This window comes from Equus przewalskii, unplaced genomic scaffold, assembly GCF_037783145.1.
Source record: "Equus przewalskii isolate Varuska unplaced genomic scaffold, EquPr2 ChrUn-13, whole genome shotgun sequence".
Classification (NCBI taxonomy): Eukaryota; Metazoa; Chordata; class Mammalia; order Perissodactyla; family Equidae; genus Equus; species Equus przewalskii.
This window is the reverse complement of record NW_027228750.1, coordinates 5,443,934-5,514,522: the sequence shown is the minus strand read 5'-3', so window position 1 is coordinate 5,514,522 and position 70,589 is coordinate 5,443,934. Positions and strand designations below refer to the sequence as shown.

At 50.3% G+C, this 70,589-nt stretch overlaps 1 protein-coding gene across 13 annotated transcripts; it reads right to left on the bottom strand.

Moving 5' to 3' along the window:
- Window positions 1-11,028: 11,028 nt before the first annotated feature.
- On the bottom strand, window positions 11,029-70,066 carry SYT6 (synaptotagmin 6). 13 transcript variants are annotated; one of them, XR_011536687.1, is made up of 8 exons: window positions 69,737-70,066; window positions 58,489-58,754; window positions 56,483-57,041; window positions 23,217-23,337; window positions 18,586-18,757; window positions 17,199-17,349; window positions 14,207-14,275; window positions 11,029-12,594 (listed from the first exon to the last, which is right to left on the bottom strand). XR_011536687.1 is itself a non-coding variant. In XM_070607613.1 (7 exons), the coding sequence occupies exons 2-7, from the start codon at window positions 58,743-58,745 to the stop codon at window positions 12,523-12,525; spliced, it is 1,332 nt and encodes a 443-aa protein (XP_070463714.1). In that variant the 5' UTR covers window positions 58,746-58,754; window positions 69,737-70,040; the 3' UTR covers window positions 11,029-12,522. The 13 variants fall into 13 exon arrangements, 7 of the variants coding, with proteins under 7 accessions (XP_070463714.1, XP_070463716.1, XP_070463711.1 ...); XR_011536683.1 differs by having other exon boundaries at window positions 58,489-58,837; window positions 69,737-70,022; XR_011536684.1 differs by having other exon boundaries at window positions 17,220-17,349; window positions 58,489-58,837; window positions 69,737-70,000.
- Between the last annotated feature and the right edge of the window lie 523 nt (window positions 70,067-70,589).

The window sequence follows — 70,589 nt, the reverse complement described above, 5'->3', positions numbered from 1 at the left end:
TTGGTTTTCTAGAAACTGTTTTCTAACCACACACTTGGTACTTCGAATCTGGGTGCTTGACTCTGGTCTTGGCTCTTGTGTCCTCCCCTCCCTGGCCGTAGGTGCTTCCTCTCAGGCAGGCTCAGCACACCGGAGCACCTGGATATGCAGGGGGAAGGAACCAGACAAGAAAAGGCTCCAATCTTGGCCACTGCCAGAGGACAGAAGTGTCTGCATGAAAAGGAATGAATAACGAGACAAGGCAATACCTCTAGCTTCTAATAAGGAAGTGTGCTCTAGCAACTGCTTCGGGAGGTTGGGAGGGAGGGCCATTCTCCCCTCTAGGGATCTAGAAAGGCTTTTCCAGGAGGAGAGGCTTGAGTTAGGCCTTAAAGAATGAGTGGGTTTAGGTTTCCCAGGGGAGGGGAGGGCATCCTGACCATTGGGCATAAGTAAAGCGTGATGAGAAGAGGCATTGCATTTGCCTACGGAAATGGTGGTGGAGACCCAGGAAGCGTCCTGAATGCCAGGTTAATCCATTGCCAGTTTCATGTAAGGCAAAGTCCTGGATAATTTTTAAACCTTTATGGAAACGTTAATCATTCCTTTTCTTTCTGTGGACAAAAGGAGAGTCAGTAAAAGTTTTTGAGTAATGGTGGAATGCAGACCAAAGGTATTAGGTGATGAAACTACCAGGGAAGTGGGACCAGGGTTTTAAGGGTTGAGAAGTAGTTGCCCAGGGGCCAAGTCTGATTAGTTTGCCTAGCATGTTGTTTTATTGTTTTTTTTTTTAACTTGAATTTGAAAGTCTTTAGATGGAGCTTGCACCTTTCAGTTCCCATATCCTGCCACTCTCCCTTTTTTTACAGCCTCACACATTTATGCCAGCTGCTTAGCCCTGAGGTCTTGGAGTTTTCAATCCCTGGATCAGCACAGAGAAGGGTGGAAGTAGAAATCCCAGGTAGAGGAGACTACAGCAGTAATCCAGGAGGGAAATAACGAGGGTCTAGAGAAAAGTGGGGCAGTGAGACAACACAGAAGAAGAATAAATAAATATGATTTATTGGCTGATGGAGGGAGAGAAAGGAGTCAAGGATTAAACCAATGGGACGATGCTACTGAAGTTCACAGGCAGCGAGGGAGCCGGCTCAGAGAGAAGTTTGCTTTTGGCAATACTGGGTTTAGGCTGCAGCAGGATGTCCAAGGACCTTGTCTGTGGAAGGTGGCAGTTTGGGCCTGGTGTTCGGGAAAGTCGTGGCAGCTGGGGATGTGGATGAGCATCAGCATGGAAGCGGTAGGTGATATGGAGGTGGTGGTGGGTGAAACTGTCCAGGGAGAGGGTAGACAGTCGTGGAGAGGCCAAGGACTGGGCCTGGGGGCCTTCTCACTTCTAGGGGTGTGTGTATAAGAGTTGGGGTGGCTGTGAAACTGGGTCCCATGATGGAAACCAGAGTGAGTAGAGAATCTCAAGGAAGGAGGGCTGATCATGCTGGAGGCACTCTGGGAGCCATGAAGAGATGGACTGGGAACACAACTTTAATAAGCCGTCGGCTTTGTGTACAGGTGAGAAGGCAGTGGGGGCATGTGTGCACGTGGTTGGGCTCTGCTCTAAGTGAGGGTACACTTACATGGTCGAGCTCCCACTGTGCATTTGGCTTCACCTGAGGGGCTGGCATCGCCTCCCTGCACAATTTGGCTATGAATTGGACAGAGCAGTGTGGTCTCTCCTCTGACATGTCACTGTGTACTCCTTGCACAGCTGGGCTTAGCCAAGGCTGAGCTGTTCCCATTTGTCCTGAGCTTGCTTACCCTGCCCTGCTCCCCAGGCAGCCTGGAACACCATAGCCCTTCTCTGCCCCTCAAGCCAGAAGCTGTACTCTGCTAAACAAGCTGGAGTTGCTGGAACTTTTAAGCCTGCCCAGGCCACTTAAACTTCCAGGTTGGTTGAACACCAGCCAGTTTTCTATTTGGGTCTTAGTTGCCCCTCCTCCTTGCACTCTGGGGCCCTGTAAGGTTGGAGAGACTGGCCGCTCAGCTGTGACTGAAAGTGGGGAAGATCACTTTTGGGGGTAGGGATGGAGTTGGGAAAACACTGCAAACTGTTCAGTGCTGCTTGGCTTCACGTTTTTCCCGAAAGTGAAAATTCAGCTAGTTTGCTCCCCCGGTTTGTCACTGAAGCAGTTTCTGGTATGTATTTATAGAGGACTGAACCAAGGGCCAATCAGCTTGGAATGGAAATTCCTGAGCCTGGAGTTCTCTGGAGCAACTGACTCTTGGCTTTCTCTCTCCCTGGCTTTCTCTCTCTTAGTTCAGCTAAGGTTTTCTCTTCAAAACTTTCAAGCTCTGAGAAGTTTGAAGAAACACAAATGTGGGGCTCTACTTGAAAACACACTGACTGTCTTTCTCTTGGTGTGGACACTTGTGTGTTTTTTTATAGTCAATGGCAAGAAAGTGGGTGAAGGGCAAGGAGAACGGATCAGTGGGGGACCCCGAGGAGCAGCTGCAGTGCCTGGCTCTCTGGGGGTGATGGGCATTGTCTCCTGCAGCCTCTGGGACCTCCCGCTTCTGAAATTATGTGCCTGTGCTAACCTACTGGGCAGAAACCAGAACTGGCTATTGTTGTTGTTAGCACAAACCTTCCAGCTGCAAGAAAAGGAATTGTGAGATATCTGACATTTAAAAAGACAGCTGGAATGAGTGAGATATCGACTGACACATTCATTAAATGTCACCACTTTTGTTTCTCTTCAACGTTCGGTGCTTAAGTTATTCTAAATTAATTACACAGCCGCTTGATTTATTCCATACGTTCCCCCTCCCATCTCCCTCCCACCCTCTTCAGGCTTAATAGCAGCACAGTGGCTTATTCCCTTTGTTCTCAAGTTACCCGGTTATGAAAGGTGAACGGTCCTTCAAGGAAAGAGGAGATGGTCCAGGCAGCTATGCTGCAGTGTGATCTCAGGGTGCAAATCAGAAGCTGAGCCCGACCACTGCCATCAAAGCAACTACACCCCTGTTTTACAGATGAGGGGAATGATGCTTAGAGAGGTTACGTGATCTGCCCAGGGTAGACCGGGGAAGCTGGAGGACTGGGGACTTAACCCACATCTTCTGGTTCTAAGCTCTTGAGTTTTCCAAATTTATTGGTATAGAAGAGATGAATCCAACCTCACATAGCAAATCTGGAGGAAACAGCATTCCATGTGAAGTAGCCACTGGGATTAAAAGACTGGCGAATACAGTTCTGCTCCCAGCTTCACTGCCAGGACAGAGCCAGCCGGGAGCATCAGGGCAGCTGCAGGTTTGAGACCAGGAAGCACAGGAAGGGCCTCTCTGCATGTTAAGTCAGGCAGATTTGGACCATCTGGGAAAGAAAGTTACTGGTAATTTAAGGAAGACAGTGTCTGAAGCTTGTCTGGTTCTTTGATTTCACAATCTATTTTAACTGTGGTGTGTCATTGTCAGTAATTTCTCCAGGGAGATGAAAGACCGTGGAACAAAGGGCCATAGCCCTTTCAATTGTGATTAGCAAGACCTCTGTCATCTCAGGGACTCACATTTCCAAAACACTTAGAATTTCTAGCCTCGGGTTTTCATTCCTTATTGCCCCAGCCTGAAGGGTCCCCACAAATCTGGCTCAGGCACAGACTGCAAGGCGAAGCCACAGGGAAAAGAAGAAATGCTACATGTCTCAGGAAAGCCTGAGGCACCTGCCCACACCAGTGCTCTGCGTCTCTCTGGGTAATCCCTGACGTGTCACCAAACTTGCCCGATCTGTGTGGAAAAAAGAGTCACCTCAGGGAAAAGAGTCACATAACTCCCCACTCCTTCCCCAGCACTAATTTACTGCAAGTTAGTCGTCCTCAGCCGAGGTCCCTGCAGGAGGAGATTCACCACTCTGGTACTGAAAGGAGAGAGATGCAAGAAGGCAGGAGAGCTGAGCTGGCTTGTGTGAGCATCTGTTTGCAGGGTTCTTCTGAATCCTGTCTGCCCTCTCCCATGGCCCCTCATCATCGAATTCCCTTTTCATCGAGTCTAATAGCACAGGCTTTGCTTGGAGCTGCCTTTTGCAGAGTGGTGAGCCCACCTGCCTTCTCTGAGCTCCACACTGCTTTCCAGTAGAGCTGCTAAGTTTCAGCAAGGCTTCACTCTTCTTTGAGTTGTCCAACATAGAACATGTTTATGGGCTGACTGGCTGCGGTTGGGCGCGATGAGCAGACTCCACAGCTCTGTAGCTGTTCCTGGAGGAGAAACTAATGTAGGGGATCAAATTAGTCTGCATGACCGATGGTTCACAAAGAGGCCATTGCGGAGCTCTCTGCAGAAAGGGATGAGGCTGGGGTCTCAGATGGTACCTTTAGGTCTGCATCATGAAAAGTATATACATAGATGGCTGGGTTAGGCAATCCTTCTCCAAGATGCCTTAAATCTCAGGTATATCTCTAGCATTGTCCTTACGACACGATAGGATAATTTGCTGTTTGTACATATAGCTCCTCCTCTGAATTTTGAACTCCTTGAAGAGTCAAGTTTTGTTAGAAAGCACTATGCTTAGTGTTTAAGCATGTGAGTTCTGGGATTTAATTATCTGGATTCAGTTGTGTGACCTCGGGCAAGTTTCTTAACCCCTTAGGGTTAGACTGAGAATTAAATGAGATAATGGATATAAAGCACTTAGAATAGTGCCCGGCATATAGGAAGTGCTTAGTCTATGTTAGTTATTTTTATTATTAATTTTTGTGCCCTCAGCCCTAGCATGTTACTTGATATACCCTAGGTGCTCAACACATGTTTGTTGAGTGAATGCCTATGCGCATGCAGAAAAAGACATCTGCATTCATGGGAGTAAGTCTAGCTGAAGTTCTTGAGTGTTCTGGGGCCAAGTAGGGCAGGGCAGGAAAGAGAAGCTGGGCTGTAAGGCTGAGTTTGGTCAGCAGGTTGGGAGTTGGGCCAGGACATTTGCAGTTGTGGGAGATGGCTTCCACAGGAAATTGCCAAGAGCTGAGTTTAGTGTAAAAGGTCTGGTTAGCTGGTTTGAGCTCCACGACTGTGCTTGGTTCTGCACCAAGGATCACAACACGTGTTTATCAGTAAGAACACCAGAGATGAGGAGCGGTTGTGGACAGAATGTCAGCAAATGGCACTTTATGGATGATTATAGTGTCCTCAAGAATTGGATCCCTGGGGCCAGCCCCCTGGCCAAGTGGTTAAGTTCGCGCGCTCTGCTTTGGTGGTCAGAGTTTCGCCGATTCGGATCCTGGGCGCAGACATGGCACGGATCATCAAGCCATAATGAGGCGGCGTCCCACATGCCACAACTAGAAGGAGCTACAACTAAAAATACACAACTATGTACTGGGGGGCTTTGGGGAGAAAAAGGAAAAACTTTTTAAATCTAAAAAAAACCAAAACTGACTTGCTCTTAAGAATGAAGTAATAAATGTATAAAAAAAAAAAAAAGAATTGGATCATTGTCAATCTACCCAAAGCGATCTACAGATTCAGTGCAATCCCTATCAAAATCTCAATGATTTTTTTTGTGTGCAGAAATAGATTCATCCTAATTCATACAGAATCTCAAGGGACCCCAAATAGCCAAAACAATTTTGAAAAAGAAGAAAGTTGGAGGATTCATACTTCCTGATTTCAAAACTTACTACAAATCTACTGTAATCAAAACAGTGTGGTACTGGCATAAAGACAGACATGTAGACAAATGGAACAGACTAGAGAGCCCAGAAATAAACCTTCACATATATGGTCAAATAATTTTCAACAAGGTGCCAAGATCATTCATTGAGGAAAAGACAGTCTTTGCAACAAATGACGTGGGAAAAACTAAATATCCAGATGTAAAAGAATGAAGTTGGACCCTTACCTTACAGCCTATGCAAAAATTAATTCAAAATAGATCAAAGACCTAAGTATAAGACTTAAAACTATAAAACTCTTATAAGAAAACATAGGGGGAAAGTATCATGGCTTTGGTTTTGACAATGATTTCTTGGATATGACACCAAAAGCACAGGTGACAAAAAAAATAGACAAATTGGACTTAATCAAAATTAAAAACTTATGTACATCAAAGGACATGATCAACAGAGCAAAAAGGCAACCCACAGAATGGGAGATAATATTTGCAGATCATAATTCTGATAATGTATTAATATCTAGAATACATAGAGAACTCCTAAAACTCAACAACAACAAAACCAATTCAAAAATGTGCTTGAATTGACATATTTCTAAATAAACTATACAAATGGCAAATAAGCACATGAAAAGATACTCAATTACTAATCATTAGGAAAATGCAAATCAAAACTACAATGAGATACCACTTCACACCCATTAGGATATCTACCATCAAAAAAATTAAAAATAAGTATTGGTGAAGATGTGGAGAAATTGGAACTGTGCACTTCTTGTGGGAATGTAAAATGCTGCAGCTGCTATGGAAAACAGTGTGGCAGTCCCTCAAAATATTAAAAATAGAATTACCGTAGGATCCAGCAATTCCACTTCTGGGTATATACCCAAAAGAATTGAAAGCAGGAACATGAAGAGATATCTGTACATCCATGTTCACAGCACATTATTTACAACAGCCCAAAGGTGGAAGCAACCCAAATGTCCATTGATGGATGAATGGAAAACAAAATGTAGTATATACATACAATGGAATATCACTCAGCCTTAAAAAGGAAGGAAACTGACACATTATAACAGGGATGAACCTTGAGAACATTATGCTAAGTGAAATAAACCAGACACAAAAGGACAAATATCATATGATTTCGCTCATATGAGGTACCTAGCGTAGTCACATTCATAGAGACAGAAAGTGGAATGATGGTTGCCGGGGCTGGGGGGAAGAGGAATGGAGGGCTGCGGTTTAATGGGTGTAGAATTTCAGTTTTGCAAGATGGAAAAAGGTCCATGGATGGATGGTGGTGGTGATTGCACAGCAATGTGAATATGTTTAAATCCATTCAACTGTACACTTAAAAATGGTTAAAACAGTAAATTTTATGATATGTATATCTTACCACAGTTTTTTAAAAAGGCAAGAACACAGCTGATTGAGAAAAAAAGAGGTGGGCCCTGCAAACGTGGGTGAAAATAGACTTGTGAATCAAGTTACGTTTAAGCACTTTGGATTAATTTATGAAGAATCATTTTATGAAGCCCTTGATTGATCTGTTTTTGTTCATCAGTGTTTTCATCGATCAGTTTCGCTTGAACACACCTCCATTATTATTCACATCACTTTCTTTTCCCTTGACCTCTAGATGTTGATGGTTCCGAAGAACCTCTCTTTGAGACTCTCCTTGTCTACTTCTACCCGAGTGGCAGTGTCAGCCTCCTGTCTTCACATCTCATTTCGGTGTGTAAGCCTTCTATAAATTAACATCTTACGCCTGACCTCTCTGCCGGGCTGCATCTTGAACTGCAGCTGTCTGCTAGACATCCCTTCAGCATCTCAGACTCAGTTTGGCCCAAACTAGACACATTTTTTTCCTTGTTCGGCTGAGTTTCTGCTTTCTATGGAAGGCACCATCATTTTTCTGGTGCCTCAAGTGTAAAAACATATAACACTTTTCAGTCTCTCTCCTCTCTCCCTGTCATCCAGATCTGCTCAGCTGTCAGCCCCGTTGCATTTTCTGTCTGTGACAAGCACATCCTGCACAGGCACCCTTGTTTCCCCGTGCACGGCCCATACCTAGCCCAGCCCTTCGTCCCCTCTTGGGTTAACTACTGTGACTGCCTGCTGGTCTCTTCGCCTCCAGTTTCTCCTTGTGGGTTCGCCACAGCCTTACTGGGCTTGCAGCTATGAACTAGCAAGAAGAGAGCCAGGGAGAGGCCAGTCCTTTCCTTGTACCAGGGAGTCAGACATCTCGATAGGGCTCATCTCAAAGAAGAGCGGGACACAGCACAAATCATGAAGTCTCAAGTGGCTCTGGCTGAGAAAAAGCCCAAGAGGGTGGGGCTGGGTAAGCAGATGAAGCGTGGCGGCTAGACTGATTCTCAGAATCAGGCAAGTCTTGCAGTTCCAGGTGATCAGCCCATTTGGGAGCAGAAGCCAAGGTAGCAATGGAGGGAGGAGGAGCAGTGGGTCTAGTTCCCAGGGGAGGCCACTGCAAGGACTAGGCAGGGCCAGGTCTGTAGCCTGGTGGTGTGGGGCTCAGGGCAGGGGAAAGGAGGGCTCTTCAGGTAGCTCTCCAGGCACTCTGCCTGTGCCGACCAAACAAGCAGGGTGGCTATTGGGCTCACAGGTTCATTGTCTCCCTGAATTCAGGGTGTTTGGCAGCCCTGGGAATTCCTCTGCTCTGGCCCTTCAGCTGTCTGGACCACTCAGCCTGGAATATGCCTCCTCCTCACAACTTCCATATCCCCAGGTCCTTCCCAACCTTAAAAGGTCTAGCTCAGATGCCCCTTCTTTTTTGAGGCTGTCACTCATTTTGCTGAGCTGGCATATTCTTTCTTGGATTTCTGTAGTCTTTTATTTCACCTCGGTTCCTGCACTTACTGCTTTCTACCTTGGAATACAGTTACTTATGCTGCCAACTCACTAGACTAAAAGCTTTTTGAGGGCAAGATTCAAGTCTGAGGCTAGCACAGTTGGATGGCCCCATACATAGTTGTGTGGCTCAATAGATAGTCATTGATTTCATTCAACAATAAGTAGAACACAGTTTCCCCTTATTAGTTTCTCTGAATTAGCCATTCAGTATCTGTCACCCTCCACAGGTCTGCTAAGTTGCTGTGTTCTTCCCAAGTGCTGCTAACCAAGTATTTCCAGTTCTTCTTCCCATGGGCACCTGAACCCCTATGTTTTGGAGGCCACATGAGTAGTTCTGGGCAATGAACTGTGAAAGAAAGTAACATGTATTCCTTTCAGGCCAGAGCACTAGGGCCAGTATGCGACCTTTCTGAGTGCTCTTTTCCCTTGGGCATGGCAAGTGGCAACATTTGAGATATTGGCTGCTCTGTCATCTCGAGTCCCCCTGAATAAGTCCATGAGCAGCTCCCCCTTTCTGATCTGTGATGGACACCTAGCATGAATAAGAAATAAACCTTTGTTGTTTTCAGCCACTGAAATCTGAAGGTTGTTATTGCTGCATACCCCAGCCTAGCCAGCCAGACACATTTACCCCATTGGTTGATCAGCTCGAGATACAATGAGCATATCACTGAATCCTGCTGGCTGATGGGGGGCCTAATGGGAAGACAGAAGCAAGCAGAAGCTGCATCTTTAGGCAGCAGAGTGCATTTCTCAGCAGTTCAGCTCCCTCAGTCGTGTCTCACTGTGGAGTCCAGCAATTTAGATGCAGATGTGCAAGAACGGATGCCGCCTTCCACTCTCCTCTCTATGGGCTGCCTTTGAAATTAATTAAACCTGGGGGTGAGCAGAGAGGGTATTCTATTAAGTTAGAATGTTCTTTTTAAGTTTTCGAGTCTGCAATGGGATCTTCTCATCTCTCGGCCAAAATGTGTTTTACAAGAGTTAGCAGGATTCCTCTCCTGGTGGGCGAAAGCATCACACTTTCCAGATCGGAGCATGTGACCTGCTTCCCTAGAGAAGCTTTGGCATCTGGAGGGGCTGCTTGTTGAACAGCTGAGGAAACAGCCAAGCCCTGTGCACCAACTGCTCTGTGAGCAAGAAGCCTGACAAAACACAGGTGAGGCGCAGCCTTAGACGGTATGCAGGTATTCCTTGGGCAGAATAAAAAACCAACAAGTACCTCTGACTGAAGGGAAGTGGTCATCTATATGAAACAAAGATTACAAATAGAAGCTTTGCAGTGTCCTGTGTGTGTGCTGACTGCAAAACCTCAGGAATATACAATGCTAAAAGAAATGGGCAAGAGACAGAGATTTAATTGAATAAAAACGCCAGTCTGTGACAGGGGGCGGAAGACACGAAGCAGAAATTAACAACATAATTTTTTAAATGACGATGCAATTAATTAACATCCTGAGTATGTGAGAGGTGGGGAGGGGAGAAGCATCTTTCAGAAACACTGCTAAATAAAGAAGGGAATTGCATTAAAAAAAAAAAAGAAAATCTATGTGCAAAAGGCCCTGGTTATCGTGACCTCAGCAAAGCTCACAACAGCAACTGAAGAGGTTTCTCATGGCGGGGGAAGCTAACAAATGAATCAACCTTGTATTTCATTTTATTCTGAAACTTGTAATTCCTTTTATTCTCATCTGTAGGGGAGAGATATTGGGCTAGATAATGAAGTTGGCAGACATTTGGGTTTCATTCATGCTTCAGGTTGAGGACTAGTCTCCTCTGAGAATGCTGGGGGTGGGCTCCTGAACCTGCAGAAATTTACCGAGATTGCTGGAGCAGGAGTGATAGCAATTGTTACGGTGGTGTCGGGTCTGACCATAATCTGCTCAGGAAATGATTTTCCGAAGCTAGTGTGAGGTTCCTATGAGAGATAGGTACTTGGACACAAGAGGAAAGTCTGAGAGCAATAACTTCCATCATTCACACCAATTACATTCCCTTCTCCAAAAGTTTAGAGTGGTCATCCTCCTCTGCCTACAGGTTTAAAGATGACAGCTGGACATGCATTTTGAGCTCACTTCTGGAAGGACCCCCTTACACTAATTTCTGGGCTCCTTATGACGCAGGAAACTCAATTGTCGCCTTCATCGTTGCAGGACACACAGTATCTGCCCAAGGAGTGAAATGGCCATCTAGATGGATCAATCTAGAATCAAGAAACAGAATGAAGTTCACAGCCGGCCAGAAGTCTTGTCGTGACCTTGGGATTTTTCTTACTCTAGAGAGAATCCCCAGCTGCAGGACTGCCTGACTTGAAAGGCCTATCAATCACAAGACACTTGGGGAGAAAACTACATTAGCCCCTAGCCTGAGGCCCAGTATAGGGTAGAGTTTGCGTTTATCTACATTTACTTTTCCAAGATGAAAACTTCTTTTGTCCCAATATCCTGTTACCTCATGCCCCATCTGGTCATTTTTAGGACAAGGAGATACTACCCAAAGTTATATCAGCAGAGAAACCTGATAACTTGGCTTAAAATGAGGGTTACTTTATTGAGTTGCTGCTCCTAAAGCATGTGACATATACAAAGAATAAGACACGAGGTGTGTGAATAGCTTTTATGTTTTTGACCTTCCATTGTTGAAAGAAGGGTTCTTCAGCAGACTTACCTCTCGCAAGTCACACACACGGCTCTGGAAATTGACATTGTGTAAGTCACAAGTTGAAGTGGAAGTTCACCTCCACACATTTACCAGGGCAATACAGACCCATCTGAGCAAATCAACCTAGGTATAGGGGGTTGGTGGGGAGGCCGCTAGTAACTGAACAGAAATGTACTATTACAATACAGAATAGTTTAAACATTTTTTTTTCCTAAACTGAATTGGGCCTAGGGTAGAGATCTAAAGCAAAAAAACCCTTCACTACCACTGAAACAAACGAACACTACAGTACTTAGTAATTTATAGAACTAAAGTGTAAGATGAATCTTGTCCCAGAGTCAAGGGGGCTGAAATAGGATTAAGCTGACTTGGTTGCAATCAAGAAGATGCTCTTCGTAGAAAGATGGACTCCGACTATTACTTGGATTTGAAAACTCCCCATTCAGAAAAAAAAATTTTATCTAGGCTTTTCTTTGATCTGTTTAGGCATTTTAAACAGCTGCTTGATATTTCATGGAATTATGAAGCTATGTATAATGCAAAAATCATTCTGGAACATATGGGCTTCCTTTTCTTTACAATGAAGATTATTTTCGAGAACAAAGATTCCGTTTTCAAACAAATGTGGGCATTAACTGTGGTGTGCCAGAAAACGTGGCCTGTTTAGTTTCAGCAGAATCATTCCTAAAGAAAGCGACTCAGTTCCCATGAGGAATCAAGACGTTTTCAATTCATGAAGAAAGCCAGTGAGAAAGGGGAGTGAGGAGCCCCGAACGACCAGCGGAAGTGTCACAGACACTGCAGGGCGCTCGCGATGTCAACACGGGATAGGAAGTCCATCTCAGCGTGTGTCCTATCCGCGAAGAGCTTCAAAGCGTCATAATCAGTCTTGTAAAGGCTCTTTGACCAATGTGCACCGTTCCTGTGGGCTGCTGAGGACGCAGCCACGGCTCCATCCCACTTCCTTCTTCTCCAGGGTTATGGAGCTTGGTGGAGACAAAATTTCAGAAACTCAAACCACCTCCCCCCAAAAGACGACTATTTTACATTGTCTTTTATAGAACCAATTCCTGGGCTCTCTACTCTTGGTTTTTTTCCCTACTTTTTTTCCCTTCTTTTCTTGACAGCAGATCCATAAAAAGTGAAAACCACAAAAAACATCACCTTGGGAGACAGACAAGACTAAGACAGATCTGACCACATGACAAGTTGTCTCGGCCTTGCCCTACACAGGAGCAGTTAAGACTCTGGAGTGAGGGACCCGCTGTGGCTGCTACCACACAACACTGAGTTTAGACGGTTGAACAAGTGCAGAAAGAACATTGCTGAGTCCTGTTCGTGCCGCTGGGCCGCGCAGCTCACGGTGTTGGAGGTGGTTTCGGAGACGGGCAGGAGCTCTCGCTGTCGAAGCTGGCAGCTCGGCCCTGCCACTGCGGAGGGGAGAAAAAGCCGGTTATTGATTGCCGAGGGAATTCACTTCCAAAACTTATCTGGCCCATGCACTGAATTCACCTTTCCCGGCTTTTCGTAAGCTTTCTTGAATTTTGCTGTCAGCCATGCAAAAACAGAAGGAAAACAGCTTTACAGCTTCTAGTTTGGAATACCCGATTTTTAAAAAAGACCTATGGCAGAGATAATTAAAGCTTTCTTCACTGTGTGGACTGTGTGTGTGTGCGCGTGCGCGTGCGTGTGTGTATATATGTGCGTGCATGTCTGTGTTTTAATGAGGTGCTATGACTGGACCATTTCTGAGTGCTTCAGCCATTTTTCATAGCAGAAATCGGATTATGTTAGCAGCGAAAGAGGCAGTCTGCAGAGTATGCCCTTACTGCCAAGAACCCACGATCATGAATTATTAGCAATTTGTCCAGGAGCTGTTAGTACAGCTAAAACCTGATATTGCTTTAGCTTTGGACTCTTTTCTTCAGTCTTAATGCTTCCTATGGGCATTCACACCCGACTGTGAAGAGGTAGGAGGTGCTCGGAGACAGCCCCCACTTCCTTTGAGCACCTCCATCTTTGTTCTCCTCAGCGCTCTCCTCTCACAGGTTGCCTCCTCTCAACCCAGCTCTAACCCCTCTGTGGAGGTGGGTGATGTAATGAGGCACAATGGAGTGAGGAGAGGGCTGAGGATGCATGGACCCACGCTTGAGCCGTTCAACCCTTCTTTAAATTGAACAGCCAGTCATAGCTAGAGCAATGTTTGCTGGGCAAAGATCTGACCCTGTGAATATTCTTGCCCTGTCTGGAGCTGTAGGACTTCAAAGTGAGTCTGGGTCCAACACTCGTTCAATCCTTTTTGTGAGCTGAGGAGACCCAATACTCTCCTAGGTGCCCACAGAACAACACTCCAGAGAGATTTTACAGAGGGGTCAAGATGGTCTTTCTGAACCTGAAGTGCAGCCCCTCTGCTTCTCAGGATCTTCAGGGGACTGATGGGGCTGTGGCGTGATGGGGCCGAGGAGAAGCTGCACTATGCATTTGTGCATGTGTGGGGGTGGGATGGGGAAGGACACAGTTCCCCCCTCAACACAGCCATTTCTAGGCAGAGCCAAGCCACCTAAGGAACAGACCATTTGCCTATGGAATAAATGGGAAACCAGACCTACTGAACACCTGCATGCTCCTAGTCCAAAGGAAAGCCTCTGACATCCTCCGTCAGGCTCAGATCTTCATGGCCCCTTAGTACTCCCTGTAAGGCCAACCTGCAGATCTTGACAACTAACCAAAGGCTGGACATTCAGGTATTGATGACCTATTGTGGGACTTAGACCTGAGCAATCTTAGCATGCCAGAGCTGGAGGCAGGCCTGGGAAAACATCCAGTCTAACTCTCTTGTTCTTGCAGATAAGAAAGACACAGAGAAGTTAACACAGTTGGCTAGGGGCACAGCTGGGATCCAAAACCAGGTCTCCTACTCCCAACTCAGTGCTCCTTCCACTCCATCCTGCTGCCATCTTAGTCTCTGGCCACACGAGGGGAAAAAGGAGACACAAATGTAATATGAAACCTAACCTCTTTGGGTCCACAACAGGTACTTACTCCTAACTCCAGGTGGCAGTCTCTCTGCTTGCAGCATCCACGTGAATGAAATCACAACCGAGGGTTTCCCTGGTGAAATATTGTAGATAAATAAATGCCTGGGTGTTGAGCCCATGGTGACTTCTGACTCAAGTGTTTCTTAACCAGAAGGTGACATAAGACGATTAATAACGCTTCCATTTAACAGACTTTAATTTTAGAAGTTCTACTTTTTCTGTTATAACCTTTAATGTTGGTAAAAGGTACATTGTAATTACTGGCTTCTCCCCTGGGTAAGCATGCCACTTAATCTGATTGATGGGCCTGTTCAGAGGAGAAAAAACAAAATGGCTACACAGAGTACGATTTTTTCTTTATATAATTGCCCAAAGACAAGTCACACAGAGCATAATTGTTTATCCAGGACAAGTGAAGAAGGCACACTGGCTGCTCTGCTAGCCCCTGATTTTTCCTATGAAGACAAACAAAGGGAGGAGACAGGGTTCCTGGACAATGGGAAGGTGAATGATTCCAGGAAGCCTATCCTGATGGCTCTGAAATAGCAGAGAACTGGTCCCCAGCACACAGGATGATGATTGTTCCAGGGTGGCTGTGTTCCAGTAAGATCTTTTATTGTTCTGAAATGGGTCACATTCCAACAGAGATCTAAAATCTCTGGCAGATGATCTGAACTTGGCCCTTCAAAATAAAACGCCTTGGAGAAGGTGGCTGGTGAACCTGGGCTCTGTGTGTGGCGACAGCGATGACAGGCAGCCCTGGGCGGGAGTGCTGACAGGGAAGGGGGCCACAGCCACGGCCAGGGAAGGACACTTGCTATGGCTTAATCAATTTTTATTCATGAAAAAATCCCAGCAGGGAAAAATACCTTTTCGGTTAATTTGTTCCCCTCAACTTTATTTTAAAACCTCAAACAAGTGAGCAAGTATGGTGCCCTCTGTTCTCACTAATAAAAAAGAAATGATCACAGCGCTTAAAACTCCTCTAAGAAAGGTGCAATATAAATGCAGAGTGCTTTACAGATGCGATGCCATTTATCTTCCCGGGAGCAGGAGAAGGAGATTTCCTTACGTATTGTACACATGGGAGAAGCAAGTTCCAGGAGCAAACGCTTGCTCAATGTCCAAAACAGGACCAGAAAGAAGGCAGGCTGTGAGCTCCAAGGATGACTGAGATGACAACTGTCCAAGTCCAGTGCCTACCATGAACACAACGAGGGCTTGCTTAATATCAGCCTGGAGGGGTCTCAGAGGCATTTTTATAAAAGTCCTTAAACTGTGGGTGCTAAAAGTGTAGGTACAAATTTTTACAAATTTCTACTGATGAAATCCTGAGTGGCCAAGATGAATGTCATTTTCAGCTTCTTTGTACAAAGAAATGATCCGCTGAGCAGAAAACGGTAGGACGGCGTGTGGGGGAGGGGACGGTCTCGGGAGCTTGGTGCACGAGGTCAAGAAAAAAGTAAACCCAAAGGATAGGAATCAATTTATTCTCTCTTCGTTTTCCATATACTGTTACTTTCCCTTTACTGTCTCATCAAATATTCATTTTCAAGGGCTTGATTCTACTTTATCTTTCTTTCTTTTGTAGTCTGGAGTAGTGAGTTGGAGTTCTCACAGAAATAGGACTTGAAATCAATTATTTGGCTTAATTAGGTTGTAGTCATCATGGAGAGGGATTCTGGGGCTGAGTCCCAGCACCTCTGTGCTACTCTGCACCCCACCCCCAACTCCAGCCTAGGCTGGTCTGTTGCTTCCAGTTTTCGAGGACAGACCCAGCCCGGTAACAGCGATGGGCTATTGCAGCTCCAAGATTAGAAAGGTGATACAAGATGCAGGCTCATTGGCCCCATTGTCCATCATTTAGGGTCAGAGTTTCCAGAAAAGCAGACCTGGGAGGAGCCTACCCCCTCGTTTTACCAACCAGGAAACTGAAGACCAGAGTGGAGCAGTGAGTTGCCTGAGGCAGCACAGCCCATCAGAAGCCTCTCAGCTCCCCTTCCACGCCCCTGCCCCTAAACCATTCTGAACATTTTCACTTATTTGTTCTATTCTTAAATATCTCCAAAGGATTTAAAAAACAGGAGGGGGCAATGGCACCCGCCCTGGGTTGAATCACCCCTGCATTCAGCGAGGCGCCAGATGCTGTCTTCAGGTCAGCTCCCGTTCTGCTCAGTAGCTGCCTCCTGTGTCGGTAGAGGCTGGTCATACCTCCTTGAAGCCCTGCAGAGAGGGCCTTCTGGAAAAGAGGGGGCAGAGGCTCCCCTGGGGGAGAGGAGCGCAGAGTTAAGGAACTAGTGTCCTTCATACAAGCTCCACAGCTGTGGTCAAATCAAGGCCACCACGAGACAAACATGAGGCTTCAGATGGGCAGGAACTTTGTGTCTTTGTCTTACTCCTCCGTGCTGGCCTCAAGGACCACAGGGCAGGGGCTTCACAAAGCACATGCCTGCTTGGGGAGGTATATCCACCAGGTCGGCTCCCCGGAGCCTCTGTCTCCCACAGGATTGCACAAATCCAATCCCCTCAGCTCTCAGTCTCTCTTGAGACCCCTCACACTGCTGGAAACAGGTGGAAACGGGCTTGTCTGCCCTGAGAAGGGAAGGAGCCGGCAGGTCCTCTGGGTTTGCAGCCCACACCTTTTCTGTGTTGCAGAGTGCGGGGAGGGGATTACACTGTTTTTAAGCTGAGGGGCTATGCGGTGTAAAGGTTAAAGCTGTATTTTTTTCATTAGTAGATTTCCCAGTTTTATCCAATTCTCTAGACGTACTGGGCTTGAAGCCTGTTAAGATGAGTGAATGATCACCTGGCTTTCTAGGACATGGATTGGGGTATGAGATACTCAAAATGAGTTACACACTGGAGGAGAAGCCCGTGGCCCCCACACCCCCCAGGAAGGACCCACGAAGGCGAGGTCTCGCAGCAGCCGACTGCCATTCTCCAGCCCGAGCTGCCATGCAGCAAACATGCCAAGGGCCAAGCACGACCTCACCCACCTCTTTGAAGGATTTCTTTACCTCCACCAAGGAGTGCCAGTGTGCAATGGGCTTCCGTGGGTACGCCAGCATCTCGTTCCAGTGGTCCCTGCCCAGGCCCTCAGCGCTGATCCCCACACGACAGACTCCAATGATCTCATTGTGGCCCACTCTGAGGGAGAAACAAAGGGCCCGGCAGTGGTGACCAGACATGCTCTCAGAAAGGGAGTCCCCAGGGTCTGAGACTCTGCCTGGCAGGACTAATGCAGAACGCTGAGCTCTGAAAATAGATGCTTGGCAGGGCCACAGGGCGCCAGCAGCAGTGACACTTTGCGTAGCTTCCTTGGGTGGACATTGGACACAGAATGGATGAGCAAAAAGTTATAAAGTTGTTTGGAACCTCAGGAAAAGGTGGGCAGATGGTGTGACTTTGGGGACTGGGAGAGTTTAAGTCTCTTCCCTTATTTGACTCGGCTAGTGCACCACTCTCTCCCTCGAGACATGAGCATTTGGAAATAAATCAACCTGCTCTGAGTACCACGTCTTCATACCCCCAGCAGATGGGATGTGATTTATTCACTCAGCAAGAACATCAGTAACCACTCAAATATGTTCACCAAGCACCTACTATGACCAAGAACTTGTGCTAAAAATCTTGGATTGAGGTTTTACTGCATGGCTTCTTTCTTCTTCAGCTAAACTGACAACTGGAGAGAGGAGTCATGTAGGTAAGTAGTTGGAAAATATTTTTGAGCCAGCCTTGATGGAGGAGCAGGGTTTGGATAAATGGGAGAGAAGAAATGTATCCAAGGAAGGAAGGAAGAAATGTATCCAAGGAAGGAAAAATCAAGTTGGATGGATACACTGGGTCCAGATTATGGAAGGGCTTGAGAGTCCAGGGGAAGAGCCTGGACAATAGGAGCCATTGATGGTTCTTGAGAAGGGCAGGTCCACGAAGAAAGTGATCTTTTAGGAAGGTTTGCCTTTAGTATGTTGGCTGGATTGAGGTAGGGAGTGACGGCGGCAGGGGTCAGCTAGGAGGCTGCATAGCCATTCCCAAGCAGAAGTGGCAGCAGAGGCAGAGATGGAGAGGATAGAGAGGCATTTTAAAGGACAGATGATAGGATTCAGAGCCAGACAGAGGAACAGGAATAGTCAGGAGTGAATTCAGGGAGCTGATGGCTGGAGCTGCCCTGATGGAAATGGGGCAGTTGGGAAGCAAAGCTTGAGCTTCTGCTTAGGGGAATCCATGCTCTTCCTCAAACTCCATACTCTTCTTGGGTGGAGCCAGATTTGAGGCCACTGGGTGCCTGAGCCACGAACCACAAGTTCAAGATCAAGGAGCCCTGTGCTACATTGGAGTGGGGGTAGAGGCAGGGAATCACGTCCCTCTGGGACCCGCACTTACCTATCATAATCCATAACCGAGATGAGCAAGCTGACTTGATCCATGTTCTCTGGGGGAATGTCAAAGATGATGGCTTCATTGTAGACAGGATTGAGAGTGTTCTTCTTTATGGTTGTTTTCTTCTTCTTTAATCTCCGCCCATCACAAAGTAGGGACACTTTGACATATGGGTCTGTGCCAATGGGGGCGGTGGGAAGGGAAAGGAACATGTTAAACAGATGTCCTCGAACATCATTTGCAGCAGAAGGATGGAAGTCCCAGACCTACTGTTGCTCATCAGATGGTATCAGTGGGTTGTTAAAATAATTAAACCACTTTGTATTTATGTAGCACACCTGTCTCTCAGGGCACTCCAAGCTTAATAAACACAGAGTCTTTAGTGACCTCAGGATTCTTGGGAGAGCACTAATGGACTTTCACTAATGGAGAAGCTGGCCCCAAATCAGCCAAGACACTTGCCCGTGAGTATGCAGTTCACAGCCCTAAATCTCAGCTCCATGATGGCCGGCTGGCTCCAGAGGGTGGTGAGGCTGAACAAAGGCACTCTAATTCTTTCACCTACTTGGAGTCCTTTTCTCTGGGGAGTTTTGACAGCATTATTAACCAAAAGATAAGGGAGGTAAAAATAGAACTCGATGACGCCTCAGGAGTAGCAACATGTCAGAGTAAATGAACAGCCACAATCACAATGCTATTCATGTCCTTCCCACCTGACAAAAGGATTATGGGTCCCATTGTCCCAACAAGCTCATTTGCAGCTGGCATTAAGAAGGGGAGTAGTAGCCACTCCCTGCTTCCCTGGAAGCCATTTCCTGCCCACTTCTGGGCAGTGGAGGAAGAGAGGGAGCTGTGGCGGGGGGAGTGAATGAGGTGGCCTCCTGAGATTCAGGGCAGCAGGCTGACATTTCATTTCTCAGTGGGATCTTGGATTCTTTCCATCCCACAAGGAGATGTCTTTTTACTGAATCTCCATGTGCCTCGCATCCTTGTCTCTTCTTCAGTTTTCTGAATGGGTATTTCATGGTCATCTTTCTACCCTGAAATTTTCTACTCTTCCAAGTGAAGTGACACCTATTGTATCTCATAGCACAGGTGTCTGGGTCACCATCATAATTGTTATTTATGCTGCACAGCTCAAGAAACAAGAGGGCGACTCATAGGTAATAACAGCTTTTGAGACACTGATGTGCTGAGACATTTTCTTGCCCAGAAGCCAGGGATCATGTGAATCTGCCAGGTCTGGGCCAAGCAGCTGCTCCTGGCTCCTTGATTCACAGGCCTATGGTTCTATCTCCAGGGCACCCGAGCACCCACTAGGCCCCCCTGCTCCCTGGGCATCAGTCGGGGGACAGATGAGGCACACAGCTATAGGGAAGCTAGAAAGAACTGTGACACCTGATCTGAACTCCAAGCCTTAAAGGCATTTCTGTAGAAACCCAAATGGCCACTGACTAACCAATGTGACAGCAGCAGTTGTGCCTTGACCATGGGGACACTTGGCTTTAGGAAGGAACTGGGGACACCATGAGGTGTTTAATCACCCTGCGGTCTCTGACTACCCATTTGAAAGGGCCCTGTCTCAGGGAGATTCTCAACAAAAAGGAAGGGGGGGTTCTGAGAACTGCTATGAGACAGCTTTTTGTTTTCTGCAGGCTCCATTCTTTATGGATATGCTCAGGACAGTGTTCAGGTCCAAGCAGACAGGTGGGAAAGCTAGCTCCAAGACCTGTCAGTGACGTGGCAACTTCTAAACACCTTAAGGGTGTACATTGTTTTGAAAAGTGTCTTCAGGCTTGAGGCTGTTCATGTGCTGCCTCATCCCTAGATGCCCATTTCCACACCCTCCCACAGCAGACCAAATTTCCATGTCACCAGGCTTAGAAAAATATGGCGGAGCCACCTGTGCCAGGGACCACTAGATGAATGCCTTATGACTGACTGGGATCCTCAGCTTCCTTCCCCAGCTCTGTTCACTGCTATGAGGCACATCCAATTTATAAAATTCAGAGGCTGTGTTTCCCTTGAAGGAACCAACAATCTCATCAGCATTGAAGAGGCTAAACAGAGAGATGACTGTTCCCTAGGGCAAAAATTTGTGGCTTGTAGTGGAATGCTGGCTCCAGGCGACCTTTGAGATCCTTTCTTCTCTAACAGCCTACGACGTTCCATGCAGCTGAAGAAGGGGGCACAAAGACCAGCAGCGTATTTCAGCTCCTCGTCATAAGAGCCATCGTAATTCAGCATCTGGTATGTGCCAGACACTGTGCTAAGAGAGCTATGTACATCATGTCATTTAAACTTCACATCAACCGAATAAAATATTTATCATCATCATCCCCATTTTATAGATAGGGAAATTGAGATTAAGAAACTTGCGTAAGATTTGAACTTAGGTCTGTCTGACTCCAAAGTTCACATTTTTAACCATTAGACTCAAAGCAGTACAGACCAGATATGCCAGAGGTGGGTGAGTTTACTCACTCATCACCCCTTTGCCGCATGCTGATCCTTATTATTATTTTGTATTACTTTTATTGTCATCATTCCAGTAGATACGCTTAGAGAATTGATTCATGACTGGTTTAGATGAAGGAGAATAGGAAGATCCTTGCTTTTAGAGGTCAATGTCACATAAATCAAGAAGAGGCAATTAATAAGCTCCATTCACTCCCTAGTTTAGTCCAACATCAAAGCAGTCTGGGCAGAAGGCAACCTCAAATTCATCCTCAGAAACAGAAGATCTAGTTTGACAGGCCTCTGGATGCACGTCCCCACTGCATCACCCTCTGACAAGGTTCCTCATGCTATAAATTCATTCATTCAACACATGTTAATTCAGTTCTTAGTGTGTTCCGTGCACTGTTCCAGACACTGGCTTACATCGGTGAACAAAAGAGACAAATCCCTGACAAAGGGAGGACCCCTGAATTTTTAGAATCAAGCTGAGATTTAATACCAGATTCCAAATCCAGGTAGAACAAAGGAACAATTTTGAGAGGGAGGTTAGGACCTAGCAAGAGAAAAATCTCTCACCCCCAACCCTCTGAAGTGAAATGGCCTGGATGATTACCTCAGTAGCTTCGCCATAAGCTCTCTCTCCAGCACATCAATTTAATTACACCAGAGAAGATAGTGTGGGGACTTGGGCAGCAAAATCCTATTTCCCTCAGCAGCCTTGAGAGTCCTCAGTGAATTTCTGTCCCTGGCATGCACTTATTTTGACATTACAATGAAATCTACATTGGCTGTATTTTTGGAGGAAGCCGACTTGCGGCTGCCTGAGAACTTTGCACAGGTCGGAAGAGGTTCTTGAAGCTCTTCACACGTCCCCCTGTGTCGGGGGAGCTGCAGTGGGAGCAGAGGCATTAGGGTGGGCACTCTCTGGGGGGGCTTTCGGCCTGGAAGTCATGAGCACTGCAGAGACAGCGGAGCCTGGGAGCAGGGGCTCCGAGGGATTCAGAACTGCAACAAACACACGTTACTTCAGCGCTTCCCGACCACCTTCTCCTGAAACCCCATTTTTCAAGGTCTAATACCCCATATTTCAACTGCACCAGGTTGCGCCTGGGCCAGATGTTTTCAGCTGGACCATCACCTCTTTAGAGCAACTGTGATTACACTAAGGAGTTTTCCAGGAAATAATTAATGAATGAAAGGAAAAATCTTTCATATATTCCCCTCCAAGTTCAGAGGCCCCTCTGGAGGGTTTTACACCAGTAATTTGAACCATCGGAAGAGCCTCCTGGGCGGGTGTCTAGAGAAAGAAACCGAGCCTTTTCCCCACGTGCTGCTCTGCGTGTGGCCGGGCGGCCTGTGCACTTGCTCGTTGGGAGGCTTCAGCCCATTTCACTTCTCAGGCTAATCTGTGGCAATGGGGGGGAAGGAGGCTCCAGCTACTCCTCTGTTACATCAAAACTCAAATACCTTCTCTGACAACGACTTGCGGAATCATAGACGAGGACTGAACCTCGGACACCATGTCCAGCCTGCAGCCTCTGCAGCGGCCCCCAAACCAGTGCTTCCTTGTCGCTAGAATAGGACTTATTTCCCCTGCTGCACATGCAGCTCTCCCGGGGCTGGGGCTGAGGCGGGGGCCTTGCAAGAAAAACTCCAACACAAACGCACCGCGCTTTTCACGGACTCTGCCCCTTGGCGTCTGTCTGCAGGGCTGCCGCAGGGCCGTGCGGACCTACAAACACACGCTCAAACTCCACAGAACCCTTGGAAGTCCTGGGGCCTCCTAGAAACTGAAAGATTTTCCTTCATTTTTTTCCCTCCTATATATTTACTTCTTAATCTCTCCCTCCTCTAAGAGAAAGAATGACAGTAACAGCTAATATCTACTGAGTGCTTACTATGTGTCTGGCACAATTCTAAGCATTTACATGAATTAACTCATTTATCCTCAAAGCAACATGAGTAAGTCATTGCTTCAGATTAGGAAACCAAAGCATTATACCGCCAGGAAGTGGCAGAACTGGAAACCGAATCCAGGCAGTTTGCCTCCAGGGCTGGGGCTCCTACTCCAAGAACACTGACAATCCTTCCACCTTCTCTCTGTACACCTTTCCAAACCCCAGTGTCTGGGCTGCTGGGAGGCCACGTGGCAGGCCGCTTGGGTGGAGAGGTACCTGAATAGCCTGTGATGTCCATGGCCTTGAGGTTCCGACACTTGATCACCGTGAGGGTGAGCCGGCCTGCTGTGGGCAGGTAGCAGAGGGAGAACATGATCTCTCCCAAATCCACACTTTCCTGCAAAGAAGCAGACGAGAGGGCAGATGAGCGGCCTGCGGCTCCCTGTGCAGCGGCTGCAGGGCAGCGCCAGGGCCCAGGAGAATTCTCTTTGAGGCAGAGTGCCTTGTCTTTAAGACCTGATGGTCTGGCCTCCATGCTGGGACTAACTGGGTATAAAAGGCAGTGATGACAATATTGCCTCTTCAGCAGAATTTGTCCCCTTCAGCATTCCCTCTCAGCTCCAAGCAGTCTTTGGTCCTGGTCCTGGCCCTCCTGCTGTGGTCTTGACCTGCCTCCGTGAGCCCCTGGGCTGCAGCCCTTTGGGGCCCTGCCCTGCTCTCCTCCAGCTCACCCTTCTCAGTCGCTGGTCCCCTGGGCCTCCCGCCCCACCTGGCCTGTGGTCATGACTGTGTCTTGTACAAGACACACTCTGGCCATCAGGTGTCCCCTCTCACAACAGATCTGCTTCTGGCCTCAGCTCAGTTGTTCTGCATCAGTCTCTCTGCCTCAGCAGCTTCCTTGCCTCTCCCGAAACACACCTAGCAGTCTCACTTCCAGGCCTTGCACGGGAGCAGAAGGCTCCGTGATCCCGCTCAGGACATGCTGCTGACCACGGCGACGCACACTCGCCATCCCATGTTCGTGCCAGGTCTTGGGTTCACTTTGTCCTTTTTCCCTAAGTGTGGTCATCCTTCAAAAATGGGCACAGCACAGAGCACGCTCTCTGCCGCCTCTCCTGCCTCCAGGAGCATCACAGCCAGGGGTCCCAGTCCCTGGAGGTTTCTGAGCCAGAGGGAACAGGAAAGCACCAGGGATGGTAAACACGTCTGTCTGTTGAATTAAACAGCACCTCCCAGACTGCATCCTCATCCTGCTCTCCACCTGAAGGAAGAGGGTGCTGTCACTGTACCACCTCCCCTCAGGCGCTGAGGCTGGCTCGGGGCTTCCCTTAGGGTTCCCAGATGCAGAGTGGAGGAGGAGGAGCTCAGGGGTTAGGGTGGCTCTGATTTCAGAAGGGGCCATTTGTTCATTCATTCAGTCGGTCAGTTAGTTAGTCAACAGATATTAGTTGAGCACCTGCCCTGTGGTAGGTGTTACTCTGGGTGCTGGAGACACAGGAAAGAACAAAATAGACAAAAAGCCCACCTTCACGGAGCTTACATTTTACTAGGGCAAAGGACAAGGAAAAAAGTATCCAGGAGAACAAAGTAAGGCAGGGGAAGGGGATATGAAATGCTCATTGCGGAGGCCGTAGTGGTTGAAATTTTAGATAGGCTGGCCAGGGAAGACCCTCTGAGGAGGTTACCTCCGAGGAAGAGAGCAGTCAAGGGAGACACCAAGGTTTTTGTTCCTTCTCCTCACAAAGAACCACCCTCGACTGCGACTCCTAGGGAGCCTGATACTTGGCCCCACCTAGAGAATGATCCAAGGCCCCCCTCACCCTCCCAGAGCATGTGGTCCCAATGCTCTCCTCTAGGTGGCGCTGACACCCACCCTTTCCCTAGCTCAAGACTCCTTTTTTTACACCCCCAATCAAATCCTGGGAGTAGCAGAAGGTGAATCCTCCCAGCTCCTCAGGAGAGGGTCTGGCTGGGGCCGGCGCTGGATACCCTGTGGAGGCAGCCATCCGCACCAGCACACAGAGCCCTGGGGCTCCACAGAGCCAGCGAGCTGAGACCAAACCCGTGAGGTGTGCTCCACGAAGCTCTTCCTCAAACAGCGGTTCCACCTTCGAGGCTCACAGCCGCTCCGTGAGGCAGCGATTATTGTCATTATTCCCTCCAACTCACAGAGGAAGAACTCGGTGTTTAAACTCAGTTTTAAAAGCCCTGCCCAGGCTTACACATCCAGCACAAGACACAGCTGGACTCCGACTCTTAGGAGAACAGCGTCCTTCCACTCACCTAGGGAGCATCTCAAGGTAACCTGGCTCCTCCAGACCTTAGACCACAACTTCCGTTTGCTGGCCCGTCCATATTTACTGAGCACCTGCTGGAGGCCCCGGGCTTTGTGGAGAGTGTACAGTCCCCCTTCAATTGCACACGGTCCAGTGTGGTGTGACCAGCTACAAGAAGGCACAAGGATCCCCATCTTCCTCAGGTGCATCTCCTGTCTCTCTAGTCCCCTAGTTCAGGGAGGGAGACCCAGGAAACAGCCCTGCGACACAGTGCTGAGGGAGCATGACTGTCCCCTCATGCGACAGCAGTCAGGTCAGCAGTGCGCCTGGCTGAGTGCTCCATCTCTGACAGTGGCTCCGAGATACAAGGAGGCCCCCAGCTCCCTTTATTTCCCATATAACCCCGCAAGGTTGGGTCCTGCCCAAAGTTAGAGAAACCCTGCCAGACTCAATAACAGCAATAAGAACTAACACTGTTGCACACTTACCATGTGCCAAGGCCTTAGCTAAATTATCTCAGCGAGTCTTACCATGGCCCTGCGAGGTAGGTGCTCTTATCATCCCCACTGCAAATGGGAGAAAATGACTGTTTCAGGAAGTCACGTAACTCGCCCAAGGTTGCATGACCAGTGAGCGCTCTAGGGCCAGACCTTCAGAGACCAGTGCTGCTGCTCAAATGCCCTCAGCGGCTCCCCTAGTTCGGCCCATCTTCTAGCTTGCACTCAGGACCCTCAACAGCTGGATCCTGTGTTACCTTTTCACCTGATTATTTCTCTCTGTTCCTCTGTGCCAACCCTCTGCTCCATGTGGCTGGTATATCTTTGGTCCCTTTTGCCAAAATGCCCCTTCCTCTTATCTTTTCTTGGACAATTCCATGTATCTTGTAGGGCCCAGGGCCACGTGCCTCACAGGGATCCTCGCCCAGGGTCCAGCCCACAGAGAGCATCTCTCCCCTATGTCCCTGCAGCCTTCCTGCCCCTGAGCTGCTCACAGGTGTTCCCAAGGCCCCCTTGTTGCCGCTGTGCCTCCCACTACCATCTGGTGACTGGAGGCCCCTTTGGGGCAGGGGCTTGCCTTACACCTACTTGTGCTTTGGACGTGCCCAATAGTGCAAGAGGAGCTACACAAATGCCCATAGAAACGGATGGTGACATTTTAGCCAGAAGAACCCTCAAAGAAGTGATTCTTAATATCAACGTTATGACCAAGTCAGGGTCCTGGGAAGGAACCTGGAAGATCCTGTGGCCCCTCTGAGAGGGAATGAACAAAGGCTGCTGTCATGGTTTCTCCACCACTGCCACCCTACAGATGCAGAGTGGAGCTTTCAAAGTCTGTCTTGTCTAGGGGAGTCCAAGTTGATTTGTTTATGGCCTTGGGAGACTTGCCTGGGGATGTGGGGCTACCTCAGGGTAAAGAGAATCAGCTGGGACTCTGTGAACTGCTCTCAAGGATGGCTCCCTCCAGGGAGAGCCCTGACGCAGCAGGCCCCTCTGTTTTCTGCAGGGGTGCCCTTTCTTGATAGGACTGTGGCAGCTGGGGAGCATGCAGGGTGCTGAGTCTACAGCATGGTATGGAACCCCCTATTCCCACCCTGATTCTGCACCCAACACTGAACTCCACTTTCCGTCGTTGGGCCCAGACAGGCGAAGGGAGTGGGCCAAGATCCCACCATGGCTTGGAGACAGAGGGGAAACAAGAGCCAGGGAGCCCGAAGCCCGGTCCCAGGACCTTCTGCTGTGGGTAAGTGGGCCTCACTAGGCCTGACAGCAAGTTGGCTGCTTTTGGCTCAATGGATTGAGGGGGATATTGTTCCTCTGCACACAGAGGCAGCAGAGAACTGGGTGATTAGATAAAAGAAAATAAGTAGGTTACTTTTGAGTAAATAGAGAGAGAGGGACTAAGCAAAGAGAGAGTCAGCATCTCCTGGAAGCCACCTCCCTCTCTGGAAAGGCAGACCCCAGCCTGGCCCCATGGGTGGCCTTGCGAGGCCCTCTCTCTGCACCACCCCATTTCTCAAGAGGCTTCAGCCTCAGATCCTCTGTGCCTTGCCAGCCTTTATCCTCAGTGGGATGTTTGAGAGTCTGGCTTTAATAAAACCAGGGGTGACCAGGGGCTGCAGAACAAAACCAGTACATTATTGCTTTCATCTTCACTTGCTGTTGGAGGGGGCGCTGCCTTAGGGCCTCTGACTAGTATTGAGCTCCCCGGTGCTGGAGAGGTCACTCCTGTCTAGAAAGCAGCAGAAACCAACCTGGCCCTCTTGACTGCTAACCTAGGGGCTGACAGGGTGGATCCGAGCCCAGTAGCAGCTAGCTAAAAGTCTTAGCTAGTGCTTGGAGGGGGTGGGCCTGCTGCCAGGGAGGGGGAACCAGGATGTTGGCTCCTGGAGAATTCTGTCCTTAAGTGCAACCTGGCTACCTGATGTCACTGCCCATTATAGTAGCACTCTCCCCTGGCTGCGGTGCCTTGGCATCTGGGCAGTAAGATTCCTAAAGGCCCATCCGTTGCACAGCATTGCTCTTGCTGGTTCCCAGCAGCCCATTTGCAACAGCTCATTAAAGCACTTCTCTCTCCTTGATGCACTCACATAGCCCCAGGCACAGAAAAAAATCTTATCTCTGGGCTGTCCAGGAAAGAGCAGTGAACCACAAGTCAGGCGACTTGGGCATTAGTCCTTCTGCCACCAACTAGCTGCGAGACCTCGGGCGCATCATTTCACATCTCTGGGCTTCAGTCGGTAAAATGAGGGAGTTGAACTAGATGTTTTGGCCTTAAGGTCCCTGCCAGCCATAAACATCAAGGATCCAAACTGGAAAATCTACCATCAGCCATCACCAGTTGAGATGGCCCAAGGAGGCGTAACTGGCCTCAAGGAATCTACCAACTTTGTCTTGAATCCAAATGCTCTGATTCCTTCCGCTCGCACTGCCTCCAAGTGTTTTGGGCTTCTCTGGGCCTGGCCCTCTTTCTCCTAAACAGGCAATGAGTGGCGTCAATGCCTCTGCGTCTGTCTTGGGAATCCAGGCTGAGCGAAGCAAGAACGATGCTTCCTCATCTCTTAGAGAATACTTCTAGTCTCTTAATCATTAAGTGGCTTGTCTGAATCTCTCATCATCAGCAAAGAAACATCCGCTACACTTTCAAGAAAGCCACAGGAGACCTAAAAGGATCTCTGAAGCACTGGGCAGGAAGTGCTGTTAAGTTACCCTGGGGCAGAGGGGCTTGGAAGAGAGACGGGGTGGAAGCCAATTTGGCTCCAATGGGTAAAGAAGCATTCAGTGAGCAAGCCCTCTGTGCAGGCCTGGGGCTTGAGATTGGGGGCAGAGATGAGTCAGGTGTGGAGGCTGGCCTCCTCTGGTATCTGCCCCCACAGCACCACAGACCTCCTCTTCATAGCCCACGCACCACATTTCATGTTGACTGTGGGGATTATATGATGAATACTGTGTTCTCCCTAGATTACAGCTTTTTAAAGGCAGGGGTGGGGTCTGGTTTTACTCATCATTATTCCTCTCATGTCTAGTCCAGGGCCTGATGCTTAGTAAGTGCTCAGTAAATACTGGCTGATGAATGAATGGTTGAGAATACGCATTTGGGGTCAGGCAGCTCTGGGTCCAAGTGCCAGCTCTGATGTTTATGAGTAGCGCGACTTACTTAACCTTTCATAGTCTTGGTTTCCTAACCCATAAAATGGGGCTAGTAACAGTACCTGCCTCTTAGGGTTGTTGCAAAGATTAAAGGAAGTAATTTGTGCAAAGTGCTTGGCACAGAGTAAGCTCTCAGTAGGTATTATTACTACTATAATGACTACAGTTCTTAGGAGCTCACAGTCTTGGGGCAGGGGCAGAGGAGAGAAAGGCAGAGAAGGACCACCGTTTGGTTTGATGGGAGCTATGAGAGAGGTGTGGACCGACGTGGGAGAGGAGAGGAGGGAACAATAACTCTGCCAGGGACTTCTGGGTAGGCTCCCCAGAGGGGTGCTATGCAGTAGGATCTGGCAAGGTGAGTAAAGGGATTTGCTAGCAGAGGACATTCCAGGCAGAGGGATGCTTGGGCACATAAAGACACAGAGGGAGGGGACATGAGAGGTTCCATGTGGGGGTGGGGGGCCAGAGCACCCAGATGGCACTGGGAACGCTGCAGGGCCTGGCTGTGTCTGCCTAATGGCCCACACCGCGGGTGTGCCGTTGCCTCTGCAGGCCACGGCAGACGTCCTCTACACTGGCTCCTCCTCCCCTATTTCCCTCAGTCCACACTGTCACTTTCCTTCCCCCCAGACCCTCACAGCAGACTATTTCATGTGTGTCATTCATTCGTTACCCACCAACCAAATGTTCAGGAACATGGGAGACAGTCATGATAAGACAGACCAAGTCTCAGCCCTCCGAGCTTGTATTCTAGGAAAGGGAGACAGAAATCAACCAAGCAAGAGCGCATCCGAGGGCGACGAGTGAACCAGTGACAAGACAGAGGGTATAGGAGGGGTGGGCTTTAGACTGAGTGGTCGGGAAGGCCGGTCAGACCTGAAAGAGGGAGGAGGTGGCCAGCCAAGAGGAGGAAGAGCACCGGGCAGAGGGACAGCAAGGAGCACGTGGGGCTGGCACACGCCCGGGGGTGGGAGGTGACTGCTGTGCTGGAGCACAGCGGGGAAAGGGGTGGAGGCGGGGGGTGGGATCTCAGGGGGAGGGCCAGACCTCAGGGGCCATGAAAGATGTTTGGATTCTGTTCCCTGTGAAAAGCAGAGCCGTGGGAAGCAGTTTGGAGACCTCGGCAGGCTTGTCGAGAATGGACGGCAGAGGAACAGCAGAAGCCAGAAGTATCCTGGATTCCCTGCGTTCCTGCAGCCTCACACCTAGCCACCCGCCCAGCCACGCAGTTCTGCCTTCTAAGTGTCCCCACGCTGAGCCCTCTCGTCCCCTCCCCTCAGCACTACGGTAGCTCTGACCCACACCCTCCCTCGCCAGGACATCCAAGCTTTCTAACCCCCTTCAACCTCTCCTCCTTGCTGGAACCAGTGGGTGCTTCTCCTGCTCAAAATTCTTCCATGGCTCCCCATTCCACACCTGCTTTGTAGTTGGAAAACCTCTTCTTCAAATGAAGTATTATCCGGAAGCCCAAATATATACAACAGATAAAAAGTGGCTCGAGACAGGGCACCCAGAACTCCTGCCTCCAAGCCCTCAGCCTCCCTCCTTGGAGCTTCCCAGAGTCAGCGTGACGTCACTTGTCCACAGAACCCAATGGCACTTGGGTTTCTTCAGGATGTGGCCTGCCACTCTTGCCAGCCATCCTGCTCCACTGCCCCACATCCTGTGCCCTAATCACCATTAACACTTACTGAGTGTTAACTATGAACCATCCCATCCCAAGTGCTGATGCATATTAAGCTGTATGATCTTCACAAAAGCCTTATCAGATGGGTACTATTATTATCCTCATTTTCTATATGGGGACACTGAAGTACAGAGACATTATGCAGTTAGCCCAAGGACACACAGCTACTAAATGGCAGAGCTGGGATGTGAACCCGCACAGCCAGGCTCAAGAGACCACAGTTTTAGCTACTACACCATCTCGCCTCTCTGTGACTCCCCTCCAAACACTCCAGGTTCTTCTGTACCTCCATGCCTTTGCCCTGTTCTTTCCACTGCACGAAATAACCTCTGCCTACTTCTGGCTGTCCTGAACCACACTCATCTTTCCAGGCCTGCTGTCCTGCTCCCTCCTCATGGGTCATCTTCACTCCCCTGCTCTGACTTGGGGGTGTGCTCCCATTGATCCAGGGTCTAAAGGCCTAGGGACAAGTATTACAAATGCCATAAAGCAAAGGCAAGGCATATCTGAGACAAAATCTGCAGGATCTGGTGACCCACTGGATGAGGGGGCTGCCGTGGAGAAGAGCGGAGACTGACACTCTGCCCGCCCTGCGCCCCCATGGCTGGCTCAGCTGTCTGCTGGGAGAGGGGGGCCGAGGGGGTGGGCGCTCCTTCCTGGGGTGCTGAGACTGGGCTCCTGCTGTGAGCACTGGGCCTGGCTGCCGTGGGTTGGTTCCCTGCTCCTCCTAAGGTCTGGGCTTCCAGGGCTCCAGGGAGAAGGCTAGGGGTGGCCGAGGTGGAAGGACGGATGCTCCTTCCGTGCTCCCTGCTGGGTGCTGGGGCAGGTTCTGTTTGTTCTGAGTTCCATGCCTGCTTTCTCTCTCAAGGACTTTCAGCCCAAGGGCTTTGCAGTGTTATGAATAAAGGATCCAGCAGAACTGAGGCGCCTTAAACAAACACCATACACTCCAACTGCAGCCTGTGGTGTGGGCACTGAGCACTTGAGACCAGCCATGGAGAAGAGAGAGACCCTCTGGCTCCCATGGAGCCAGGAGATGCGAGAGGAAGTGGGCGAGATCCTCAAGACTGGGTTTGGTCCTGGGGGATCTGTTGAGCAACTAAAGCACATCGGTGGGAGGCAAATGTTTCTGCATCTGAGCATCTTCAGGGAAACAGATGGTTTTATTTAGGAAACTTTCTCAGCCTCTCCTCCGTGAACCTGCCCTCAAAAAGAGGTTTGGTGTTTCGCACGCACCATTACTTTTTGGGCAAATATCCGCGAGTGAGTCAGAATCACCCTGGGAGGTGCAGATCTCTTGCTAACAACTTTTAGAAAGGTGGGCGGAGAGGGAGAGGGGCTAGGAGGGTGGAAGGAGCTTGAGGCAAGTGGAGTTTGGAGAAGTTCTAGAAGAGATGGAGACAACATCTGGTCAAGCTGAAAATTCTGCACCTTGGGTGCTTGTCCATGAGAGGCCAGGGCCTTGGAGCTCACCTCCCCTCTGGTCCTTCCCCTGGCATCTTCATTAATGACAGAGAAGAAGAAGTGGCGCGTTAATGAAGTTAACGATAAGAATCTGTCTTCATTTCTTGCCTCAAGTTGTCATGCTGTGTGGCTGTCAGACAGCCGTCAATTTCCCCCAGGAAAGGGTGGGCGAGTCGGTGGTGAGTGATCTGATCTCTGCCCCGAGCAGGGCTGCGGCAGCAGGGGCTCTCAGCAGGAGGGAGGATGCCCTGGTCCCAGTGGGGTGGTCTCCTGGGGCAGCTGCAAACAGGTGCCCTGGGGGATGCCAACAGGCGGGGCTTCGGTCTTAGCCAAGTGCACACAACTGAGCTGCCAGTGACAGGGGCTTTAGCTTCAGTGTTTCTTTGCTGACCTGAAGGGTTAGGTCCTTACCCGCCGCCTGCACCAGACTCTTCAGAATCTCTTGGTCTGGCTGTGGTGAGGCTGCTCTGTGAAGAGCCTCTTTACAGCCCTTCATGGAGTTGACCATCCTGCTCTTGAAACATCTACTTCCTTCGCTTCTCCTCGCACCTCTCCAGCTACTCCTTCCCAGCCTCTGCTGGGTCCTCTTCCCGTCCCTGCCTGTGCACAGCAGCACAGTTCTAAACACTCCTTCTCTCCTCGCTCATCCATAATGTTAATGCCCATCTCCATGCTCATGACTCCCAGATTTATGGCCCCTTCACAGACCTCTTTTCTAGACTCCAGACTCATATATCCAACACGACATCTCACTGTGGACGTCTCACAGAAATCTAAAACTTTTCAGATGCTCAAAGGTGAACTTTCATCTTCCATTTACATTCTCCTCTTGTTTTCCCCAACTCGGGAAATGGCCCCTTCATCCACCTAGTTGCTCAAGCCAGAAGCCAGACATCATCACCGATGCCTGCCTTCCTCCCTCCTTTGAATTTAGTTTATCACCAAGCCCTGTCAATCCTATCTCCAAATTCCATCTCGAGTGTACCCACTTCTCTCCAACTCCAGTGCCACCCAGAGGGCAAAATCATCCCTCACCAGCCTGCATGCAACCGCCTCCTCATGGACCCCCCTGCTTCTCTTTGTGCTTCTGCTGCATTTCCACACAGCAGCCAGAGAGCTCCTTCAAAATCGTAAGATGGATCACGCCACTCCTCTATTCAGAACCCTCCAATGGCTTCTCCTTGCAGTAGAATAAAAACTCAAACTCTTACCGAGACCTACAGGCCCTACATGATTAGGGCCCAACTCCTTACCCTCGCCCCTACCACGGCCCTCCTTACCACACTTCAGACTCGCAGGCTTTCCTTCAGCTCCTCAAGTGTCCCAGGCTCTTCCTGCCCCCAGCACTTTGCACATTCTACTCCCTCTGTTTGATCATTCTTTCCCCAACTCTTCCCTTGGCAAGTGTCCACTGATCCATCAGGCCACTTCCTCCAGAGTCACAGACCCTGCTCTAGACTGTGTGTTCCCAAAGCACAGAAACTGGAGCTGTTTTCTGAGGGCCAGGACTAAGGTGAAGCAACCAGGTGCCCAGGGTGCAAAACGGAAGGATGCCCTCATTCTCAGGCTTGTACCTGCCTCCAAAGGTGGGCGCCTCCTTAAATCTTGCCTTGTTTTCATTACCCTAGTCCCAGCCCTATATTTTACTCACTGCTGTGTTCTTAGGTCCGAGCACAGTGCCTGGTATATGACACATGCTCAACAAATATTTGTTGAATTAACGAGCAACTCAGCTTTGTGGGGCTTGTCTGATTGAGAAGGTAGTGAAAAGGATTGGTGACAAGAGTGGGCCCTTGCTTAACCTCAGCCCCTGGTCTGTCCAGGGCTGTCCCTATGGGTGATGAGATGGCTTCAGGGTGGAGCCCCACAAAGTGTTCCTCAGCATGTGGTCTGAAGATCTCCTGCACTGGACTCACTTGGGGAGGTGGGGACTTGATTCCCGAGCTGCGCCCAAGATCTACGGAGTCAGAATCTCCGAAGGTGGTGTCTGGAGGTGTGAACAATCAGTGAGCTTCCTGGGTGATTCTTATGTATCCTCAGTTTGTAACATAAGGAAAAGAAGAGGTTCTGAGGCCGCCCTGCATCAGACTCTATCAGAATCTCTGTGACATGGAACATGTCCTCATGAAGCATGACCAAAGTCATTCACCATCAGTGCTGCCAAGTAAAAGTCATGATCATAAAAGGGCCTCTTCTTTGTTAGGTGCAAAGGAGGGTTCCGACGGATCAAAGCCACGTGGGGTCCTCATGGAGCAGCTTACTCTCACCCTTCACCTTTTCCCTATGCACCACAGGTACACTGGAGACCTAAATTTTTGCAAGAAGGTGACTCACCCAAATTTAGAGGGTTTAAGAAAATTGGATAGTGTTTTAAAGATGTCTGACGCCACTCTGTAAATATTCCTTATTGTAATGGTTCTCGGGTCCCTGATCAGCAGCATCAGCATCACTTGGAAACTACCAGAAATGTACCTTATTGGGCCCCACTGCCACTAGGGGTGGGCCGAGCAATCTGTGTTAACATGCCCTCCAGGGAAGTCTTAGGAACTGAGAACCATTGCCTTATTGAGTGAGAAGAACCAATTGAGCATTCACACTCCAGCCAGGACTTGGAAGTTTCTTCCACTTCTTTTAACCTACTTATTTTGGCAAGAAAAGCCAAAGTCAAGAGAGGAGAAGGGGACTAAGAGTTATGGAACATCTATTAGTTTGTGGAGACCATGCTTAACATATATTTAATCCATCTCATTCTTCCAACATTCCTCGGAGGAACCCATAATTATTGCCATATTGAGGTTCATAGAGATCAGGTAACTTGCCTAAGGTCTCAGAGTGATCAACCAAGTCTGAGTTTGGACTCCTGTCTGTTGACTCTGAAGGCCTTGCTCTTCTCCACCATCCCACCCAGCCTCCCCTGGAAATGTGCATGCTCCACCCTCTCCACCCTACCTTCTGCCCCTGATTATTGAGGATCAGGTGGGCTAAGGACCCATGTGGGCTTTGAGGGAAAAATTTCTTGGTGTTCTGGAAGTGAGAAGCACTAGAGAGGAACTCTCTGAGACTTAGAGCATTCATCTCTCTCTGCCTGCCCCAGCCTGCTTCCTCTTGAAAGGAGACAAATGAGTGGTGTCAGCCCGCATTACAGATTGTGAGGGGAACCAACTCCTGCTTACTTAACCCAGCTAGTGCTGGCACCCTGGCCTCAGCCTGTCATTCCTCACAAAAAGAACCTGTATGTCATCATCTCATGAAGTACTCAGTTGCTCCAGTGGACACTGCCTTGTGGGAGAGGTTGGAAGAGGAGGAGGCTGGGCCAGCGGTGGGCAGAATCCCTGGGACAGAAGCTCTCGTCCCTATGCAGCCACTCAGCGGAAGGAACCTGGGCTCTTTCTGTACAGATCTTCCCACCTGAGCTTCTTAGGGGTGCAGCCCCTAGGACTGGGAGGAGGAAACCCATATGGGAAGAAGCTGGGCCAGGAGAAGCATTTCCCTCTGTCTCCTGCAGAGTTGGAGTTATTTTCCTCACTTCTATTTTCTTGCTTCCTTAGGTCGTGAGGGAGGTGAAGGGATGATTTGCAGTCCCTGTGGGCTTCCTGGGAGTTTGCAGGTGTCATATGTCAGGATTCATTCCCTTGGTGTAGGATCTTTGTGGATCAGAGCAAGGTGACGGCAATCACATGTCACCAGGGAGCAAGAGACCACAAGTGATTGGTCCATCATCCAGTCCTAACTCCCAAGCAGGACCACACTAAAACAAACAACAGAGGCCTCTTTTTAAAACATCTCACTCACACATTTTCCAGTGTTTCATCATCCTGGAACTCAGGAAGTTCTCCCTGATGTCTAACCCCATGCTTCTCAGGGCACTTATGCCCTTCCCTCCTAGTTCCCACCTACTGTTTCAGTCATCAAAGACTTGAAGACTGTATCAGTTTTTAGTGTCTTCCCTTCTCCAAAGCTGAGAAAGTCAGTTTCCTTGGCCTTATAAAATGTCCAGGCATTTTGACCTCATCTAGGCCCATGATAGTCATCAAGAAAGAACTCTCAACTCGGGGTCTGGTGAGAAGCTAGGGTCTTGGATTTTCATCCCACCAGGGGAAAGAGATCATGAATCAGCCACAAGGGAATTAGTACAAACAACCCCAGTAGGGATGCAGAGGGTTTGGGGCAGGACCCGGGGTTCAAATCCTTGCTCTATTGCTTTCCAGCTGTGTGACTATGAAAGTCATTGAACTTCTCTGAGCCTCTCTGACAATGAGCATCAGCCTCCTTGAGCTCGTTCCCCATTGGGCAGCTGCTCTAAGCCCCTGATTTGGAGGCATGTAAGGAAACCACAAGGAAGACTTTGCCAGCTGTGAGTAGAAAAATCAAGATTCATATGCAGCAAGCATACAGTCTGTTTGTAAACCTCTTATTCTCCTGGCATGTTGGGGCAGGTGGTGGCCCTGTACCCACGGGGTGTGCAGTCCAGAGCCCATCTGGTGGGGTGAGTGACCAGGTGTGCCTGTAGACATCTGCGTTAGCTAGAGGAAAAGGAAAGGGCAGCTGCCTTGGGTATGCCCCTGGGTGTTGGGTGGGAATGAGGACTTTATCTTTTAGCCTGGGTTTCAGAGGCCAAGCTCCTGGCTTCAGGGCCCATGGCAAGCTGTGCTGTGGAATTAGGGAGGGCAACTTGTGAGTCTTCTCAGGCTTCAGCTCAGGTGTCCCCAGCAGCAGGATAAACTTAGGGGTAACATCGAACATCGAGCCAGGAGGCCAGGGTTCAAATCCCAGCTCTGCTGCTAACTAGTGAATGATCTAGGGCAAGCCACTGTGCCTCCCTGAGCTGCGGTTTCCTCAGCTGTAAAATGAAAGCCTTGTACCAGACGACCTGCCCTTCTGAGGGGTTACCCGTGAGGATGAATGATGTGTGCATTTAAACAGCTTGCGTGGTGTCCAGTGCAGAGCAGACTTTTCATACATTTCCTCAAATTTTCAGGTCCCTTCCTGCTTTGTCCTGCTGTGGAGCTGCATCTGGTGGCTGACTGGGGGTGGCTTCAGCCATCTCTAAGCTGCATTCTGACAATGCATCACCGGAAGAAGAAGCCAGTGGTGGGAGAGGAGGATAAGGAAGGAGGGAACATGGTTCCACAACCTCTAAAGACGCCTGAGGAAGTGCAGAGCTCTGTGCCGGGAGGCTGTTCTGAACCAGGCCCCAGGCCTCCCTTCCCCCTCTGCTCACCCAGGAGCACGATGATGAAACACCAAATTAGCTTCATTATTGTAACTCCTCCAAAAATTATAGGCCGCATGTTCTGCCAGAGCCAGCTAATGTCTCCTACTGGTGAGCAGGTGACACTAATGGTTATTTCCTCCCTTCCAGGCACCAAGTGCAGAATGGCAGAAACAGAGTGTAAGGCTCAGGCTGGCAGGCAGCGTTGGGGTGGGGAGGAGAGAGACCCATGGAGCCAAAGCTCCTGGCCGCCCCTGTACCAGAGCCACGGCTAGTGGGTGCCTGGGCTCCAGAGCAGGACTTCTTTCAGATCCTCCCCTCCTAAAGGGACTGCCTCGTGGTGCTGAATGGGCCTGGAAGAGCTCCCAGGAAGACGCCAGCCTGCTATCAAGGAAAGGCCATTCCCCAGGGCCACACCCCTGGCCCAGCCTCAGCCCCTCTGCCTGGGCATCCGCAGGGCTCCTGCTACCGCTGATGTTGCTGCTGTTGAGGAGGGGCCTGCTGCTCCCTGGATCTCCCCGTCTCTCAGGCTCCTTCCCCAAGTCGCTGCCCAGCTTTTCCTGTGCTCCCACGCAGCAGCAGTATTTTCTCTCTCACCTCTGCCTGCCTCCCTCCCCACATCTGCCTCTCCTGTCACACCAGACAGAGCCATCTCCTGTCTGTGTCAGCTGAGGTCACTCTTCCTCAATGGGGTAGGCCTCAAACTGGAGTGGAAACAGCCCATTCTCAGGCAGACCCAGGACCCTTCCTGCCAGGCTGGGCAATGGGAAATCAGATTCCAGGACCTGGGCTGGCTCCTGGAAACCTGTGTTCACTGCCGTCCACACACCCCAGAGCTCTAGCCAAGCACCCAGAGACTCTGTTCTAGCCCACCCTCTTTTTAGAGAGTAGGGTGGGAACGGGGTCTCTTAAAGAATTCCTAAACTGAGCACTTTCTGCATTTAGTAGTTTCAGAGTAAAGACGTCTCTGTGATCCTCGGTGTAAGAGCCCAAGAGTCCTTAGATATTACAAAGATCCCTTCCCAATTTGACAGATCAGAAAACCAAGGCTTTGAAAGGCTGTGTGGCCCAGTTAGCGGGGTTTTCCAATTCCCAAACCACTTTGGAATCCCTTTCTCTAACTTTCAAATTTCATTCCACATGTATAAACTGAATACCTACTAGATGAAGGCAAGGGTTACGGGCTACAGGGGACAAACAAATAAACAAGACCAATGGGTGGCAGTGGAAAGTCGAGAACCCTGGATTCCAGGGACTGCCTGCTTCTACCATGGTGAGGATGATGACAAGAAAGAACCTTCAAGATACTGCTCATAGCTGGCATGAATCGAGCGCTCGCCGTGTGCGGGGCCCTTGGCTGGGAGCTCTGTGTGTTTACGGAGTAGGCATTATGCCTACTCACATTTTACAGATGAGGAACGAGGCCCAGAGACATTCACAGATATTAACCAGGCCACTTTGCTAAAGGGGAGGGGGTGTGGCTCGAACACACACAGCCAGACCCAGGGGCCACCCTCTGACCACCATGCTGAACCAGCTTGGTCTTCTGAAAGGTTGTCATGGGGAACCATATTCGTTATACTCAGTACCCAGTGTCTTGGTTTCCCCTGAAGCTTCTGCAGCCCTGATTGTGTGTGACAGTGCTTTGCATATGTTACCCGTTTTTATAAATCTTTTTAAAAGAATCTCATTTGTCACAACAAATTTATGAACTAGATCTTATGAGTACCCTTCTTTGTAGATGAAGAAACTGAGGCTCAGCGGTGTTAATAAGGTTTCAGAATTCAAAGACCACGCTCTGAACTGGGTGTTCCTTATTCGCTCCTGTCCTAGGACCAGGAATACCTTTGTTTTTCCTAAGCATCTGGTTTGTGTTTACTTCAGGGACACAGAATAATTGTGTGACCGTTTCTCCTCCTGTGTAGCAGCCAGAATGCATAAAATCGACTGTGTGCCGCTCCAGGCAGTGTGTGGACGGCAGGGCACGCACCTTGTGCTGTGGCCTCTCTGGACTCCACTTGACTTTCTTTCATTTATGCTTTTGCTATATTTATATGATGTTTTAAGCTTATTTTTAATCATGTTATGGGTCTTGTGAGCTAGCTAAATCCTGTTTGGAGCAACACAAAGTGACAGACAAAAATAAATCAAAGTTTTTATTACATGCTGTGCAAGCTTCAGACAATTCACTTGGTCTGTTTTAGCTTAAATTTTCTCTATCTGTAGAATTAGGATAAGGCCTCTACAAACACTTGCTGAGGATTAAATGAGACAATGTGTGCAAAAAGGCTCTGTAAACTCAAAATGCTATATACAAGGCCAGGTGGACTTGTTATTAATAACAAGATGGGGGTCCCTGCCCCTGGGGTACCTGTACCCTGAGTGGTCTGGACCCAGGGATTGGTGAGCAGGGCCTGGCTGGCTGGGACTCAGTCCCACATATTGGGAAGACAACCAGAGCTGCTGGTGGGTTTCTCAGAGTCACTCAGTGCTGCCCCAGCGGGCGAACAGAGCCGTGCCAGACCTCACACTTCCCATACCTGGAGGCAGGACCTAGATTGAAGCTGTTCCTGTCGCTCTGCCACTGGCGAGCTGACTGGCTGAGGAGGGGCAGGTGATATCCCCAGGGCCACCCCAGACCCAAGGGGAAGGTCAACAGTTCATTGTGAGGTTGTAGGGCTTCCCAAAGAGTCTTCCAGGATGTCTCAACCTCATTGCCTGGGAAGAGGAGACCAGCAGCCCCTCCCACTCCTTATATCTCAGAGAACTCAGGGATTCACAGACAATAGATAAGCTGTGGCCATGGTGTATGGCGAGAAAGCAGGCCTGGGGCCCCCCAGATCCATAAGCCTGTCTTCACTACCCCACCTCTAAGCCTTGGCCTTGCACACCTAACAGGTGCCTTCCTCGTGTTCTCCACACCACATCCTCCCTTTCTTTCCACCATTCTTCCAGAATCACTTAATCCCGAAAGTTCCAGCCCTAACCTAGCCAGTGCATCCCTCTTTCTCTGTCTCCAGCACATCCCTGGCCCTCTCTGCGTTCATGTGATTTTTCTAAGCAATAGGAAGACTTTGGATTTCATCAAAATGTTAATGGTGGTTATCTCGGAATAATGGGTTTATGGTGAATTGTATTTTTTTTTTGTGGCTTTCTATGTTTTCCAAAATATTTAGAACAAGAATATAACGCTTTGCCTTGAGGCAAAGAAGGGTAAAATATATTAGAATCATATAGCTTTTAAAGAAAATGATCTCAATTTTGATTCTCTGTTCTATCACTTTAAAACTGACTCTGGGGAATTTCCTCAGTTTGCCTCATCTATAAAATTGAAATACTGATTTCTTACTGCGTTGAGAGGGTTAACTTAGATAATGTGCTTGGAAAGTGGTATTATTGTTGTTAGAATCAGGAGCAGTAAACTGTGGCGAGAACCTCTGAAGGCCCTTTCTCACTGACAGTTTATTACATCCTCACTGCAACCTTGTGAGATAGGGGTTATTTTCCACGTTTTACTAAGGAGGAAACAGAGAGCTGGTGTGATTTGTCTGAGGCCACACAGTAGAGGAAGGATTCAAGGCCTGGTCTCCTGCTCCAACTCCTGCTTACCTGCGGATACTTGAGGGCTGGCACCGTGTTGGCCTAATGCCTTGCAGAGGCCTCATGGATGCCGCCTGACAGACCAGAGCTGACCATGTGGTCTGGAACAGTTTGCCCCCTTATCAGTGCCTCAGCTTCCCCAAGAGTGAACGGAAAGGAGAATCTTTATACTCCTTTCTCCACATGTGAGAGACACAATCTGAAGTGGAAGCAGTTGTGGGCTTATTATAGTCAGCCACATGGGTATGTAACAAGCTGCATAATATTCAGGACACAAGGTCTTCCCGAAATTCTTCTTTTCCAATTGCAGTTTCTTGGGGCAACCAAAAAGTATCCCCCTCTGGGCCGCTGGAGTCCTCTGGGGAGGGGAAGTGACAAAAAGCCAATCAAACAAGTTTGTGTCAGGGACCCAGCGTACGCACGCATGTGTGTGTGTGTTTGTGTGTGGGTCTGGCCCAGGGAGGCCCAGGCTGGCTCCAGCTGGCCAGACTCGAGGTGGCAGGGAACTCTGGTGGGATTCTCCCTTCCTATCTGATAGAGGAGGAAACAATCACTCAGCCAGGGTTCTCTGGTAAACATGGCCCAGATAGGGTTGGGGGATAGTTTTCCTTAGAGAACACTCACTCCCTAAAGAGAGCTGGGTGTCTGCCCAGTCTTGGATAGGATTTACTAATACAAAAAAAAAAGCCCTGTCAGCAGGAATTGGAATTATAAGGGCACTTGCGGCTTGCCTTTTTCTCTGACCCTGGCCTCTTTTTCTCCCTAACTGTGCCAAGAAAGTCCAGAAGCAAGAAGGAAGTTTGGTCCTCATGTTTCCCCCCTTAAAAGCCACCTCAGGGCCCCAACCCCCACCTTCAAAATGCCTGTGTAGGGTCTCCCACCCAGGACAGCTTGTCTGCTCCAGAATTCTCCTGAGTTACACTTCCGTCTCCCCACCGCCCTCAGGCCCTCGAGACTTAGCTGTTCTGTGTGTCTTGTTTTCTGCCTTCTCGCTTCCAGCGGACTCTCTGTTCATCGACACACCGAGCTTGGGGGATGGTGGGGAGGGCTCCTCAGTACCACTCTGGCAGGGCCCTCAGGGAGTGACTCAGCTGGAGATGGTTTCTGACAACGTGGAGGAGGCATTTTAAATGAGCAGGTGCCTCAAGTCACCAAGCCAGCCTGTCCCCAACTTCTCAAGAAGAGAAATGCTTATCATGTTTTCATGACACACCACCAGAGCTGTTTTTCTCTCTGGAAGTTGGACTGTCCCCAGCACATGGTCCAATGTGTCACTACAGAGATGTGTCACGCGGCCCCTGGGGAAGGAGCCCCACACCAGCGCTGTTCTGGGGGTGTGGGAACAACCCCTCCCGCCCCTCCCCTCAAAGACGCGGCCCCCTTATTCCAAGACGCTGCCTTCCTGGGGGCAGCAAAGCAGCTCTGGGGCGGGCTCGCTAGGTGGGGAGGGGGCTGAGGCAGTGGCTCCGTCCTGTCCCCCCTGAGTTTCTCCTTTGTTTCTTCTGAGTTTTCTCTTTGGTTCTAGCTGCCCCATCGTGTTCTGCACCTGCACTCTCTTTAAAGCTCCAACCCAAGTGTCGACACAAATCTGGTCTCATGGCTCCCACAGCATCCCTGAAATAGCCTGGCAATGTGAACAAGATCCTTGTGAAGAGATAGCTTGGTATCTCTAAATACCAAGGTAAACAAAAGGAAGTCATCACAGACAATGCCATGGCTCACAGGTGGAATGCCTTCGGAGTCCTCAGTCACTGGGCTCCACCCTGCAGGGCTGGGACAACTTCACAGGCCCCTCCCTGCATTTTTTCCCTGGCAGCTTTCTGCCCATTTCTAGGAGTGGCATCCTCTCTTTTCTCCACATCCATCTGTGGTCTCCTAACAGCCTGCATCCTTCCTGGCTGAGACCCCATCCAATCCTTCTACCAGTCTGGGGCTCCCTCTTAGGCCTCATTTTGGTGAGAAGGGCTGTTTCATTCTCAGCCCACTGGCAGAACTGGGAGGGCTGAGATGGAAAGTGGCTTCCCCTTTCCTATCTCCGGTGGCAACTCCACCTATCCCCCTAAGGAGAGGGTTCTTTCCACACACACAGGGCCAGCCCAACACGCCCCTTTATGGGCTCACAGAAGGCCAATGGCCATAGCAGTTCTTAATTAACAAGAGAAAAGGAACGCTATTTAAAACCACAGTTGCCTTCTACAGAGGGTGGAGCCTGGGAAAGGCAGTATACCACTCCCAGGGTCCCACTGCTCCCAGAGAAGATGGCCCTGTTATTCAATTGAACTTTTTGGGTTCTGAATGTTCAAAGATGTAGCTGGAACTAAGCCTGGGTACAGCGGCTGGAGAGAAGTAAATTGCCCAGGGCAATTTAAAGAGGGGCATTGTTTGTTTATTTGTTTGTGTTTTGAGGCCTGGAGCCTTGGGGAAGGTAGAGAGGAGCCAGTAGGATGACAGGAGCCAGCACCCTATGGGAGGCAAGACAGAAGAACCTTTCCGGGCAGGTGCCCACCAGCAGTCTACTGTGCCATGTGAGGCTGTTCACTGGGCGGTGGGGCGGTAAATACCCAATTCCCAGGACAACAAACCTCCAGTTGAAGCACTGCTACTCACTGTGTGTTGCTTGGGGTGAGGTGGAGCTGGGCTTGTGTCCCATGACTGGATCAATGAAGGAAGAGCCACCAGAGGTGGAGAGGAGGACATTTCAGAAGAGGCAGAAAATTAGAGCCCAAAGCTATCAGGGGAACATCTGCTTTCCCCATCCCAGGAGGAGGCAGGATCTTGGGGAAAGCTGCTCTTAGCCAGCTCTGGGAGGCAGCAGAGAGGAGAGTTAGGCGCACAGACAGCGGAGCCAGCTCGCCTGGGTTTGACTCCTGGCTCTGCCTCTCATTGGCTTTGTGACCTTGAGCAGGTTGCCTGAGTTTCTTCTTCTGGAAACTGGAGATAATAACAGTACCCACCCTGCAGGGTGGTGGTGAGGATTAAATGTAAGCTATAGCACTCAGAGCCTGGCACGAGGAGGCAGGGAAGCCCAGCCGACACTCTGGGTACACCTGCAGACGGATTCCGCACATAGACAGTAATCTGAGTCCTGTTCTGTCATCCATTCCCCATCTCACCTCAACTCCCTCCCACCCCATACACACGCAGAAACATGATTTCTGATCATAGTATAAAATAGCTCCTGGGGAAACCAGTCTCGTAGTCAAGGATGTTGGTACCCTCCCTGGATTCCAAGCTGTGCCAAGTCCAGATCAGCAGGGTAGAACTCAAAAATGACAGACATGGAAGTCTTCTGATGTAGTCATTGGTGTTTCTCAGGCCATCAAGAGAGCAATGCCAGCCTGCGCTGGCCAGAGAGGAGTGAACGTTTAAACACCTTGCGCCACCCCTCCCATCCCAGGGGCTGTCTCCCTACTCTAATTCCCTCATCCCAAGGCCAAGTGGACTCCATGGAAAACCCTCCATCCCAAGTTTCGTGGCAGCCCTAGAGAGACCCTCAAGGTCTCAGAGACTTTGTCTAGGAAGGAAGGTATTAAGTATTCACGGAGAATGGGTAGGTGTCAATTCAGACAGGAGAGAAAAATGTGGCTACGGGGGACGACTGATGAGGATGAATGAGGGCCAGATGTTGCACAGGGTTGGCGGGGGAGTGGGGTGGGAGGAGGCTGACTGCTGGAGAGGGAACACTTCTCTACATTGTTGCCAACACTGAAACACCATAAAAATATGCTAGCAATTGGACAAGGTTGACCTAAACTCTACAGCTCGCCTTGTCTCCTCCCTCCTCCAGGGTATAAACATTGATGCGCAGTGGGAGGCTTTAAGGTTGGGGGTGAGTTGGTTTAGGGTCCAAGGCACTTTGATAAACGGTCTCTCTTTCCTCTTTGGCTTTCTTGCTGATGTTGCTTATAGGTTTGCCTATTTCTAGTCTCAGGAGAGACTGTAAGTCTCTTGCACGGAAGAGACCAACTGTTGACAGAGAGAATGCCATCTTTGCTCTGCTCCCTCTGACACTGCATGCACGGGCTCCTGGTCTTTCCTTGGCCCTCCTTCCTGCAGGATAGAGAGCTCACAGGCACAGAATGATGACAGTGAGTGGGCAATGGCCTAGGAAGGGAAGGGGGAATAGTGAATTAAAAAAAAAACAGGGTAAGAGAATTCCCTATAAAAACCTAAAGACAAGGAAGGCAGTGGGCAGAGCATAGGACTGAGTTTCATGAGCCCTGGGTTCTGGGTCTAGATTTGTCTGGACTCACTGAGCCACCCCAGACAAGTTGTATGACTTCTCTGGTCTTAACTTGCTCACCTGTGGCAGGAGGACATTGGGCCAGATCATCTCCAGGGCCCTTTCCTGCTCTGACCTTCCCCAGGTCCATGAGCATATGCAGTCATGACACAATAGTCCACAGGAAATTAGAACACCCTCAGGGGCCGCCCCAATTCTCCCAAGTTGGTTGCTATTCTGGTCATAGTCCCATGCTGTGACCCCAGTCTCTTTGGATTATGGCTGATCTAGGGGACCCACTGCAGTCCCTTCCTCCTGAATGAATCCTGGAGTTCGAGCATCCTTGACAGTGTCTAGAGGGGATGTTTGGCTGTTGTTTTCCTTGTGACCAAATAATCTCTCTCCAGGAGAAAATGTCACTGTGGGTTATCAGGTGATAGAAGCAACAAGACAAGCACATACGCTCTGCGCAGCAAGGTGGGGGGAAGTGCATAAAGGCACCAGTGTTAGAGGAATAGATTTTTGTTGATGCATGAGCTTGTTGCTTAATGATTTCCCATTCATTCTCATGTAAGGGAAAGATTAGATATTTATACCATTGAGATGCACAGCTTACCAATGAGGTGCACGTGGGGCCGGGGCAGGGCAGGGTTGGCTGGCCCAGCCAGCTCGGAGTTGTAGCAGCTGCAAGTGGAGAAGGGAGGCCGAGCAGGGCTGCAGTCTGGTTGCCAGTGGGAGCTGGGTTCTGCAGGAAGCTGGCCAGAGTGGGCAGTGGGGCTGTCTGGATGCTAGGAATTTATCAAGGGTGAGATTAGAACTGTCTCCACTGTTCTAAGCCTCTGGCAGCCTCTTAAGGCCATTTCCTCTGAGTCTGCAGGGAAGGACCTATTGTGAAAGGCTGAGTTTAGAAACAACTTAAACAAGAATACCCAAGGCCAGTCAAACGGCTATTGAGCAGCTCTGCTTACAGGCAGGTCAGAGCCCTGTCTGGACCAATTTTCTTTGTTTTCCAGCACCACATGGGAAACCTTTAACTCGTGTACCCAAGAACTGCTACTGGTCCCAGTCGACCTCAGTGAGAGGGCGGGGAAGTGCCAGTGCACATCCATCACCCTGCTGGAGGGAGGACACGTAGACCAGGAGCTCTCAGCTTGGTGCAGGGCCTGGTGGCTCTCTGGAAGTGTGAGCCCTGTCTCCTGAAAGGACATGCCACCTGTGGGATGGAGCGCAGAGCCCACACCCCGCCTCTCCCCCTTTCTTGATGGCTATTCAGCACTCCTTTTCTATAGGACCTTTGGCCTCCTGGACAGTTCCAGAAAAGCCGTCCTATTGGCTTCAGAACCTGGGACCCGACAGGGTGAGCCACATTCTCAGGCCCTGAGCTTCGAGCATGGAGGGACTCCTTGGTATACCCCCTCCCAGTTTCCTCCCAGTCCTTATAGGATATAAGCTCTGAGGGTAGAGCTGCTGTTCTTGTTACCTGGAGCAGGAAAAGCTGCTCCTGGCTTTGATGTTCCCATCTGACCAAGACATCCTTCCAGAGAGGCTACTGGGCCCCTCCTCTCCTCCCTCTTCAGGAAAGAGAGCAAAAGAAAGATCCCACCCAGCTGCCCTCTGCATTGGCAGGGGCTGGAGGAATAAACTGGGTGGGGGCTTGGTCTGGATATTTCCCCCCGTTGGCCTGAGGGCACGGGTGCAGGGGGAGAGCTCAGCAATCCAGCGGATAATGAGGATAATGAGGCCAGGCCCGAGGGGGTGCAGGGGTAAATGAACGTTAGCGAAGACAAGCAGGCAGTGAGGCAGCTCCCGCTGAGCAGCAAGTAAACAAGGGAGCCTTGCAGCCCCGCAGCAGCTCAGGCGGCTTCGGGGTCAGGCGGGGTCAGGCAGCCGCTGAGGGCACAGCCAGGGCTCACTGGGGCAGCTCGCAGAGCAGGCAGGGCTGGCCGGTTTCATACATTATTCACAGCAGCCCTGGCTGAGGGCTTGGGGATCAGTCTTCTTGACTTTGGGCAGCAGCCCAGGCCCAGCCTTGCTCCCTTCACACCTCCTGGGGCTTCCATGTGACCCTGATCTGCCTGCAGGCCTCTTTTGGAAAGCTCTCCCTCTCTGCTTCTATGCTGGCTTGATCCTACCTGCTAAAGTTCAGACACCAGGGAATTTAAGGCAGAATTCTAGAGACACTGAGCCTTGCTGCAGATTCCTGACGGAATGTGTTGTCTTGGTCTGAGTTGCTCTGTGTGGCTGGGGCTGCTCACCCACTCCCCCATCCCCACCCACTCTTTCTCCCAAGGGATGGCCCATCCATGGAACCCGCCTGCCGGCACACTGCAAAACCAGCCTTCCTAGGCCTTGAAATGACTACCCACTCAAGAAAGGTTCCCTAAAATGATACAGTCTGTATCCCAATCTTCCACAAATGATCTCTTTCCCAGTCGGGCTCCACCAAAACAGCTCTTGTTAAGGCCAATGCTGAACAAAATGGTCAAGTCTCAGTCTGCATCGTATGTGACCAATCACAGCATCTGATACAGTTGATCTTTCCCTCTCTCGTCCTGGAAGCACTGTCTTTGTTTCCACTGCACTTTCCTGGTTTTCCGCCTGTTTCACTGGCTGCTGGTTGTCAGTCTCCTTTGCTGCTTTTTCCACATAGTCCCCACGTCTAAGCGTTAGAGTGTCCCAAGGCTCAGGCTTGGGTCCTTCCTCTTGTCTTCTCCAAACTTAGGATCTGAACTAGTCTCATGGCTTTTTTTTTTCCTGCTTTTTCTCCCCAAATTCCCCCAGTACATAGTTGTATATCTTAGTTGTGGGTCCTTCTGGTTGTGGCATGTGGGACACGGCCTCACATTGCCTGACGAGCGGTGCCATGTCCACGCTCAGGATCTGAACTAGTGAAACCCTGGGCTGCCAAAGAGGAGCGCACGAACTTAACCACTCAGCCACGGGGCCAGCCCCTCTCACGGCTTTTAGTACTATTTATACGTTGACATCTCCTAAATGTATTTCTTTAGCCAAGGCCTCTCTCCTGGACTCTAGACTCTACATCCAAGTTCCTACCCAGCATCTCCACTTGGATGTCCCAGAGGCATCTCCAGTATACCAGGTCTGAATCCGAGCTCCTGATCTTCCTCCCCAGATGGGTTCTTCCTCCAGGATTCCCCAACTCAGTGAATGGCAATTCCCTCCTGAGTTCTCAGGCTGAAAACCTTGATTCTTCTCTTTCTCTATACCCTAGACCCTATACCCAATCTGTCAGCAAATACTACTAGGTCTACTTTCAAAATATTTCCAGAGTCAAGCCACATCTTACATCTCCACCACCATCCTTGTCCGAGGCACTGTTGTCTCTTTTTATGGCAATAGCCTCCCAACTGATTCGCCTGCCTTTGCCCTGATTGCATAGTCTATTCCCAACCTGTCAGCTACAGCAATCCTTTAAACTTTTGACGGTAGAACCCATTAACCTTTCCTGCCCCTTTACCTCTCTCACTTCATCTCTTACTGTCTCCCTCCCAGCTCCATTTCTGCTTCAGACACACTGGCCCCCTTACTGTTCTTTGAATAAGCCAGGCATCCTCCCACTTCAGGAAGTCTGCATTTACCTTTCTCTCTGCCTGAGCCTTTCTTCTTCCAGATATCTGCCTAGCTCTCTCCCTCTCATCTGTTGGGTCTATCAAATCGCTCCCTCTGGGGGACATCTCCCCTGACCACCCTGTTTTATCCTGCAATCCTCTCTTCAAGCCATCCTCCCTAGCCCAAAACTCCCCACCACGCTCCCCTGCTTTAGTTTCTCCATACCACTAACCACTCTCAGACACACTATTTATCTCACTTATTCATTCGTCTCCCCCTACTAGAGTGGAAGCCCCACAAGAGCAGGACTTCCTTTAGTCCTGCATCCCCAGTGCCAGGACTGTGCTTGGTACCTCACAGATGCTCAGACAGATCACTGCTGAATGCACAGTTCCCGAACTCTCCCTCCTTTAACTTCCTCGGCTCTCTTCTCTCTTGGCTCTCCTCCTGCTTGGTATGCTTGGCTGGCCCCTTGACCTCCTTCTTCTTGACTGTGGGTGTTTCCCAAAGCTCAGTTTTTATTCCCAAATTCTCCTTCCATCAGCAGCATCCCCCATCCCACTCACTCACTCTCCCAGCTTCTATTATCACCTCTGTCTGCCCCTTTTTCCTTTTAATGTAACTTAAATAATTACATTCCTTTGATTACGTTTTACTGGCTCTGAAACCTCCATTCAACTCTAAGCTCCTTGAAAGCAAGGACTATGTTCGTCCCTTCAATATCCAGTTGTTCTTGAACCCAAATAAGTTCTTTGAGGAGTAATCGAAGACGTTGCGTGGGTGAAGATTCATCCTGCTTCCCCCTTCTCCTGCCCGCCTCCCAGTCAGGATAGAACAACCGGGAGCCTGAGATCCAAGGGGGGCACTTAGGAGGCGTTGCATCAAGCTGTTGGTCAACGAGCCTTTTGAAGGCTTCATCCCGGGTTGATTTAATGAGTCACAGTGGAGCAATTTAGCCAGTTCTTTGGCTCTACTTGAAAAGGCCTTTTGAAGCTCATTAGACTTGAGTATGTAGGTGTGAGAAGAGGAGGCAACTTAACTTTTTTCTGGCAAGGAAGGCAATTTTGCATTTTGGGAGGCCAGCCTTCCCTCAACACGCTGGGCTGGTGAGGACCTGCGTGTCCCCCAGGACAGCAGAGCTGCCTCCCTGCCTTCCTGCCTCGCCCCCTCCCACCCCCCATAAGACTGTGAGGCTTTGAGGACAGGCCTGGAGTTGAATCATTGTATTCCCAAGGCGAGCCTGGTGCCTGGCACATAGTAATTACACCTCAAGTAGCTATTGCACAGAGAAAAGAAACCCAATCTTATGTGAGAGAAGTTCTTTCTAGATCTTTCCCCCAATCCAAAGAAAATAGAGAAACACTCTCCCCTACCTCCGCCCCTCGCCCCTCGCCCCCCTCTAAGCACTCTCTACCTTCACTACCATCAAAACCTGGCCTAAAACTTTCCTTTCCTAGAAACTTTCTCAGATCAATCTCATCTGACTCTGACTCCTTTTCTCCATCGCTCCTCAGCACTTCTCCACATGGCTTGTTGTAAGCATCCTGAACCAGTCTGCCCCCAGTGTATGCCCTGTGTGAGGGGGTCAGGGGGTTTGGGGGACACCGAACATACTCTCCAGTTCCCACTAGCCTGGCACTCTGAGGGGGAGGGCTTGCTCTTTGCCATCCTTTCCACAGCCCAGCTCAAGGTTCTGTATCCAACAAGCGCTCAGTGGCACAACTGACCAGACGTAGTTGCACTCAATGAATGTTTGTTGAATGAAAAAGGACTGAATGTCAAACTCAATGCCCACAGGAAGAATACTGGGGAAATGGTAAAGGAATCCAAGTGTCAGCACAAAAGCTGACCCTTGAAATGAGAGGAATGAGAGAAGCTAACCCGGCCACAAAGGAAAAACAAAACCAAACCAAACACTCTTCTGGATCCCCTGGTGAGCTGCACGCTTTCAGGGTCCGTCTTCTGTCCCAAGGAGCAATGTGATCACACTCCCTCTAGCCGTGCAAGGACCATGGGCTCTGTTGAAGACCTGGATTTGAATCTTGGCTCTCAACCACCTTCTCTGTGGGTGACACTGGGTGAGTCACTTAACCTGGAACCTTCATTTCTTTATTTACATATAGGGGACGATAATCAGGCTTGTGGTGCTGGCATGTGATCAAGTTAGCTGTGCTCTTCAAGTTAGCTGTGCTCTTGGTTCCTGGTAGGAGTTCAAGTAATAACCCACATATCCCAGTAAGTGGGGGATCTGAAGGGAGCTAGACAGGCGAGGAGGGAGCTGAGACCCTGTGTGGGACTGTGCCTTGGGGGAAAAGAAGGAAGACAGCTTGTTGTGGGAACTTCCCCGTGGCAGGAACCCCCTAGAGGGCATTTCTCAGGGGCTTGAAGAGAGAACTGATTCAGAGTGACCTTTGAGGGAGCAAGGTATATCTGGAAATTCTGCCTGTCAAGCTGGGGTTTCGGCCTCTCCTGTGCAGACCACACTCCCTGGAACTGGGTGGCTCTGCTCTGTAACGAAGAGAGCCAAGCACTCCTCTATAGGAAAAGCCGAGAATCCCAGAACCGCAGAACTTTGAAGCTGGTTTAATACTGAGGAAACCACAGCCCAGAGAAGGCAATCACTTTTCCAGGTCACACAGAGGACACATGGCATAGCTATGACAAGAAATAAAATAGGAATAATAATAACCAACAACCTGTCAGAATGGATGGTCAGGACCAAAGTAGGGGGTCAGGCCCAGGAGTGGTACAAATAGCGACCCACTGGCTGAGCTAGAAGGAAAGACACACGGGAATGGGGCTCAGGAGGCTGCTCTGTGGCAGTGCTGTCCTAGGCATCTGGAGTATTTTATTTAATTTACTACACGTAACGCCACTATGAGCTATATACTGTTGTTATCCCTATTTTACTGAGGCATGATTTACATAACGTCCTCAAGGTCTCAAAGCTAGAAAGTGCGGAAGCTGGGGTGTAACACAGGTGTGTTTGGCACCAAAGCCTGAGCTTTTTCTGTACAGCTCTGCTCATCCCCAGGCTGGAGACCCTTCCACCTCACAGGCCTCTCTCCCTCCCTGCAGACTCTGAGGCTGGGCTCCCTGGACCTACACTGAGCACCCCTTCACCCCCAAACACACGCACGCATGCATGCTCTCGCACGCTCACTCTGACCTGGCGGGGACCTGGTAAGGCAGGGCGATGGCTGAGTCCATTAACGCCACCAAGCACAACACATATTTATGGCCCCAATTACAGCCTTCACCTCCCGCCGCCATGAAGGTGCAGGAATAGCGACAGGAATAGTTGTGTGCGCTGGGGTCTCAGGCCTCTGCGGCAATAACTAGAAGATTACAGAGATGTTGGCAAACCCTGGTGACGGCGGCTCTATGATAATGATAAATCTACAGCTTTATGCAGAAATAATGAGGCTGAGGGCAGCCAAGGGGGAAGGGAGGAGCAGGGTGATCCCTGCCAATCGAAGTCCTGGGTAGAGAGAAAATGGCGAGCTGCTGGGAACGCCCAGGAGACCAACAGGGACCCTCGTCAAGCCAGGCAGGGGTGGGGCAGCAGGAGCACCAGGGGCAGCCCTGCCCAGGGCTGGAGTGGATTTGATCAACTGCCTCCATTCCTTCCCACGCCTGACCTTCTTGATTCGGTGAACAGCAGAAGCCTCCGACCGACGCCTTCGCACGGCCGGCTATGGCCGGCTTGCCTGCTCCGCGCCCTCCAGGCCAGGGGGGAGTATATAGCTCCCTCGCCACCTAGGCTTCCCTCCAGAACAGCCTGGGGGTGGCGAGGTGAGTGTCCCTTGCAGCTTAAGATTTGCAATTAACAAAGAGCTAGACGCCCCCCACCACCATCCTGTACACCTCCCCTTCACTAGCCTTGAAGCTCCATGTTCAGTGGTTGTGAGAAAACAACACACATGCCCCAGGCTTTGCTAGCGTAAACCAACTTGAGTGCTGGGGCAGGGCCAAAACAAGGGACACCCCTGGTTCCACCTGCAAGGCTGAATCTGATTCCTCGATACAAGCGCGGGAACCACAAGGGGAGCAGCCTCCTGTGGCCCCATTCTCATGGTGTCTCTCCTTCTATCCAGCCTGTATGCCACCGACCCTCTACTTCAGTCCAGACTACCTGATCTGACTGGTTAATTTCTTTGCCACTCCAGACACAAACCACCTATCTGAACCATACCTCTGAAGTACCTCTGAAGCACAGGCTGGGTCTCTCTCCACCAAGCCTGGCTCTATCTACTTTCAAAGGACTACTTGACCTTCTCCTCCAGGAAGCCTTCCTAGGTTAACTGCACCCAACTTCCATGACTTCTTTAACAGTCATTTCCTTGTGCACCAACGTACAGTTTTAATGAAATTAACTAAGCCATTGGTCATTCACCAAGAATGTACTGAGTTCTTATGTTTGCACAATGCGATATGCTTAGCCCTGAAGGAAAATACAAGAGAAAGTCAAACATGGACCACAAGCCATTTCTGAACCACTGGGAGAACTTTACAAGACAGAATATGATTCAGGATGTAACTAATGGACACAGAGAACAAATCAGGAGGAGTGATTGCTGTGAGAGTGGAAGGACTTCGGGGAAGCTTTGAAAGGCGGAATGATTTGGGCCAGGCCAAGAGGTGGGGGAAAGGCCGCCTGACCCAGGGAAGCTTGAGAGCCAAGGCAAGAGGCAGGAATGTGGGGCATGTTCAGGGACCCGCCTGCCGGGCAGAGGAGCGAGCTTGAGGCCAAAATGCAGCTTTAGGAAGGGAATCCTGCCTGCCGGAGAGATGGGGGCCAGCTAGCTGTGTTCCTCTGTACCGCCCCTGCCACGCTGGCTGCAGAATTTCATATACGCCAAGTGCTCACCCATTCCCGGTGACCATGACTTGGGCCTCTCTTGCCCCAAATAATTACAATTTTAGAGTCAGCACCAAAAAACAGGTGAAAGCACCAGCCTTATTTCCCTTTCCCTTCCTTTGCCTGATTCTTGGAGCGCCAGGATGAGGAGCCTGCTTCTGAGACCCAGCCCACTGGAGAGGCTGCGGATGGGAGGGCCCCAGGGGCCTCCCCTGGGGAGAACATGCAGCTCAGACAGACTGCAAACAAGACAGGACGTGTGAACACGGTCACTGCTCTTCAGCTTCAGACATTCCTGGGCCCAGACTCCCTCGGCTCGTGGCTAGAATGCTCCCGCTTCCTCTTTGCCTATCAATCCTACCAGTCCTTCCCTGCCTTGCTTAATTCCTCCACATCCAGGAAAACTTCTCTGGCTGTCCTAACTCTCAGGTCTTGCAACCTCATACAGGATACAGGATTTGCTACTTAGCATTGCTGGCTACTGCACAGACACTTCTTGTCTCTGTAATTGGATTATGAATTTCTGTGGGTTGAAGAGCCGGTCTTCTGTCCCAACCCCCCACACCTCCCAGTGCCTGGCACAGTGCTCTGCTTAGGAGGAGATAGAGGAGGACTACAATGTACTGACTGAGGATGATGAGGATTGCGGCAATGTGCGCAGCACCTTCTGGATGATCCGCCTTTTTCTGCAGCTGGGCTGGGCAAGGGGGGGTGGGACGAGGGCAGGGACAGCTAGAGCTCTAAAACCTAGGAAGTCAGCATCCAGGTGAGGGGTGTGCCTGGGCAGCGACTGCCTACTCCAGGACTGGGGCTTCCACAATGCCCAGGGCTAAAGTCACAGGAGAGGGAGGGGAGGACCCTGGTGAGGAGAAGGGAGTCTCCTCAGAGGGCTGAGTTGAGCTCTGCTTCCTGCAGCCCCTGGCCCTCATCTCTCCCTCTCTCTGAGCCCCTGGGCCTCAACCCCAGTGTTGGGAGGACCAAGCTGCTTTTCGTTACCTGTGCAGTCACTGTAATGAAGCTGCTGCCTTACGAGACCACAGGGGAAGAGCTGCACCAGATGTAAACTTCAGAGTGATTTATAGAACAGAGCTCCTGGGCTTGGGGCTGGCACACAGCTGCTGTTCCAGCCCGCCCCGTCTGCCCGCCCCGTCTGCCGGCCCTGCTGCTTGTGCTGCTCTTGGGGATGACATTTCAGGAAAGCAAAGCTGGGGGAGGCACTGGGACACTGGAGTGGACTGATCAAAGTCAGAAACAGTGATGAGAATGGGGTGTCCCAGAGACCCTCCCTGGGGCAGAAATGGAGCCCACCGAGCCTCCTCTCTTTGAGCAAATCAAGTTTCTTACCCTTTTCCCACCAGAGTGGGGCTGATTTTCCCAGCCTCTCTCCCCACAAAGTCAACACCGAGATATTGAGTCTTGACTGTCCAAAGGGAGGGTCTGCAGACTGAGTGGGGTCACCCCTGCCCCAGAGAAATGGTGCAAGCATTTCCAGGGAGACACACAACCAGTGAGCACGCAAGACACCCGATGCAAGGCTGTTGGTGTGTGGTGGAAACGGCCCTGCTGGGCTCTCAGCTGCCCGCGTCGGCTTACAGCGAGGCACACCACCTATAGCTGCGGGACGCAGGTACGCAGCTTCCTCAACACCCACCCACTAGACTGGAGAATAGCGTCTACACTGGACTGAAGGGCTCTGGATAGGCCCTCTCAATTCTCTGTGCCAAACCTGTCTTCCCCCTTAAAAGCCAATCTGAGCCTCAGCCCCTTGAACCTTCCCTGGTTAATTGCAGCTGATTCTGAAAAGCCAGCCACCTCTTTTCCCAGATCTCCTTTCAGGCCTGCCTCCCCCATCTCCCAGACTGGCCTGGGCAGGCAATGCGTAAGAGAAGAGGCTCTGCTCTGTGGTTCTCACTAGTGTTGGTCATTAAGTACTTCTACTTCTCCTTCTGGGTATGTGCTAGGATTGCTTTGTCCTGTCCCCTTGATATTAGGAGTTTCCATGTGTCTTGCTTTGGCTAATGAAATGTGAGTGGAAGTGACATGTGTCACTTCTGTGTGGAAGCTTTAAGAAACAGTGCATGGGGGCCGGCCCAGTGGCACAGTGGTTAAGTGTGCACGTTTCGCTTCTCGGTGGCCCAGGGTTCACTGGTTTGGATCCCAGGTGCGGACATGGCACTGCTTGGCACTGCTTGGCACACCATGCTGTGGCAGGCATCCCACATGTAAAGTAGAGGAAGATGAGCACGGATGTTAGCTCAGAGCCAGTCTTCCTCAGCAAAAAGAGGAGGATTGGCAGCAGATGTTAGCTCAGGGCTAATCTTCCTCAAAAAATAAAAAAGAAACAGTGCATGATTTGCCACATCTCCTTCCTCCTGAGTGGGTAACTGTGAGAGCCCATGTTGAAATGGAGCCTCTGTTGGCTTGGATCCCTGGATAACAAGGTAGAGGAGAACCCTAGCCAGGCTGCAAAGCACGTGTAACATGAACAAGAACTAAACCTTGGCTGCTTTAAGCTACCAAATCCTAGCATTGCCTATTGCTGCATCATAACCTGGTTCATCCTGATTAATACAGTCTGTTCTTGATGGTCTTTTCCAGGCTTCTAGTACACATCAACGTCCTTGACAGATACTGCTGTGTGATTCAGTCTAGGGACCTGCCCATCCTTACCCATGATCAAAGAGATGTATAAGACTTAGGTGGTAGACCTAAGGCCTAGCAGATAGAGAGAACCACCTCAGAACATGTGATCAGAAGCAACAAGCAAAAATTCCCTTCCCTTCCCACCCACGTGGGGGCTCTGCTGCCCCCACCTCAACCTGGGGCAGAGTGCAAGGACTTCCCCAGGGTGGGCTGGGCCATTGTTTCTAGTTTCCAGAGTCCCTCTTCACATCCTGAAGGGCAAAGGCCCACTTATCTCTAGGGGTCAGGGTGATGGGGACACATCCCACTCAACCCAGAACTAGAAATCCTCAAGAAGCCCAGGTGCAGGGCTGTACTCACACTTGTGGCGTACTGGATATCCTTCCAGATGGAGGTTTCCCGGGACAAGTCAGAGGCCTCAAAGAGGTTGTCCAGGATGACCTCTCCAATCATGTCATGGCGGGAGAAACGGTCAAAGTCAAAAACACTGAGATGCAGCTTGCGGTCAGCCAGCTCCTCATAGGGCACAGGGAAGTGGAAATTCTCGTCAAATGTTGGGTTCAGGGTCTTGCGGTGCACCCGGGTCTGCAGCTTGCATTTGCGGTCAGGCAGGAGGTAGATCTTGACGTAAGGGTCAGAGCTGCCGCAAAAGTCCTTGGCAGGGAGGTCAAAGGCCTTCAGGATGCGCACGATCAGGGTCTCACTCTCGTAGTCATAGCGCAGGCTGAAGTTGATCTTCCCACAGCTCTTGGCTGCCTCGGATTTGGCCTCATCCGCATCCACCGACTTCTGCTTATAGAGCTCCGGCTTGATGCGGCCGATGCTGGTGGGCTGCTCTGCCGCCGGGGGCAGCTCATTACCATAGTCCACGCTGGAGACGTGCATCTGCCTTGGCAGGTGGCGCTTGAAGGACGTGTGCCTGGCAGAGGGCAGGAGGGGGCCAGAGAGTGTGGTCAGGGCTCAGGGAGGGGATGCAAGCAGACACAACCCCGCCACCCTGGTTCATCCTACCCCTACCCCTTTCTCCTCCCACTTGTCCACCACCTGTCCCTCTGCACGCAGTTTGTGCACAGGTTGTTGTGCGCATTACACGTCTTAACAAAGGTAAAGTCATTGGAATGGGGCCTGGTGTATAGCTCAAAGCATGGTAGCCATTGCCATCATCATCTTCTTCCGTGCTTTTCTGTTATCTGCTTTCTAGGTTTCTTTCCCAGTAGACGTGATTCTGGTTCCCCTACTAAACCACGAGCTCCTTTGGGAGAGGGGCCATCCATTCCTACCCTTGATGTGGCATTCCCTTCATCATCGCCACCACCATAGTCAACATTTATTGGGCTTTGGAGCCAGATTGCAGAGGTTAATTTTGGCTCTGCCACTTTCTAGCTATGTGACTTTGGGCAAATTATTTAACCTCTCTGTGCCCTAAAATGAAAACAATAAAAGTAGCAACTGCATAGGATTGCTGAGGGTGAAGTGAATTGATGCATATAAAGTGCTTAGAACAGGGCCAGGTGTGTAAGAAGCGTATCATTAGCTCTCATCATCACACGGATTCTTTCGTTGCAATCTTATGAGCATCATTAGCCCTGTTTTACACTTCGGGAAAGTGAAGCTAAGGAAAGGTGAGCAACTTGCCTGTGGCCATACAATAAACTCCGTACATACCCCAGCACTTTCATTCCTGGCCTCCAATCTGAAGACCAGGCCTCTTTCCCTTCAGCCGGTCCCCTGGGAGCCTGGGGAGACATTGCAGGGACCCAAGAATCCACAGGCTCCCTAAGGTTTGGATAAGACAATGCCTCATACCTGCATGCACCACTTCTTTCAAAAGTGTTTCCGAATTTAGAGCAGGTTTTTGTCATTAAGTGGCAGTAGCTGTTTTTGTTGTCATTTTGTTTTTTCAGTTAAAGAATGCCATGAATGCAATTCCTGTCATGCAGGTAGCTCTGCCAAGGTTACAAAGGAATTCTCATTCTCAAAATGTTAGGCATCTCCTGCCTTATCTCCCAGGCACCACAGACTCTACCCGCAAGGCTTTACTGACATATCCCTAGATACTCCATGAGATTTTATGCTTTGGGCCTTTGCATATTTTCTTCCCTCTGCCAGAAGTCTTTCCTTCCCTCCAAACACCCAACACACACATCTCAGGGCACACCACGTGCCTCATGTCTTTCCTGAAGTCTTTCCTGGTGCCCGTCTCCTAGCTGATCCCCCACCATGGAACATATCATCTGATATATTCTCCAAAGCACATGTGCTATTACTCCTGCTCTCTGATCCTCACAGGCTGGAATCTCACTAACATATCAAATACAGGAACGTGGACGTGGCCAAGTTAGGGAAAGGAGGAGTCCACCCCTCACCTGGTGGATGATGCTGGCTCTGTGGTCTGTCGCTGCAGCCTCGTGTGACGCATGATGTGCTCCTTGACTGACATCTGCACCTCAGCAGGGATATCTGGGGACGTGTGGCTGATTTTCACAGCCGCCTCTAGGAAGCCCAGAGTGTTGGGGTCCTTCAGCTTGTCTGCCATGTTGCTTCTGGAGCTGGGGCTCTGGAGGGCCTCCAGGGGGAGGTTAGCAGAAGAGGGACTAGAGGCCTCCTTGTTTCTCCAGGGCATCCAGCACAGCTTCCAAAAGAGAAAGAAAAAAACTGCCACCAGGGCCACGCCACACACAATAACTACCACTGCGAGGAGGCTGACAGAGCTGCCTGCCCTCGGCGTGAGCCAGGCAGGGAGGGACAGAGACAGACAGAGGCGGGGAGAAGCAGGTAAGGGTGTTGGAAGAGGGGCCACACAGAAGGGACGAAGACGGAAGAAGAGAAAAGAATGGTCATGAGAACGCTGCCCAGGCAGAGGAGAGATGGTTTCAGGGGTGACGCTCCGTAGTCCACTTTGTGAAATATTGGCAGCCTCCCGTTCACCTCAGTCTGATTTCTCCAGCTTTACCCCCGCACCCCCTCTGCCAGCTTGGGGAGCACCTGGGCTGCCTCCCCTACTGCCTATTGGCATGTGCACGGGGAAGGGAAAGTAATTTAAATAGCAGCCTAAGCAAATGTGCAAATTTGTGAAGCATTCACATTTGGATGCTGTTTGAATTTCTATTAGAGCTGTTACTATGGCCAGACTTCTCGCAGAGTCATTTTTGTGTACAGCTCTCTTCCTCAACAGGCTGGGAGGCCTTGGGGAACAGAGGCCGGGCCAACTCATTGTCCTCCCTTACCCAACCCTGCCGCACCCAAAGCAGGAGCCCGATAAGTAGTTACTGAGTTGACTTGAAGTGAATGAGATGGAGCACATTCTCCCTGCAGACAGGGATTAGGTCTAATGCTTCTTCTGTCCTCCCAGAACTCTGCACATAGCAGGCTCAGTAAATACTGTGTTAAGTTGGAATCCAATCCACACAGTTTATCTCAAAGCTAAATACAATGGATTCCTATAGCTGTCTTTTTCCATTCCTGTGGCTATTTGACAGCTTTGCTGTAAAACTGGTATTTGTGAATGTGGTTGGTTCAGAGGTGGCCTCTCACTGTGCCGCCCCAGCCCACTGTGCCCCTGTAGGATGCCCATTATCCCAGGAGAGCTGTAAGGAATGCCTCCCTTTGGGGGAGATTATTAAGCAGACCTCCCATCCCACCTTTAGGAAGAAAGCTTTGAGCCCAAGGCCTCTTCCTTTTCTGAGTAGTCAGAAGGCTCTGAATGAATGGTACTCTTGGCAGGGTTTGCACAAAGTTTCATTTGTGGACAAGCCAGCAGGGGAGTCTTATTTGGCTTACACAATGATTGAAAAATTGAGGAATTCCATCATCATCATCATCACCACACTAGATTTCTGGTTCTCTGGAAAAGGCCCGTGGACTCGGTAACTGCACCTGTGCCCCTGCACAGTGGGAAGTGGCCACTCCCTTTGGAGGGGTGTGTCCTCACCAGCTCCACTCCCTGTTACCTGCCTGCCCCTGCAGGACTGTGAGTTTCCAGCCTCTATATTATTCTGTCCCAGTGCCTTAAGAATCTTAGAATTTAAGGTGAGAAATGACCCTACAAGCACCGAGGATAAGCTGTGATTTTGCAGATGGGAGCAGTAGTCCAGAGAAGAGACTTGCCTGGGATCACAGGTCGGTCAGAAGCAGAGCGTGGACCAGGGTCCAGATGCTCACTGCCAGTGGGGCTCTTCCCACTACCCCAGCCTGTTTGTCCCTGACTAAGCTGTAAGCTACTGTAACTCTGTGTTTTTTATATTTGTCTGACTCAGGGCCTAGCATAGAAACTGGCACATGAGAATGAAGGAGTGAATGAATGAATGGCACATAAAAGAGCTGTAATTATCCTTCAATCAACATTTACTGAGCACTTGCCATGTGCCAGGTTCTAAGCTAGGCTTAGAGTAGAGATGCCAGGTCCCTCCTGGGGGGATCCAGAGCACTCTCAGCCCCCAGGCCCCAGGGAACGCTGTCCCCTATCCAGAGGGATCTGAGGAGGAGGTGAGAACATCAGCCGCCCTCTCTCGGGAGCTAGCAGTGCCTTCTGACTCCCTGGCTGTAGGGTACTGGCCTTGATCGCTATCACCTCCATTAATAAGGAATAACAGCAGAGAATCCTCAAGTCCTTAGCCACCTACTCCAACCCCCAGCCCCACACAGAGACAGTGGAGTCTTTCCCAGCCAAAGCAGCTGGAGCTAGTCCTTCACCCAGAGTCCACCAGGGACCAGGAAGGCTGATTCTAAGTTAACTTCTAGCCTAAAGGTCTCCAGTGGGTGTGCATGCACCCCAGGGGCACAAGAGAAAAAATATCAGATTGTTTCAATACTAATTTATTATCTTAAAAATAAGAAATCAAAACGTTAATATACAGGTTGATAGTACTAGAAATGATAGCATTTTATTATTGGATTTAATCAAGTTATGGAACATTATCATGTCCAAGGTACAAAGTGCTTTTTATGTATTCACTCATTTAATACTCTCCAATGAAACAGGATGATTATTATCCTCATTTTGCAGATGAGGAAACTGAGGCACAGAGGGTTACATGGACTGCCCAGGGTCACACAGCTAGTAAGTGATGGGACCGGGATACAACCCTGGCAGTTCAGCTCTGCAATGCCCCCTCTGCAGACATGTGTATAATGTGGGAATAAATAAATGTATATTGGAGGTACGAAATCAAAATCATTTTTGCTGTTATGAGTTCACAATCTAAGCGGTTTGGTTTAGGCCTTATCCCCCTGGGTTTCACTGTGAGAGCCACCACAGATAGACGTATCCTTATTCTAAGTATCTGGCCATCTCCAGACCCTTCACATCTGTTCTCTGTTACAGCTGTTCTGGATGCATTCTCTGTAATATGAGTCACCTTAAAACAAAAGGTATTTCTAGGGCTTTGCTTTCCTTTGATCATACCTTTTACTTGCTCTGGTAATAATTAGAATTTTAACGAGAAAGGGGGAGCACTGGGGGGAATCCAGAGAGCATAGAGTGCATTTAAATGTTCAGCCTGACAAAAAACTGACTTCATAAATGAAAAGAGAGGTGGGGGAAAGGGGTGGGCCGAGGGAATCAATTTTTACTCGGTGTGGTAGCTATTTTGAATGCTTCTCCACGTGACCCCCGGCTGTTGCTCCCTGGGAGCTGTGATTAGGGAAGGAGAGGTATGGATTATCAAGAATCAGCACCCAGTGCTCAATACTGGTTATGTAAGACCAGGAGGCCCTTCCTCGGTCTGGAGAATCTTCTTCCGGGACATCTCCAGGCAGGCAACGCAGGGAGAATTGGGTCTTGGGCGCCGACTGTGTTCCCACCCACAGAGGATCCGAGGCAGTGAACAAGCCTGGTAAGAGCAGATTAGGCCAGGGCAGGGGTGATTGTACAGGATTTAGCCCCTTTAAAATCACTATATGTGGCCTTGAACTCAGCCAGCCCGCATAGTCTGGTTAAAAGTGCATTGAGGCTGGGAAGTTAGGCTCCTATATGGCCTCAAGGCTGTGCAAAGGCCCAGATAGCCTAAGATATGTGCCTTCCCACCCTGAGCCTGCTGGGACCAACCCACCAGGACATGTTGCCCTCTAGAAATCATAGGTACCCAAGTTGCATTCAAAGCCTTTTTCCACTCATGTCTTGTTTGAACCTTGTGAGGCAAATGGAATTTTGATGGGCAACTCTGCCACCTTTCAAGTCCTGATCCAGAGCTCTTCACATTTATACCATGCACTAGCTCCATGACGAGAAAGAGGTGACGCTTCAGTGAGGGAGAAAGCCCCTACCACAACGCTGAGAAAGAGAAAGTACTTCCTCAGTATTTGCGTTCTGCCTCCCTCTCTTCTTCCTTCTTTACTTTCCCTTCAGCCTGGAGAGAAAGAAACGTTGCCCTGGAGTCAGACTGGGCTCATTCAATGTCCGTCTCCACTGGCTTTAAACTGTGTGACTTTGGTCAACTATTTAATCTCTCTCAGCCTCAGTTTCCTCATCCATAAAATGAGTATAATAACAGTATCTACCTCATAGGGTCATTGTGAGGTTTAAACAAGATCAAAAGTGTATCAAAAGTACTGAGGACGGTGCCTAGAAGGTAGTAAGCAATATAATAAATATTGGCTATTTTTATTAGAATTGCCCAGTCTGGTTCTGAACACTCCCTAGTTTTGAAATTTGTTTGGTTGGCAGAACACCTATAGGCCATGAATACTAACAGAGATAGCTTTAACTTTATCATTACAAACCAGGAACAATCTTACTAGCAGAAATAATATAAGTATTTCATTTATAGCTAGGTCTCTCCCTCAGGACATAATATGTACTATATTAAAGTTCTCACATCTCCAAGTTTTTCTGTCAATACTCATTTACTTGCTACTTGTCCATTTGTTTTGTTGTTACTATCACCAGCTGGTGAACAAGTGTGAGCTCCAAAGGAGTAAGAAGAGGGGCTGGCCCCATGGCTGAGTGGTTAAGTTCACGCACTGTGCTCCGGCGGCCCAGGGCTTCGCCAGTTCAAATCCTGGGCGTGGACATGGCACTGCTCACAGGGCCAGGCTGAGGCAGCGTCCCACATGCCTCAACTAGAAGGACCTACAGCTAAAGATATACAACTGCATACTGGGGGGCTTTGGGGAGAAAAAAGAAAAATAATAAAAAAATTAAAATTAAAAAGAATCTTTAAAAAAAGGAGTAAGAAGAAAATCATGGAAGAAAAATCAACAATTGAGAACATGCTATGCTTTTGCCAAGTTTTCTTAAAAATTGGGGGAAAGAAGTCTATGACTCAATATTAGCTGTGAAATATCTTCATTCAGATGTCAGAATTCAGTATTCCATGGACACCTGGTTTGGGAAACCATATTGGCCATTACCCAGCAAGCTCTGGGAAAGCAAAGAGCTATGGAACTAGACTTTGGAAACACACCCAGTGACCTGGCATCATGCAGGGGCACAGGGCTTCTAGCCCTGGCTGGGAAAGTGGACTTCACCAGGTACTGAGACACCAGGCGGACATCTCAGGTGAGCAACTGCACCAGAATGACCACAGAACACGTGTCCGCATTTCTAATTGTGTGACCTTGAGCGAGTTACTTAACTTCTCCCCACCTTGGTTTCTTCTTTTATCTAATGGGGATTCTAATTTATGCCTACTTCACAGAATCGTTATGAATATTAAATAAACTAAGACTTTGAGCATCGTGCCTGGTGTGCGGTGAATGCTCCCCACATGTAAGCCGCTGTTATTCTTCATGTTTTGCTTTTTTGGTGGAGATAATAGTTTACTGCATACAGAGTAGACCCAAAGCCAGGTCCTCTGAGGCACGGAAGCGAGACGCCAGACCAGGGGGCAAAGCATCATAGAGACCTCAGGCCCTTCTTCTCTCCTGGGAAGTTAAGAGCTTCCTGAAGGCCATCAGGGCAGGACCTGCTTGTCACCCTAAGTGAGACTGTCAGCAGAGGTGATGGCTCATGGCCTCCCTCTCTCCCTGGAAAATGCTGGGTTGTTAATTAGTAACCCAGGGCTTTCTTATCTCCCCCACTGACATTTCTTTCTCCAAAGACAGAGCCCTGGTGTCCCCTCCCCTTCTCTCCACCCAGAGGGTTAGGATTCATCAGCAGTTCTTATCGCTTGCTATTGTTGCCATTTTTCTAATGGGCTTCCAAGTCAGGAAAATCCATTTTCTAACAGTAACAGGCATTCTCGCTAACAGAGTGTAATTGAAAAGATAAAGTGGGGAGAGGAAGTGACAAGAAAGGACCATTTCCCCCGCTACCCCCAAAGCTGGAGAAGGTAGGCTTTAGGGCCTGGGGTTGCTGGTGGACCCTCAGAAATGGTAAGGGCAGGAGCTGCCTTGGCCGAAGCCCTTTGGACACAGACAAGTACAACCCAGAGGCCAGACAGCAGGAAATGCAGAAGCCGAAGAGACAGGAAGGAACAGTGCCCAGCCTGCGAAGGGAAAAGACTCTGGGCAGAGCAATTAATACTAATACTAGTAATATTACTTGTTATTTATTTCTACATGGTCAGCACTGTGCCCCTTACATTATCTCATTTAATCTTTACAGCCTCCGTAAGAAATCAGTACTCACTTCTCAAAGATACATTAACTAAGGTTAGAAGTATTAACTAAGTAACCCGTTTGAGGGTACATCGCATCGAGCCCAAGAGCTGGGTTTTGAACCTGAGACTTTCTGATGCTCAAGTCCAGGCTCTTGAGCCAGGCCTCTGAGGGGACTCGAGCCTGAGCAGAAGAACTGGCTGGGCAGAGAAGCTGGGGAGGAATTTCTTCGTTATAATCAGGAGCGGGTGGGGGCATCCTCTACTCTTTGGCCTGACCCTCTGAACCTGGGAAGAACTCTGGAGACCAGGATTATGACCAACCTCCTCATGCCCCGTCTCTTTCTTCTTCCTTGGAAGGTGCAGACACTGCAGATTACCCACTAGCCACCAGGTAAATAACCAATGGCCCTGACAACATCTCCTTCAGAGATGTGGCTAAGAAATACCTGAGTGTGTGTGTGTGTGTTGGGGCAACAGGGGCTATTCTGTTCTGAGGTTCACAGACATGGCCCACTAATAAAAAGCTCTGCTGTGGCTTGTAAATTTATTAGGAGAACCTGGTATAATTAATATTAGGGTGGGGGGAAGGGGAGCAGAGAGTCTTTGCTTCCTTTCCTTCTTTCAGAGATCCAGGCCGAACTACCGATGGGGATAATTAGCGCAGTCCAAACAGAGAAGGAATTAATGCTCCTGAAAAAGCTGTGATGAGGAGAGACAATGCTGGGCTAATTAGGGCCGCACCAAGCTTTATGACTGGGCTCCTGCTTCCACCATCATTAGGGGATTCAGAGATAAATTGGAGACTAATGTGGAGTGTTATAGCTAACAGAGCATTGACATTAATTTAGCAATTATTAGTATTATTATTTTGCCAGATGGTAACTGTACCTTTCTGCCTGATTGGTCAGGGCATGTGGCCCCTCTGAATGTGGAGATCAAGGCTGGGCTGATGGGGGGAGGGACAGACAGAACAGAAAGATTCTTTTCCCTCTACACCCTCTTCCTGTTTGTACCTGCAATTAGTGAGAGGAGAGGTGTGCCTGGGTCCACACGGAGCAAGAAAAACAGATCAGCAATAGAGAGAAGGGCGAGATGAGGTGGCGTCATATACCCGGAGCCTCCAGAGCTGAATGCTCAGCTCACCTCTACTTTCAAAGGCCCCTCTGATTTCAGTTCCTAAGTGTTGCCCCGTCCTATAGTCCCTAGAGACCTCTTTTCCTAAGCAGGACCAGCAGGGCTGCCACCCAGCTCCGTCAGGACATTTTTTACCCTGCTTTCCGCCACTCCAGACAGCCCTACACAGACCCTAAAGAAACCTGGCTTGATCCGGATGCCTATGTCTTAGTCCTAGTTATTTGCAGCCAAACGTTATACCCCCAACTCTGTGGACAGTGTGTGGACTAAGTAGCATTAGAACAGTTAGAAGAGAACACATCTTTTGTACACAGCTTGGAGGGATGGAGCATTCTGGATCTACCATCCCCACTCTTGAAGTTCCCACAATCAGAGGGAGAAGGAACTTCTAGAACTGTAAATCCAAGGGCTCTACAACTCCTAGATACTGAACCCTGATTCTAGAATCCTAAAGCTCTAGACACACCCCAGAGTCAGAATATCATCACCATCGGTTCTAAAGGATCGTGCCCTCAAAGAAGGCAAAGTCTACAGAACTCCTTCCCTCCAGCAAGGAGTGAGGGAGTAACTGATTATTCAATTATAGAAACAGGATTTTTGTGTTTTGATGAAATGCTGTGCATTTAATTGACCATTACAAGCCAGAAAAATCTCTCTGCTGCAAAAGGCCAACTTCAAAGCCAGGGGACTGCATCACAGAACATCTTCAGAGTCATTAGAGAAGTGAGCAACTATCACACACATCTCATGGCCATCTGGAAGCCAGAGAATAACCATTCCTGGCGGCCAGCCTGGGAGGGGCAAGGCAGCTCAGGTCTCCCATCAGTTTTCTGCATTGTCTGGAACACCTCTGAACCTCTGCTTACTACCTCAAATCCAGAACCCATGCTACCCACACCCAACACTCTGCAGCTTGGCTTATGGAAAAAGTTCATTCACCTCCACAAGGCAAATGACACAAAGAAAGGTAGAGATCTGCCTGTCAGCATCCTCTTGCAGGGGTGGGGGGAGTGTATTAAGGAGGAAAACAGACCTTTCCCTTTAGAGTTTTTAAAGAAAAGGGGGAACTTGCTTTTAGCTGGGACAGTTTGTGTAGAGGTGTTTCTAAGTCAGTGTCTGATGGACTGAGATTTCCTGTGCAATTCCTAGCACAGACCCCAGCATATCAGAGGATCCCAGTAAATGATAGTAGAGTCTGAATCTCAATTGTTGAATCTCAGGGTATTACGAGAAATCCCATGAGCTGGCAACTTAAAGCAGGAGGAAGGCAGGAGAAAACATACAATGGTAAAGGGAACTGGGCATGCTCTAGCCACTTGCATTTTTCATGAAACTGCAAATGAAAAGATCCAGCATTTCTCTGACTGGAGAATCTGGAGCCAGGCAATGGCTCTGGGATGCAGGGAGTAGGCTGAGAGGCGGCATACCTGGCAGCCTGGTCCTAACTCCACAGCATCTCCCCAGACCCCGTGCTCACCTGAACCCCAAGATCCCGAAGCCACTCTCAACCACTGTCTTTCTTTTGCTATGATCAAGGGTCTCCTTATGCCTCCCCATCCCTTTCAGCCCCCCAGCTTCATGCTCCCCACCGGCCCCTTCCCCCCCGGCTTCCTGAGGCTTGTGACTCAGCAGCCCAAGTTAAAGTTCCCCAGGGCTGACAACTCAAACTCTCTGAAGCAGCCTGCAGGGAAGGCATACTGATTCATCTGGGCCCACAGGCTCTCACTCCTCAGCCTTCTCTCACCCTTGGCCTGGCTGTCCAGGTACCTGTCATTTCAGACTACAGGGTGTCCCTTTGGAGTCAGAACACCAGCGCCTTCCAGTATCAAGATGAGCTATATACATACACTGCCCCCAGTCCCCCCGGCCCTCGGCCCCCCACCCCCAATTATTTCTGCCTTGGACAGACAGAGGGGCAGCCTCTATCCCAGGTGGAACTCGACAGGTGTGTTCTCACCTTGAATTATCCCCTTTAGGGTTTGAAGGCTCAGGACCAACATTAAGGGCCCCACTTGAGATGGACATTGGAGGAGAGGATGGAAAGGAGCTGAGGAGGCAGGCAGGAAGAAACTCCTTGTCTCAGGCAAAATTGTGTGTCTGGTGGATATGGGGAGTTGGGTGGTGTTGCAGGTGATGGCACTAGAGAACCAAAGTCTAACAATACTTGCTGGGCCTAATCTATCCTGAGATTCTTCAAGAGGAAGAAATCAGCCTCTCCAACCTCCCTCACTGTACCACCCTCTTCAAAGTTCTTTATGTTTAACCCCAGTGCCTTCTGCTGCAGTAATCAACCCATTGATTAAACATTGCCAGGGCGAGAGAGAGCCAGCGAGTAGCGTCAGCCCCCTACAACCCACGGAGGGCTGAGGTGGGCTCCATTCCCCCAAGGATGGACACAACCCCCTGGCACACACAAACCTCCCCTTGGCCCGCTACCCTCCTCCTTCTCGTCTACCCCTCAGCGGCCCTGATCCTAACCCAGGACTTACCTATATCTCTGACCTTTAACCTCAACTGAAAACAGAACCTTGGAACCTGCGGCCTCTGGGGAGTTTACCCCACCTGTACCCGCTCCCAGAACCGCTGCGCCAGTCCCCGGCTTCTGGTCCCAGGAGAAGAACGTGGAGACAAAATTCCCGCCTCTCACGGCCCCTTCCTCCCCTCCCGCGGGCTCACCTCCGCGTACCCCTAGGCCCAGGCCCGCTGGAATCAGGGTCGGGGGACAAGGAGGGGTGGAGTCTGTGGAGCCAAAGGAACCCCGGCGCCTGGGTCCCTGCAGGACCTCCCCACCCCCACTACGCGTTCTCCCGAGGCCTCGCACTGCCCCCTGGCCCTCCCCGCCCAGGGAACGCGACCCGGTACTCCCTCCCGCCCAGGACCCTCCAGACGGCGGGATCCGGACAAAGAGCCCGGCTGCAGCGGGAGAGCGGGGCCGCACGGCGCCGGTGCGGCAGGTAAATACCCGGGGCTGGCGGCCCCCACGCTGCCCACCCTCCTCGGCTCCGGCCGCCAGGGCGCGACACGCCATTCCCGCTGTCGCGATTCCCGGGAGACGCCGCCCCTGCGCGCCGGGCCCGGGCCCCGCGGGGCTTGGGCTCCGGACTCACCGGCTCCGGCGAGCTCGACTCGGCTCGGGCTCCCGCCTGGACTCGGCGGCCGCCCGGGGCTGCGTCCGGCGCAGCGTCCGCGCCGCGCGGGCAGGAGGCGCCCGCTTGGCAAAGTCGGCGAGAGGCACCTGCTCAGTCGCGCACTGGCCTGGAGTCTGAGTGAGTCAGAGAGACCGAGGGAGCGACTTATAGGGGCGGGGGTGGCGGGAGGATGCCGTGACACCCTCCCCCACCCCGCCCCCCGCCCCCGCCCCCCAGCCGAGACGCAGAAAGCCACTCGCAGCCGGAGAGACACCCGGACACAAAGACCTCATGTCAGCTGCAGACGCAAGTTTCTCCCTGAGAGACCAGGGGGCTCGGGCCGCGTTCCCCGAGAGAACAGACAAACGGACGAACAGACCAACGGATGAATCCCGAGATCTCGACACCCCCGAGGAGACGAGTTTCTTCCTGAGCCTGGATGTCCCCAGTCTCCTGCTCACTCCACGGCCCCTTCCCCTGGCAGATCGCCTGCAGGGCGAGCGGAGAGACGCGAGGGAAACTAAGGACCCCAGAGGCGCCGCGTCCCGGGAGCCCGGCTGTTCACGGGGTTCCTGCAGAGTCACACGGGAGGGTGCAGGGGGATGCTGTCCCTCCCGGGTCCCCCTCGCGTCTCTCCGCTTGTCTTGCGGGCGATGGGCCAGGGCACTGGCTGAAGCTGGTTCCCAATCCAGAATCCTGAGCCGGAGTTCTCTCTCTAGGCTCTGGGGCTCCCGAGGCCAGGGCTTTGGCGGGGAGGGGAGACAGCCAGGGCGAGAATCCAGAAAGGGAGGGGGCCTCGGGTTTCCCGTTACCTGCGTCGGCAGCGCTCGGACTCCGCTCTAGTGGCTGTAGCTCGAAGCTCCGACAAGTCTCCACGTCCAGCCCGAGAGGGGGCGGCCGGGCCCGGCACAGCGAGGCCAGGACCGCAAGCGCCGCCTGGCACTGAGGCCCCCCGGTCCCCCACACCCCGCTCATGCCCCAGACACCCCGGCCCTCTGAGCAGACGCCAGAACTCGCGCCGCGGCCGGACCCGGAGTGGGGGGGGGGGGGGGCAAGGCGGCCCCAAGAAGACCCTACCGGCAGCGGCCCCTGCGGCTCCGTTCGGCTTTTAATCACTTCCCGGCAGGGTCTCCGCCCCTCACGTGGCATCCCGCGGCAGCTGGCAAGTCTGGCGCCTCACGGCCGCCCCCTCTACAATCAGGGACCGATCTGAGTCCCGGCGGGCTCGAGGCAGGGAGCTCTGTTGTCCCGCATCCTGAAGGGTGCAAGGCCAGTGAAAGAGCCTGGGATCTAGCTGCGCATTCACTCCTGGTGTGAGCTTGGGCCTCTCTGAGCCTCAATTTCCCTCTCTGTAAAAGGGGTATAATGACTACGAGTGCTTCACGGGCTGCCTGGGGATACAAGATAGTGTCTGTGAAAACACTGGGTAAATTGCCACACGCCAAATACGTGGCAACAAAATAAATAAACCCATTAAAGAAAGAAGGATGACCCATCTGGGGTGGGAGAACCTTGGCCAAGGTTCCTGATGGGAGAAGTTAGTCAGACTTGCCCCAAGTCCCAGCTTCGGAGGCTGAAGACCCTAAGACTGCGGGGCTATGCGAACTGCAAAAAGACTTTCTGAGCCCCGCAATCCTACGGTCCGATGTACCCGCACGTTGCTAT

Excerpts from the sequence above, each read along its gene's own strand:
- SYT6 (XM_070607610.1), bottom strand. The coding sequence starts at position 69,899 with ATGAGCGGGGTGTGGGGGACCGGGGGGCCTCAGTGCCAGGCGGCGCTT. Across the intron at positions 57,042-58,488 it reads GAGCCAGCATCATCCACCAG|GCACACGTCCTTCAAGCGCC; the intron begins GTGAGGGGTGGA and ends GCCCTCTGCCAG. Across the intron at positions 17,350-18,585 it reads TCGGTTATGGATTATGATAG|AGTGGGCCACAATGAGATCA; the intron begins GTAAGTGCGGGT and ends TTTCTCCCTCAG.